Source organism: Medicago truncatula, chromosome 3 (genome assembly GCF_003473485.1).
Source record: "Medicago truncatula cultivar Jemalong A17 chromosome 3, MtrunA17r5.0-ANR, whole genome shotgun sequence".
Lineage (NCBI taxonomy): Eukaryota > Viridiplantae > Streptophyta > Magnoliopsida > Fabales > Fabaceae > Medicago > Medicago truncatula.
In genome coordinates, this window is record NC_053044.1 from 21,590,455 (window position 1) to 21,662,543 (window position 72,089).

General features: G+C 33.8%; 3 protein-coding genes and 2 pseudogenes across 5 annotated transcripts; 2 read left to right on the forward strand and 3 right to left on the reverse strand.

The window, feature by feature from the left end:
* Positions 1–5,076: 5,076 nt before the first annotated feature.
* On the reverse strand, positions 5,077–5,682 carry LOC112420137 (uncharacterized protein C683.02c-like). The gene has a single exon (XM_024778780.1). The coding sequence runs from the start codon at positions 5,680–5,682 to the stop codon at positions 5,077–5,079; it is 606 nt and encodes a 201-aa protein (XP_024634548.1).
* Positions 5,683–10,043: 4,361 nt separating this feature from the next.
* On the reverse strand, positions 10,044–19,336 carry LOC25490607 (uncharacterized). Of its 3 annotated transcripts, none has more exons than XM_039832466.1 (13): positions 18,990–19,336; positions 18,324–18,400; positions 15,085–18,171; positions 13,672–14,202; positions 12,447–13,167; positions 12,179–12,306; positions 12,003–12,101; positions 11,817–11,888; positions 11,582–11,686; positions 11,372–11,503; positions 11,021–11,123; positions 10,791–10,925; positions 10,044–10,713 (listed from the first exon to the last, which is right to left on the reverse strand). In XM_039832466.1, the coding sequence occupies exons 2-13, from the start codon at positions 18,354–18,356 to the stop codon at positions 10,187–10,189; spliced, it is 5,673 nt and encodes a 1,890-aa protein (XP_039688400.1). In that variant the 5' UTR covers positions 18,357–18,400; positions 18,990–19,336; the 3' UTR covers positions 10,044–10,186. The 3 variants fall into 3 exon arrangements, with proteins under 3 accessions (XP_039688400.1, XP_024634917.1, XP_024634918.1); XM_024779149.2 differs by having other exon boundaries at positions 11,817–11,891; positions 18,990–19,335; XM_024779150.2 differs by lacking the exon at positions 18,324–18,400 and having other exon boundaries at positions 11,817–11,891; positions 18,990–19,335.
* A 24,821-nt stretch (positions 19,337–44,157) lies between these two features.
* On the reverse strand, positions 44,158–48,120 carry LOC25490611 (subtilisin-like protease SBT4.13; annotated as a pseudogene).
* Positions 48,121–49,337: 1,217 nt separating this feature from the next.
* LOC120579553 (uncharacterized) lies at positions 49,338–51,625 on the forward strand. The gene is made up of 5 exons (XM_039831978.1): positions 49,338–50,021; positions 50,099–50,243; positions 50,440–50,670; positions 50,794–51,016; positions 51,256–51,625. The coding sequence occupies exons 1-5, from the start codon at positions 49,338–49,340 to the stop codon at positions 51,623–51,625; spliced, it is 1,653 nt and encodes a 550-aa protein (XP_039687912.1).
* A 4,773-nt stretch (positions 51,626–56,398) lies between these two features.
* Positions 56,399–66,534, forward strand: LOC25490656 (trifunctional UDP-glucose 4,6-dehydratase/UDP-4-keto-6-deoxy-D-glucose 3,5-epimerase/UDP-4-keto-L-rhamnose-reductase RHM1-like; annotated as a pseudogene).
* The last annotated feature ends 5,555 nt before the right edge of the window (positions 66,535–72,089 follow it).

The following is a 72,089-nucleotide window of genomic DNA, read 5'->3' on the forward strand; positions in this document are numbered from 1 at the left end:
GAGACATATTTTTGTCTCTCAATCTTCGTATTTTCGCACCGAATCAGCTCCAAGTCCCTTTCTTTTGCTCCAAGACTCAATCCATCCAATATTCTTTCCTGAAATAAAATAGAATGCAATTTGTAGTAAACTATCCTAAAAAGGAAACAATACTAATATAAAATAAAATAAAATCTAATTAAAACTAAACTAAATAACATATAAAAATGGGTAATAAATGACTCATCAGTAAACTGCATTGACTAAGATCAATCAAGGAATAAAGACATTTATTTGGTTAAAGTCAAAAAAAGGGCATCTTCAATGTTTATTCAAGATTATGAACATTTGAAGTACAAAACATTAGGAATATTCCATTAAGAATATGATCCTAGATGCTTTCCATGCTACACTTCATAAATGTTTCACTATTATGATTTGATTACATCAAATAAGAGTCTTACAAATTATCCTAAGTGAAACAAAAGGAACATTCTGAAGTCCCCTGAGTTCAGAAAGTTCAATCCTGCTCCATACTTTTTCTGACATGAACAGTAGAGTAGTTGGAAAGTAAAAAGCAAATTTGAAAGCAAGATCAAGTATGATTCTACAGGAATTCGACACATTAGGGAGTTGGTATTGTACAAAGAAAACCAAATCCCCTAAAGCATGGACTTAAAGTAACAGCTCCACTTTATGAGATCCTGCACATGTTCCAACACAGATTTCAAAGAAGATTTGACCCTGGAACATTCTGAAGTCGTACAAGGAAAATCCTCATAGTACAACCCAGAAATTCATGTGACATTCATCTGCAATAGCCCAAATGCATATCTGACCGTTCATCCACATGAACCCAGATGAAGATCATGATGAACACAACAACATTTTGAAGTATTCTCAAGAACACAACAACATTCAGAAGTATTTCATTTTGCCCATAATTTCAAGTGAAAGTTGGTGGGTCCCAGGACACGTGGCACAAGACCAGTGGTTACTCTCCAACGGCTACAAAGGCTCAAGAAACTATAAATAGAGATCAAGGCCTCACCATAACAGACACCTTTGCAAAGCATACAAGAAAAATAACATAAAAGTGTTTGAAGCTTTAGCAAAAAACTTTGATCTCACAAAGATTCCAAGAAGTCATAAACGTGTGCATCAATATTTCTCTTATCTTTTTAAAGATAAATCTCTTTCTCCATTCTTCTCTTGTCTGATCTAAATCATTCATACTCCATACAAACTGTAATCAAAAGTCTCATATAGCTTTAGGGGTACTAAAGTGTTAGTTTGAGCAGAAAGGTGTAAAGTCTAAGTGGGTAACTTAGCAAGAAATATGTAAGCCTGGTGAGGCTAAGAGAATACAGTTGTTGTAATTGTTCAGGCGAACAAGGTTGTAAGGTGTAGGATTTGAGAAGTTATCTCAAGCATCATAGTGGATGAACCACTATAAATTGTTGTGTGTTCTTTCAAACCCCCCTTCCTTGTGACTATTTTATCTACTTCACATAAGAGACTTAAACACCGCACTCTTACCCAAAACCTTAAGTCAATGAGTTTATGGGTTCCCTCTCTTATATATCTTTTGGTTCCTCCATTCCTAGTCATGTATAATTTGAATATTTCCCTATTATCTCCAAGTTAGATTGTGAAGAAGTCATCAATGAATACATTCTACTCAAGAAGACATAAGGAGTTTTCATCAATCCAGATCAAATTCCAGATGTTCTGCCTAATTTCTACAAAAAAAAAATCACAGAAGAAGCACTTCAACATAAGTAACCCAAGAGTTCATGATGTAGTATTTTTCTATCAATCAATAGTAAGTATTTGTAATCGTCTCCTCAGGGACTAGTGCAATACCATAACCCGTTCAACATCGATTATCATTTTAAGTTAAAGATTAATTGATTGCTTGTAGTAAAAACTACATGAACTAAAATACGAAAATAAAACGAAGAGTAATAAGGCGTAAAAACATTGGGATTAGAGTTATTCGTTGTTCAAACGTCGAATATAACCTAAAGATCACATATATGGATTCTAGCTTTTTGCCGATATTACCAAGTATCACCCGACAATACCATTTATGTCTAAATGATATTGTGCGATCAATCGTATCGTTTAATCGACGATTTCTCAATCTATTAAACGATCTGATAGCTTTAAGTACTGATACCTTGTGTGATTATCAAAACATCAACGCTATGTCTAGAATCATTGTTTTGATAGATGAATATTCTAAACCTAGATTCATAAGCATTTCTCAATTACATTTAAATCAAACATAAGAATGAAATGAAAGAATAAACTCAATATCACATAAATTGCTAGAATCATATATTTGAGATATCAAAAGATTACATCTAAGCTTGATCAAGTACCTCTAATCCCAACAAAGGAGATTTAGTTGATCATTGTCATGAGAACATTACAATCATGGAAGAAATAATGAAGATTCATGCTAAGATCTTGATTTCTCAAAGTTTCTTGATGAATCCACCTTCTAACATTCTTGCCCTATGAAGTACAATAAATTTCGCCATATTCTCTCTCTTAAAGTATGAAGATAATGTTTCTAAACTGAAAGAAATGGCTTTTATACTTCTGCATAATCTGATAAACTCGCCTCACGAGATATGCTCGCCATGGCGAGTTGACATTAATTCACCACTGGATTTCTGCCATGTTAGCATTGAGAAGTTTTGGTCGCCTTATCTCGCCAGGCGAGATATTGCTCGCCATGGCGAAATCTGCTTCCCCTGAACCTTGATTCTCTGTTCCTCCTCGCCATCTACTCGCCTTGGGCTCACCACTAGCTCGCCGCGGCAAGTTGACATATGCACAATTTCTTTGTTTTTCTTTCTTGCTTAGTGTCTTTGTAACACCCCATTTTCCCAACTTGAAAATTTCATAACAAATATCAGAGTATTCAACAAATAATGGAATGTTACACTTCTTAAAAATCATAAATGAGATAATTAACTAATTATCTTTCCAAAAATCATAAACATATTAATTCAAACTTAGCAGCGGATTTAATTCATTAACATAAGTAAGTCTTTGGCACGCAGGCCTTATTAAAACATAAGCAATACGTAAAGGAATAGAAAATAGCCACAAAAGATCTCATCCTGTTACGTATCAGAGCATCCTAAGACTCAGTGAGGAATAAGTCACTCACGACAGCAACACCAGCAACCTACTAACGATCACCTGCAAGTTATTTATACGAAGAGCAACATTTCCAAGCAGAAGGGGTGAGATTTCACAAAACAATAATATTAAGCATATAATTCAACAATTATATTTAATCAACATCAAATCATCTTAATATTCATTATAAATAGTAATATATCATTTAGCACTTCAATCATAGTTTGTATAAACAATTACAACTTCACAACTTATCAACATAAACATCCTTGACTCGACAATGCGACTCCAACTCGACCATGCAACTTAGACCTCTTATATGCATGTGGTACCAATACGGAGCATCAAGCCCCTATCGCTATTTAAGTATTATTATACTCCAGAGCATCAAGCCCCTATCGCTATTTAAGTATTAATATACTCCAGAGCATCAAGCCCCTATCGCTATTTAAGTATTATTATACTCCAGAGCATCAAGCCCCCAACAAAGAATGATAATGCATAGACTCGACTTCTTAAACATCTTAAATCGACAACTATTGTATGATCCAATAACTTGGAACTTCATCATCTTAATCAACTTAGACCGACTCATGCAGCTTAGTTAAATAACAACAGCAACACAGCAATATACTACAACAACAGCATGACATAATAATATCAAATACACATCGTTAAATACTTATCAATTTCACATCATCAAATAATTCACAAATTATACTTAATCAAATATTTCATCAATTACACTTCGTTAAATAGCACATCAATTACCTCATTAAATATTTAACCAATACACAAATATTTTAAGAAAAGTCACAGATTTCATAAAGGATATTAGGTAACTAGTAAATACATAAAAAGAACATCGCATGCCTTAGATCTCAAAATAAACATTAATCCCTATGAAACTATGTGAATCAACTTCAATTGGAAATTAGGATAGCATAACAATATTAGAAGGATGGTGTGTGAGTTCATCATGCATTGCAGCAACCACAAAATTATAAAGCCAAACCTATGTGTCAAAGTGAAATTGTCTATACACAATTACAGCAACCACTACTCGTTTCAAATAAACAAATAACCAAAAGAAATTGATTCATGCAACATATATATATCAATAGCGAAATAAATTGGTTGAAGAACAGATTAACTAATACTGTCGAAAGCAAATATGTGCTGGAAAAGAACAAATACGGCATAAAACAATTCATTCCCTTAATTTGGATTTAGATTTAACGAGAATAAAATAACAATAAAAATAAAAACACAAGGCACATCGGTTGCAAAAGTCAAGTATCCAAACATAATTTTCAGTTAGGATGGACATCGATAAATAAATACACAATTATTTGTAACTCTAAGGATCCATGAATAGAAAAGCATCAATCAATTAGAAAAACAAATATGCATCGATAAAACAAATAGTCACGGTCATAATTGCAGAAACGAAGGTCAACTATAATTCCTAAATTCTCTAAAACCAATCCTACACTTATTAAATTTAATCATCAGAATTACAGACTTAATAGAATTGAATGCTAGTCTCACCCTTACCTTAGAATAAGAAAATCGCAGCCTCTATGTGCTTCTCCCTTCTCTTGGCTTTTTCTCCCTTTTCTCCAAAATTGGTGGTACGTTCTGTTTTTCTAAACTAGGTCTTTCTTACTTATAACTCCACCATCTATCTTATCATATTTCTCTTTCTTCCCCCAAACTTTCTAAAATCTCATAACAACCCCTAAACTCAATATTATTTTATTTTTTAATCTTATTCTATTAAATAATATAATAAGCCACTTAATAAATCACATAATCATATAAATATATTCTAAACTCTTTTTAATAAATTCTAGACTCAATTAAATAATTAAATAAATCAAAACAAGCGTTACAACTCTCCACAACTTATAGAATTATCGTCCTCGAAAATTTACCTCAAATCAGACGATCCTCATTCGCTGTCTGAGTACCAGCTAAAGCAAATACCCTCCCACTAGTTTGAGTCTTCTTAGGTTTCTCGCATTGCGATCCAATATGACCCTCTTCATTGCAATTGAAACACACAACATCTTCATGCTTACACTCTGTAATCGTATGTCCTTTTCTGCCACAACGGGTACACCGCTTCACCTCAGTACAAGCATTACTCTTGTGACCCTTCTCTCCGCATCGGTAACAGACAATTTCAGTAGGAGCCTCTTTCCTCTTAGGTCTCTTCTCATCACTCACTTTTTGTTCATCCTTATCAGCGGAATCGTTGTAAGGCTTATGACGACTCTGTTGATTCTTACTCTTCTTTTCACTTACAGCTTTGTAATGTGCTTTGGTATCCTCCTCATAGATTCTGCAACTGCTCACTAGTTCAGTCAAGTTACGGATCTTCTGATATCCGATTGCCCGCTTGATCTCAGCACGCAAGCCACTTTCAAATTTGATGCACTTGGAAAACTCAGCGTTCTCAGCAGTGTAGTGCAGATAAAACTTAGCCAGCTCCATAAACTTTGCAGCATAGTCGGACACTGACATGTCACCCTGCTTCATCATAATATCACCTGACAGACTATCATCCAAAAGGGAACCGACTCTTGAAGAAGAAATGGATGAAATTGTAGACTCAGTTCCTATCAAATATCCTCTAGACAGCGCCAAAGAATTGTATAGTCAAAGGAAAAAATCTCAACAGCAGCAGAGGAAACTGATCTTTCAAGATGAAGGGACACTACTGCAGATCAAGAAAACGCAGTAGAACTTGAAGTAGTTAATGCAGTACTACTAAGAGAAGCGACTCTGTTGGTAATAGAAAGAAGAAGAAATGCAGAATCCTCCAATTTGGAGCAAGAAAAGGAGACAGAAGGGCAGATGAATAACCATGTGGATAAAGAATCCTTAGGTATCAAAAGAACAACAGCTGCTTACTCTCCAGATAAATATGAGACTTTTGTGGATAACAACGCTTCATCCCCATCCCCACCTAAACCAACTCACACAAAACCCACCGTAGATGAAATTCTCTCATCTTTATCCTCCATTTTATCTGATCTTGATGATGAACCCTCAGATGCTAACAGTTCATCTTCAGCAGAAAATGTAACTCACTTGTTCCATCAAAATGCTCCACCAACACCTATTCCTTCACCAAATACCACGTTTGATGTAAAGCTTCCAGTTGGCATTCAATTTTCATATAATCAAACTCTAGAACATAATAAAGCAGCTAATATTGTTGGTAAAAATATTAGAGGTTACAGAAAACTGCAGTTAGACAAAATTGAAGCTCTCAAGACAATCTTTCGAAGTGGTTTATCTAAAACCCCATCCAAGCCCATATCTAAAAGTAAACATGCATCTACACATAACTCCATCCCTCGTCTCACTCAAACAAATACCTTGGAAAATTTCGAATCTGCAAACACAAGTGCACTTGTTCTAGTTACAGAATTTGTACAAGAGCCTCCAACCAACAGTGACCTGAATCATGAACCCCATTCCTTTATAAAACCAACAAATGAAGTTACCCAATCAAGTGTTGCTGCTACTATACCTATATCTCATATTTTCACACCTTTCTGACTTCTCTTAGCAATAGACCTTCCAGACTAGATCCTGAACCTCAGTTGGCCAAACATTGAACCTACCCAAACTCAAACAACTCCATCCACCAAAAGCACTGTTAATTCTTATAAAGCTCAGGAATTATCCACCTCTGAGAACATTCTGAGGTGAGAAAAGAGATATGCAAACTTGATAACATAAATAAGAAGTCTTGCTCAAAGTATATCTATTCTCTAACGGAAAATGCTTGATATCGCGATAGCATGTATCCCGAATTTGGTAACTATCACTTGCACCGACCTGTATTATCATCTGGCTTAATAATTTAACTTCTCCCTTCAAAAAATGTGATTTTTGGAGCACGATTCTCATAAATTGTGGATGGATTTAACTGGTGAGGTATAGCTATGCACTGACATGCTATAAATTGGAGTGAGTTGTGACGGTGCCATCTTTACACAAAAGGTGGGGTTTTTTTTTTTTTTTTTTTATGTGTCCTTTTTCTCTTTTCATTTTAATAACAAATATACACACAATCCAATTAGTTTTTAACGTAGTTATTATGTATAAAAACAACATTTGTGAAAATTCGGGATCAATTGTGTCGCGATATATAGCATAGCCCTTCTCTAACAACTTATTTCTTTTATTTAATTTGGTCTCTTAACTTTCTCAAACATGTCCCTTAACTTATTTCTTTTATTAAATTTGATCCAATTTTGATAATTTTAATCCTTTAAAAATAGAGACCGTCGGATTACGGAGGTCTATCAGATTTTATAGTGTATCACCAACACCTAATTTATTTACTTTCTTCTTCTTCATCACTAAACCCAGCAAATTTCATCATCTTCATCATAAAAATCTAGAAAAAATTCATCAAAAATTAATTAAATTCTTCCTAATACAAATCCAAATAACTCACATCAGTAACACAAAAAGTACCAAAATCCAAAAAAACACAACACATAAAACACTTAATTTTTTCTTTTTCTCCTGGAATTCCTTTACTCTTCTTCTCCAGAATGCTCAATTCTCCAGAATTCTTTTTCTTCTGGAATTCATTCACCCTTCTTCTCTGAACGTTGGCTTCGATTCACCCTTCTTTGAAAATCGAAGGGAAGAAAAGGTACAAAGGATACTGGTGGTGGATGCAGCGGCGGCGATGGCGGCGGTAGAAGAATAAGATCTGGAAGAAAATTCTGGACAAGTATAACAACAATAGCATAATTCCTCATTTATTTGCAATAAGCTAAATGAGAAGTGAGGAATCTAATCTAATGTTTTCGAAAAGCTTCTCCCAGATACACAAATTCAAAAAATTTGTTCACACAACACATCAACAACAACAGCAATAACAATCATGAATTAAAAATAAAAATAAAAAAGGAAAGAGGAACAGATCGTGAGAGAGAGAGGGAGGGAGAATTCAGATTCAAAAGAATGAATTGCAAGAAGAAGGTTTGTATGTTGAGGAAGAACAACGGAGAGAAAGAGAGTGAACTAAGGGGCTATAATGGTTGTTGTTGAATTTCTCATCTGCGTTTTTGTTGTTCCCACCCTCTCTTTCTCTTTCTCTCTTATGTTGTGGTTTCTGCAAAAGGGGCTATAGTGGTTGTTGTTGAATTTCTGAATTTGTGGATTTGTTGTTGCAATAATCAGATCTGAATGTGACTCTCCCTCAAGAACATAAGAAATAAATTGCAACAATTAGATATGAATAAGAAATAAATTGCAGGTTTGGATTTGGGAGAAAATGTTTGATATGAATTTGTTTAGTTCTTTTTTTTTTTATTTGTATGGTTTAATTTGTGAGTTTTTTTTTTATTTTTTGAGAAAGAGTTTTTTTTTATTTGCGGTGTTTAATTTGAGTTTTTTAATTTTATTTTTCTAGGTTTTTATGAGAAATGTGAAAGATTTTTATGGGATGATGAAGGTTGAAAGAAGATGAAGATGGTGGAAGAGGATGAATAAAGTAAAATATTAGGTGTTGTTGATACACTGTATAAATCTGATAGACCTCCGTAATCCAACGGTCTCTTTTTTTAGGGGATTAAAATTATCAAAATTGGATCAAATTTAATAAAAGAAATAAGTTAAGGGACGTGTTTGAGAAAGTTAAGACTTATGAGACCAAATTGAATAAAAGAAATAAGTTAAGGGATCGGCAGATGTATTAAGCCTAAAATTTATCTCTACTTCTGTTTATTCTTCCTTATTTTTTGATGATATCAAAAGAGGGAGAAAATATAAGATAAAAGGGAGTAATAAATAGTGATAAAAAGAGGAAAACGACGTACATAGTAATTTTTTTTTTTCTTTTCTGTATTTAATATTTTAATAATAAAAAAATATTTTTTTCTTAACTTCCCTAAAGAGGTGTTAGTAGTGGGAAAAGAGGATATTACACCATTTTTCTACAATTTATATTGATTTAGGTCCGGTGTGAATTAGATCAGTGATATATGTAAAAATCAGGTGTTTAAGGTTAAAATTTACACTGGTTTTACTTGTGTGTTATATTACACTGAATTCCATAAATTCACACTGATTTTTCTATATGACAGGACTAATTGTATATTATATTGCACGGAATGTCCAGAAAATTACATTGATTTTTGTATAGAACATGTTTAGTTGTGTGTTATATATATTACGACGAATTTCCTAGCATTCACACCAGTTTTTCTATAATATTATATTATATATTTTGTGTACGTTTCTTTAAACATGCTATTAGAGATATATGTTAGATACTAGTTAGTTAGTTAGTTAGTGAAATAGTAGTATATATAGTTGTAACAATCTCATTAGTGGGATAACTTCCTCATTTGTAATATCACATTTTACTATCAATACAACAATTTCATAGCTATTCTCTCATTCCTTTCATGGATGCCATGTTTCCTAACACATGCCAAGTATTTTTAAAAACTAAAACATTATTCATTCTAGTTCTTATTATAAGAAACAATTCATTTATTAGGTTTATTGAATACTTGATGTCACCGATCTATATTATAAATCAAATACATCGGTTTATCAACAAATCTAAAATGTAAATTGTTTTTTGTAAGTCAAAAAAGCTAAAAGTCGAAAAAAAAAACATTTTTAAACACCAGCAGAAAATATTTTGTATGTTTTTTTGCTGCAATCATTAGGCATTTCCGAACAAACTTATAAAAATTAATTCTTATATATATACTGTATATATGAAATCCCAACTTTACTAAATATCTGAAATATGTGTTAAACACAACAATTTTTGTTCAACCTGTTTTCTACTTTGAAATACAGAATATATCAATACTCAATGACCAAAATGTATAATACAATGATACAGCAATCAATAAGAATTTTAAAAAATCAGGAATTCAGTAAGGCTGATTAATTCATTTGAGATGAGAAACTGAAAACCACCCAAGAAATACATAATATTCATGGACGAATTAAAGCAGAGAACAGCTTGAGCGAATGAAAGGAATAAAATAGTCTAATAGCCAATAGGATCACTTAAAGCAGCTCGAGTTTGTAAAATTTGTGCCTCCTGTTGAGTGATGTTCTGCAAAACAGCTTCAGAGGAATCCAATTGATGCTTAAGATCCATCACATGTTGTGTCAAAATATGTTTTGAGTCCAACAATTTTTGCAATGCATCTTGAGAGACTTGTAAACCAGGAAACAAAGCGCGCTTTTCAACACCATCCAACCATTTCTTATCAAAAGGAAATCTGCGCACATCTTGTAATAACTCGACAAATTCAGAGTTGCTTGAACCTAACACATCCAACACACTACGAGTTTGAAGGAATTTCAATAGCTCAGCTAGGCAATTGTAGGCATAACCCTTGTATCTGTTACTCAATGAAGTGTCCTTTAAAAGAATTGAAGGATGCTTAACAAAGAAATCAGTCAAAAAAGACAAGTTCTCATAATCGAAATGCTTCTTGGAGACTAGTTGATCAAGCTCCCTCTTGACAAACAAAGAAGAACTGAAATCTTCTTTTTGAGAAGGGTCCTCTGAAAGTATAGGAAAGAATAATTAAGCCTATTTGAGCACAAGAAAATTAATTAGATAAAATGAAGCAATAAAATACCTCCAGTAGGCTTTGAAGGATACTGGGATGCAATACAAGATGGTATTGATTTGGAAACTAATATTTCATCATTTTTAGGAAATTGATCCTCAATATTTGAGCTTACTTTCACAACATCATCATCATTTAGAGAAACTGGACAAAGGGTGAGAAAGAAGAGAGTTCAACTTCAAAATGAAAAGAGCGATGAGGTAACTTAAGAAAATAAAATCGATCCAAAGATTTTTTACCTTGGTCATCATTAGTCTTTCTAGTTTCCTGCCAGATTTCAACATCAACATCTTGAGTGGCTATTGGAGGAGAAGCTATGGCTATTTGGACATCACCGTCTTCCTAAAATTTAAAATAAACAAATGGCATCATCACGATTTCTTAAATTAGTTTGGAAGAGCCTTAATTCATTAAGGAAAAAAATAGAAAAATAGAAAACAAAAGAACCAAGCATTAGACTCCAATTTTGTTCCCTTTGTATCAAAATTAGTTTAAATCTCGACTCTTATAAATTCAATCCCAATGCAATCAAATAATAGAAAACATGACAAGAATACTTGTAAGCAGAAGACCTAATTACTTAAACTCACCTGTGAAGTCGTTTTATGCTTAGAAGTAGCTAATTGACTTAATGATGAATTGACTGATTTTGAATGAGCTGCTGAAGTTATTCTCTTGGCATTAGCTGATGTGGTTCCTTCTTCAACACTTATTTCGTTACCCTGCTTATAATTAAACAGATGTTTAAGATTGTAGTTTAATTCAATTCCTTTATTGACAAAGAGTGAAAAAGAATATACAAGCAAAATGAGATGTTTCTGAAGTGCCTTTCGTTTAAGAGCAACTAATTGTATAGGTAGCTCATTCGTTGTTTCTGAAGTGGCGGACAAAGTTGAACCCTCCACCTGATTTCACATAATCAAAATGAAAATTAGTTGCAACATACTTTTAAGCAGTACGTAAATGAAGTAAAATTCATTTCTTTCAATGTTTCATTTTTAGTCTTATATAAACAATGAGGTGGTACTATATTACATTATTTTCCTGAGAAGGTTTGACGGTAGCATCAGTTTCTCCAAGTTCATGTTGTTGCACCAGTTTCGCCAACTGCTATAATAAGAGCATATGAATTAGTGATCTTGCATTATCAATAATGTCCATTAATAGCTAAGGCTCAGACTATTGAATATGTATATATTTGGAGAGGAATATGCAAATTACATCAGAAATTTTTTGTATTACTGCTACTGATGGCATTTCTCGTCGAGGAACATTTTCAACAAATTCATGCTCTGTCTCTATTGTTTGTTCCATTTCTTTCTGCACAAAAAAATAAAATGTTTGATTCAAATACATTGCATTGGAGTGGAACATTGAATAAATAGAGTAGTACTGACCTGTGAAGAAGTCAACTTGTGTCTTGATGCTGTTTGAACGAAAGTGATTTCTGAACTCTTATCGTGGCCTTCAGGCTCATCATGTAATTGGTCGAATAGCTTCGTCAAATCATTGTGCAATTCAAAACCTATAGCAAAATATAATAGTCTTATGTATAATTAAAGCTTGTATTAAATAGGTCATTCCACGAGCTCTTACATTTTAAAAGAAACCCTTATTTAGAGCCAACATGAAATAGTTTTTAAAAATATTGGATAAAATGTTTACCGTGGAAAGATAATAAACCACGAATATCATTTTTGAGGTCTGCTGTTGTTGCTGAAGCCAGAGAGAGTTTTTGACAATTCCGTATGAAACGATGTTTTACAGCTTGAAATTGAATTCCTTGAGCTTGACAAAGGCTTGGTAGGTTGACAAATGCCACAACTTTCAGTTTCGGAATATTGACTTTCTCATCACCTTCACTTCCAAATATTTCCTCTAGCTCATATGCTTCTCTTATCATTAGACCCTCTAGCTCAGGAAGCTCTTTACATATGGAGATTGGAAAGACATATAACAACTTGTTGCACTTTTGCACAGCAAGTGTTCTTAGCTTTGGGAAGCATGTCTTTGTTGTAGACATAAAATTTGAGGATTTTTTATTCTCCAAATCATCTTCAAAAATATGTGTCAACTCTTTGCATTCTTCAATTCTCATATGACGCAATTGTGGTAGACACCTTATTATAGAATTAGAGAAAACAATTATCAATTTTTCACATCGCTTGACTGTTAAATCAGTAAGGTTTTGGAGGGAAAACGAATTTTTGGGACCCACAAAAAGGTATGTCATCATAGGCAGAACACCCAAAATAATTTCTTCCAAAGCTAAGTTCATTTGCTGTTCATTTCTTTCATTGAGACAAAATATACTTTCTACTTTAGAGTTTTTGTTTACATTGAGTGTTTCCAAAGCACGAAAATGTTCCACATCCCCACTCAATTCCTGCAATAAATGAATGAGAAATAAACACACATATAAAATAAGAATAACAAAGTCTGTAAGTACAATAGAGATATATAAAAGGTTGTGAAGATATTTGATATACGAGAGTGTTGATTCAAACTCACAGTTTCTCTCTACTTAGACACACCAATGTCCAAATTTTTAATGGAGACTAATTGATATGCTCAACCGATGTCAAGAGAAACATAATTGTAATGAAGTTTAAGAATTAGTAAAAAAAAGGTCATGTTAATTTATACCCTTAACATTGAGAAAATAATCTTTTAAACTTTTTAGATACTAAATGCACAATTTTCAAAATTATTTAGTTTTCTTAACATGTGCCCTTAGCTTTTCCAAAAAATAAATCATCTATTCTTAACTTGTATTCAATCGCGAGATATTTATTAACTGCAATCCAATAGTATTCTTCTTGTAATATCATCAAAATTATCAAGTTTAGAAACACAAACAACAAAGATATATAGAAATAAGGATGGATACCTTGATGATTGTATTGTTCAGAGATCTTGTTAATGAATGATGAGTTATGCAATCACCAATAGATTTTATATTAAACTGCGTGCATTTATGGAGTTGAAACCCTTTCAAAGTTGGAGCTGTTGTGTAATATTGTTTAGGACACATGCCAACTAAACTTGGCAGATTCCAAAGAGAAAGCCATTCCAATTCTGGAAGTTGAAAATGAAGATGATCATCATGTACAATTATGTATTCCAATTGCTCACAATCTTCAACTTCAACATGTGTTAATTTTGGGAAGACAGTGCCCCAGTTGTTGCCACTAGTGCTTTCATGATGATCTCTAGTGTCTATTATTATAATGTACCTCAATTCATCACAGTTCAGAACTTTCAAAGTTTTCAACAACATTCTTGATTTTGTAGATAGGATAAATACCGATTTCATCTTTGAAACATTCTTCAATGTAATCTCTTCAACATTGCACAAGAGTGCTGGTCTTGAAAGACATTGAGCACGTTCCCATATGTTAAGGGGATATGAATTTGATTCCTGCAATTATATAATCTTAGTGTTTGAATATAAAATTCAAGAAAATAAAAACAAATTTGTTTCAATTTTTTTCATATATTGTAATTTTTTTCTCTCCTACAATACAATTCCGACAGACCGGTTTACATTTATCTATAATTACATCACGCACCCGTGCTTTGCACAAGCAAGTTATATGCAAAATGTAATATTTACGAGGGATTTGGGGAGAGCGAGCACAAAAGGGGAGGGTGACGAGGATCCAAAAGAAATAGAGAGGGTTGTGATTTATGAGAGAAGAAGAGATATGCCCTTTTTAGGAGAAAAAAATGAGACGAAAGAGAGTGGCAGGTTTTGGCGAGTTCATGAGAAAGAGAGAGGTTTGGGATTCATGTGGGAAGAAGAAAGAGATATGTTTTAAAAATCATGAGATGATCTTGAGTGTCGCAGACAGAATCATGAAGTAGTCTAAAAAAGTCTACAAACGGTTTTCTTCTAGGCATTGAGCAGCACATAAGTCAATAATTGGTTAATTATCAAAGCATACATAAGATTTGGGTGATGATGTCTATCAAAGCTAGGTGATGCATCAAAGCACAAGATTTGGATGATGATGCCTATCAAAGTTAGTGCATGCCTACATGGTGATGAAGGTGCCTATCAAAGCCGGTGCATGTCATTATTTGAAATCGTGTTATTGAGTGGCTCAGTCTTGGCGGCATAGTTTTGATAATCTAGGGATAAATGTGTCATTTTGGGTGCTAGGGTTGCCATTAGGTAATCAAACAAATTTAAAAATATTATTTTTTTAAATAATAAAAATGTATCAATAGTTTCTTGTTAAAAAAGTGTAAAAAATAACATTGAAGAAGATGAAGATAGAAGAGAAGGTGAGAGGGTTACCATTAAGTTGTCCGGAACTTGAAATTGATTACTTGTGGTACTCCTCAATTTGTGCCCATTTTTTTTACCCCAACAATATACATTAGTCCATGAAAAGATATTGCATTTGATAGGGTCTGATTTTTCTTGTGGCTGGGAAGCATATCCAGATATGGAAGATGCTTCCTTAATGGCGAAAGACATGGTACGATTACATTCAGGGAAAATGTCGATCAAATTCGGTATGCCATGAAGCTTGAATTGTTTGAGGGAACCAAGTTTGAGATCTTGGTCAAATATGTATTTCACCTTATCACAATGTTCTATTGTGATGGATTCTAATGCTGGTAGATCATGAGCAGAGTGAAATGCAAGTATTAATTCAATCCTTGGACAATTCTTAATATTAAGAACTTTCAGATTCTGAAGCATTGCGCCATGACTTGTGTTGTCATTATCATCAACTATTTCACCTCTTGATTCCTCCCCTTTTCTTTCATCTATTATGTATTCAAGACATCCACAGTCCTCTATTTCCAATCTCTCCAACAACACTAGGCTAACAGCAGTTGACAGATGAAATAAGGACATCAACATCGGGCATTTTTCCAGCGACACACTCTTTAGATTGAATAGGTTTAGGTTGCACTTAAATAAGCTTTGCAAATGTTTGCAATCCTTGATGGACAACTTCTCTAAACTGTTTAGAGAGTCAAAAGAAAGAGGGCCATTGAACAATTCTTTCAAATTTTCTAGCCTCCAAAGATCTAGTACAACCAACATGGAGAAGACATTTGGTACTTGAGAAGCAATATGCTTAGTGTCAATGAGGCACCGCAGTTGTGAAATAAATTGTAATTGAAGCTCAACTAAATCATTCATACCTTGATTCAACGGAACAATATCAGGTATGATATTTCTCCATCCCCCCTCGATTCTTCTTAGTTTAAGCACCTCTGCTTCTTGCATACAGTACTTGAGTGTTGTTTCAGATAGGAAAATGTCAATTCTAACTTTAAGAAACACACACTTTGATGATAATTCATCCACTGAACTGCAAAATTGATCATCTATATAGAACCTTTGCAATTTAGGGAAAGTTATTTCTCTGCAAAAACCATTAAAACTACCTCTGAAATACAAGTCTTCAAGTGATGAGCATCCTTCAATCACTTCAAAAGGATTATTCCTTGAAATTCTACAATTTGTCAAGTTCAATAATTTCAGTTTATCTAGTTTTGTGATTCCATGAGGTAATTCATCAATATCACAATCATCCAGATCAAGAGTCTCAAGGCTTTGCAGGTTTCCCAAAATAGAGATGTCACCCAAAAAGACATGCGTAAAAAGAAGAGACCGAATATTCTTCAATGACTGAATTGATAGAGGTAATGATAGATATAGTTTAGAAAAACGAGGAGAGATTAAATGAAAAATTCGAAGGCCCGCACTATTCTCAAAAAATGAATTCGGGACTTCGATTTTCACATTGTGACAGTCCTTATCTTTATGCACATTGACAATTAGAATCTCAACCTTGGAACCATCAAGCTTAAAGGAAAACAAATCCTTAAGCTTGCCTTCACATAACAAATATCTAATATTCATCTCCCTTTCAACCATTGCCTTTTGATTTTTATCATACAACTTCACTGTTTGAATCTCTTTCTTCGCTATCCATTGGGCTGCATCACGAACCAAGTCATGCATTTTCACACTGTTTTGATTGGCCTCCAACAATAAACAAGAATCTAGGAGTTTATTTTTGGATATAACAACTTGACTTCGAGCATTTTCGTAGCTGCCATAAACTTCCCCCAAAAGGCCTACTCCGATGCCAAATCTGATCAACCTTTCAATAGGAATTGCTTCATCTTCTCGAAAAACAGAACACAAGAGGAATAGTCTCTTAGCTTTCTCATCCTTCATATTATGATAGCTAAACTGCAAGCATTCATAAATTTTAACCATATGATCATCATCATCATGAACATCGTGCATTGGCATATGTTTCTGCACGGAATTTAAGGCCCATTCCCACTCTTCCGGACGTTGTATCCCCTTCAAACTGCTGGCGATGACAGCAATTGCAATAGGTAACCTTTTGCATTCATTTGCAATTTTACGGCCCTTGTCGAGAAAAATTTTAGTTGAATTTTTGCTTAGACCAGCATGCCTTTTGAACATGGTCCACGCATCTTCTTCAGATAAGAGCTCTAGTTGGACTGTTTTACTGCATTCTAATTTGTTACACACCAACATACTGCGTGTGGTTATAAGAATTCTACAGCCATTGTGATCGCCACTTTGTGGAATCCCTATTTCAACAAAATTGATATCTCCCCACACATCATCCAGTATTAGAAGAATCTTCTCACCATTGGTTAATCTACTCCATAGTTTCTTCGGTCGGTCTGATTCACTACAGTCATTAAATTTCAATCCCAAGGGTCCAGCAATATCATCTTGAATCTTACTGATATTAAAAGATAATGACATTGTCGTATCAATGACGTAAGTAAATTTTTTGGATTGCTTAAGTTCCTTACCAACTTCTTTTGCCAATGTAGTTTTTCCTGTGCCCCCCATCCCTTTCAACCCGATTACATAATTGTTGTCATCTTTCAATGAATCCAAAAGCTCTTTGTATCTTGATTCTCTGCTTTTAAAGGGAATATAGTGTTGGGATGAATAACGTTCTACATCTGGAAGACGAGCAGGGAGTCCAATTGAAAGTTCCTTTCCAGTTTCAATCAATCTTCTGATTTGCTCGTTCTTATTTGTCAGTTCCTTTCCCCTTCTATATTGCCATATGATACGGGGACAAAATCCAAAAAGACATCTTTGATTTGTTTTGGTGTCTTCTTGAATGAGCTTATCAGCTTCTTTTTCCCAAAAAAGAGCATTACCTTGAACATCCTCTCCTCTTCTGGTTGCCACATCAACACGTTGCATAACAGTTGTCTTTTCTATTTCCAATCTAGCTCTTTCTTCTTCAAAATCCTTAGCAATGCACGTGAAGCAACATATATAACTTGACTCTGTGATCGCCCCATTTATCAATTTGTCCACACAAGGCTTCGCCAAATCGGTCAGAAAACTCGCCATCTAAATAAATTTCAATAGATCTAAGTTAGGTATATATATGTTTGTGTGTGTGTGTCATATTGTGTATTGAAAAGTAAAATGGTTGACAAATGATACTTGATGACACACTTTTCATCGTAGAATTGTCGGAGTTTGGCATAATATAGTCTTACCATATTGTGTGCGCAGTTAAAAGATAGGATCATGTAACTAATAACGTAGAGGATCTTGCAGAAACGGCAAGGCTCTCCTGTCAATGATTCATAGTGGATATCAAACTCATTTATTTAATTAATCTAATAGCTTTCTAAAATATTGAAGGTTTAAGCTTTAGTTTGATTTTATCCTTATCTCCATTTGGATTGAACTTATTTTGAGCTTATGAAAAATAGCTTATGTAAATAAATAAACTTTTATGTTAATTTATAAGTTCTTACTAACGAAAATTGTATCTTCATAAACTGATCTTTCATAAACCACTTTTGTTTTGCATAAGCTTTAAAATAAGTCAATCCAAACTTCGAGTTGGTTTAAGCTTCAAGGTTCAACAGGAAATAATTATTCTATATTTGAAGTTACTACTTCAAACATTAAAGATATAAACAAATAAAAATAAAGCTACACGGTGTACTACATGAGATCATAAAATAAGTCAAGTAGACTATGTTTGATTCTATCCTTATCAACTCGAATTTGTTTCCTCTGAAAAATAATACAGAAGCATAAAACTCAAGTTGATTTATAAACCCTTGTAATACTCTAAAGAAACCTAAAACTTGTCCCTGTAAACAGTAAATTAAAATATCCAATGAAAGTGTTAAAGTATGATTGTTTGTTACCTTATTTCCAGCACTTTCAGCAAATGTTCAAGATCATTCTCCAATATGCAGTAGCTGGAATCATTAAGATCATAATAAGGTAGTGTTGACGGTAACAACTCTGCTGTAGAAATATAATTTTGGTTCAACAACTAGACAGTCTTCCCAACAATTTTAGAAAGGAAAATGTTAACCGTTTCCCCGGGGCACTGGTTAAGGATACTAAAATGGTAAATCATATAGTATTTATTGCGTTGAAAATTGTGTAATTAATTTATAAAATGTCATAATAGTTTTCTTTTACAATAATAATTCCCTTTTTTGGTATGCTTAATCAGTTCCGGAGACACTGGTTAGCATGACCTTTTAGAAAACATACTGAGATTTTTATTTAAATATTACTTTTCATAAATGCAAATATGCAATAATAAAGTGGTAGTTATTATGCTTGCATGTAAGAAGGAGAAGATAAAAACTCCATAATAAATGGTTCTCAACAACTAGACAGTCTTTCCAACAACTATACTGTATATGAATGAATGAATGATCAAGCAAAATAAGATTTTTGTTTTCCAATTCAAGTTCTGCAGCAGACACTATAACAGCTGTTTCTGCAATCTGCATTAAGTGAATAAGGATGTCGTCCTTGCAGTTCAAGTTCTGCAGACAAAATAAATGTATAAAGTAAAACATGCATTTAAATCTTCACTTAAGTTGTTGATTTGAGGTTAACGAGTGTCTCTGAAACACTTCTTAATATCTTTAAATAATACTATCTCCGTCCCTAATTATAGGGTCCTTTTGAAAAAATAACGGGAATTAAGATAGTAGATATTTGTATTAAATATGTTTGTAATTACTATTGTTTTTACAATTTTATCCTTTAAGAGAAATGGTTGGTTTATATTTTCAACATGTTATTTATTGTTGATTGAAGAAAAAGATGTATAATAAATAGGGGCATGTATGTAAAGAAATAATTAATGTAATTGGAAATAACAAAAGGGTCTTATAAAAAGGGACAAAAAAAATTCTCAGAAAGGTTTTATAATTAGGGACGGAGGTAGTAGTTTTTTTATGAATATAAGAATAATTAATGTATTGGAAATTGAAATATTTGATGTTTTTTATAAAATAATTTTATTTTTTTAAAATCTTTAAAGAATCCTCGAGACACTCGTTAACAAGACAATTAATAAAATAATAACTAAACCAACCATGCTTTGTAGAACCTTGTAACGAAATTGTGGTGGGGCAAGAAACTACTTGGTTGGTGCCTTGGTGGCTTTATACAATTAACAAATTACAAAAGAGTAAATAGTCAATTTTCACCTAGATTTCGTCAATTACTTCCTTGAAATTAACAAAACTTCAATTACCCTCCTGAAATTGCATAACCTTAATCAATTTACCCCCTCCGTCAAATTTTTCTGTTAACTATTTACGGTTATGATCGAATACCCCCTGAAATTTTGCATTTATGTGCAAAATGCCCCCTAAATTTGAAAATTTATATATTTTTTTATCCTTGAGTCAAAACATATTAAAGGCAAACAATTAACAAGTATTGATCATATAAATCTTTATGGAATGTATGTTTATGCAGCTATTGGTCATATAAATCTTTATGGAAGATATGTTACTCTCATGTGTTTTAAATATATACATATATAGAAGACTTTTTTTTTACACAAGTTGGTAATTATGTTAGAATATGTAGTCATAAAGTACACAATTCTTTGATAATTGTGTGTCCATAAAGAAAATTCATAGGTTAATATCTGCAGAAGGAAGAAGAAACAAGGCTTAGGTTTGTGAATTTGCAACTTAATTAATGATATAATTTTTATAATGCAGGAAATGTCATATCTATTAGTTGCAGCATGTCAAATCGACTATGTCATAAACCTTCTGCATGAAGCCGGTAGATCACATTGTACTACAAAGTGATGTGATAGATATCAATTTTCTACTTCTATCGCATTCTTGTCTTGGTTTATTTCAACAACTTGATATCTTTTTAATGTTTGGTTTTTAATTTTACCTTCTTTGTAAAAAAAATCTCTTACTCCTTGTTGATAAATATGAAATATGAATGAAAAGGCTGTACATGACAAAACCATGATTTCTTTGGCAAATATTCATTCATTTACTTGTGAATAGAATTTTTATGAAAATAGGTACAATATACTACTTGAAGAACTAAATGTATGATTTTTTGTAAGAAAAAAAAAATCTAAATTTTTAAATTTAGGGGGCATTTTGCACATAAGTGAAAAAATTCGGGGGTTATTTGATCATAACCGTAAACAGTTAACAGAAAAATTTGACGGAGGGGTAAATTGATTAACGTTATGCAATTTCAGGGGGGTAATTGAATTTTTGTTAATTTCAGGGGGATAATTGACGAAACTTACAATTTCATGGGGAAAATTGACTATTTACTCAATTACAAAATGATGCAATAACTAAAGAATGAAATATTGAGATTTTATTTAAGCAATGAAATATTGAGCCTATTTTCCAGTTGAATTTTAGAGGTTTTTAAAGGGAAGTTTCATACTCTCCAATACTCCGTCGTTTTTAGTTAATTTCTAGGTACTGAGAAATTGTTCTACCGAGCTTAGCTCAGTTGATAGGAACAATACATAATATATGTAAGGTTCGGGGTTCAAATTCCGACCACCACCAAGTACATACTGGGAAATTGAATAATTTTTTTTTATTTTTTATGAATTTATTTGTGTTTTTTCTATAATATCTTTAATCATTTATTATTTCTCTTTTAATAATAAATATGTAAAGGTATTATTGAGAAACTAATAATTTTTGTTTTTTTGAAAGAGAGAAAATAATAATTATTATTGCATTGAAACTTTGAAATAACAAGTAAAATAAAATAAAATTATTCTCCAAAAGCGACATGAAACGGAAAGAGTATGGTATAATTGTTAATATTTAACGATAGTCATACGTTTTCCGTCAAAAAACAAAGGGATAGTGATACGTTTTGATTTTATGTTTTACTACGTTTTGATTTTATGTTTTACTGTTGATAATATTTCTCCTCAAAAAAAACTATTGATAATATTTCATTTCTTTTTCAGGAATTTGTCACCGTACCTTCAACAAAATCCTTCTAATATTTTTTTTCAAAAATATTAAAAAATTTGTTGAAAACACAGTGATAAATGTGCAGTATATCCGTTTTTATTTCTTATACTACTAATCTTTATTTATTAATTTTATTAGGTCCGCAGCAATTTAACCTAATAATTTCCCTCTAAAATGTTGCATTAGATTAGCAGCAATTTAACCTAACAAATTCCATCTAAAATACCAATTTAACCTAACAAATTTCCTCTAAAATGCAGCAATCCCTAATATTTCTCCTCACTGATGATCTTTTCATTCCTATCCTGTTGTATCATCGTTTGTATATATCTATTGCTTCTGTACACTTTTTTTTTTGACAAGTTGTTGTACACTTATTTAATACGTTTACAATTAGACTACCCTAATTTCCATGCAAACTCGGCTACCCTAATTTCCATGCAAACTCAGCTATATATAGCAAACCCTAAACCGCGTTTCTCTAAAAAAAAAAACCTAAATTGTGGTAAATTACACAGACAGCAGAATAATCATATATTTTGATATTTTAATTTTTGCAAATGGAAGGACGTGGCCTTACAACCTTCCTCTCATACCATTACTTAACTGGTATTCTAATTTAACATGCATTTTATCGATATGCACATATTTTTGAGAATTGGAATATCCTTTTTGCATTTTTTGTTTTTTGTTTGAGAAGTTTACACCAATTTTGTCAGTCTTCCTATTTAGTTTTGTCGTAATTTCTTGGTCTATTATCTAAGGATTCAGACTGTGTCGTGTAATGACATGTTTTTCGAACTTAATCTAAATTTTGTTTCGTTCAAAACTTTATTCTGTTGTTAGCCTTTATTTCCTATGCATACTTTTATTATTTCTTTCTTTGCAAGAAAAGTTGTGCACCTGTGAATGAATTTTGAGGTGAGAATGACCTTTCCTTGGATCGGATTGCATATAGAGGAAGGGGAAAGTGATTATGCAACAGTACTTGGTGGTTTTTTGTTTTGTTAAATAAGTAGTCATTTATTTTACTAGTGGTCATTGTTTTTAACTAATAATATCATCATCAATTTAATCGTATTAATAATTATGGAACAACTGCTCAAAAAGAATTAATTATGGAACAGAATGTGTACGCAGGTGTTGTTTTATTAGATAGACACCTAAAAAAGCATGTTTTTCGAAGCATATAACTTATGTAATGGTTTTTGGATTGTTATTAGTAGTGTTTTTTGAAGCATATAACAAACTGAAGCATATATCAGTAGTGTTTTTGAATTGTACAATTTAAATCCCACTGTATTTTGCTAATTATCCTTTGGCGCCACTCTTTCGATTTGCAACTTATGAACACCCTATTGCTCAAGTGCTTACATAACATGTTGTCACCCTACAACTTTTTTGTCATACTTTTTGTAACATATTGTTTTCCATTGATTTGGTAGGTCCTTTGATGACTCATCCTGTTACTAAGATGGACAAGACTGTCACAAAGCTTCAATTGAAGTACAGAACATACATAGTTGAGTACGACACGGAAGATGTAATTTGTTGTTTTCCTTCCTGACTTCTTGCTCTTTTTTTATTTTTCAGGAAAACTCTCATTTTAAGGTGATGTCGTAACATGTCATTTTAGAGTGCTGTCTTCCTAACTTCTTCCTAACATGTTATTTTTTAGGACACAAAACATGTTAAGTTGTCGTTTTTCTTCCTAAGTTGTCGTTTCTGTTTTATTTTAGGGTGTTGTCAAGTTACCAAATATGTTTGCAGCTGATTTCGGAGAAAAAATTAATCGTTTAGTCAACCTGGTCGACCAAAAAAAATCAGTTTGAAGTTTTGGTTGACAGGATTGCTGGTTTTTTTTTTCTCACCAAAGGATGGAAGGCAATCAGTGATTTTTATGGGCTAGGATTAGGTGCATGGGTGACTTTGGTGTTTGTTGCTTCAGGTCGGTTTGAAATGATTGTAAAGGACCGGTTTGGGAAGGCTATTAGGTTTCCCTATTTTGATCCTCCCATGCGTTTTGTGATTGATATTTTTGATGTCAGTCCAGTCGCTTAAACATGTTGGTGTATATCTACCAACACCTGTATTTTCTCACGGACAGTTGTATGTTGTTGTTTCAAGAGTTACATCTAGAGAAGGACTGAAGATGTTGATCACTGATGAAGATGGTGAAGATACCAATGTGACGTCTAACATCGTATACGAGGAAGTATTTCGCAATGTGTGATGAAACTACATGCCAATGTACTAAAATTTTCATATTTCTTTTACCAAATTATTGATAGGATTACCGAATTTTCTTTTATAATATTTTCAGATTTTATACATTTTATGAAGTGTTTTATTTTGTCTACTATGGATTATCACCTGTTCTTTTTTTTTCACCGTTACCAATTATATATTACATTTTATTATTCGTATGTCAATCTGTAATAGCCCGATTTTTGCTAGAATTATTTTTAATTGTTTTAATATGTGTTTATATGTGCTTGTGTGTGATTATTTATCATTGGGTGCATTTTTATGGGTGTTCGTGTTGGAAGGGTAATTTAGTAAATTCATGGTGAAGATTAGTTTTTAGTGTGTCAAGTGAGAACCATTAGTGATTGAGTGAGTAGAAACATTTTAGAATTAGTGATTGAGTGAGTTAAGCCCACTAAGGCATTAGGGTTAAGCCCATTTGAGAAGAGCCTATATAAACTCTTGTCTTAGAGAAAATAGGTTTTCATTTTCATTTCATAAGAATTTTGAGAGAGGTAGAGAGAGAAAGTTCAAGAGAAGAGGAAAAGGGTTAGAAGGGAGAAAGCTTGAAGACCCAAGAGGTGATAGAGATTCTAGGAGCCAAATTGAAGCTTTTGCTAGGATTATTGCTAATTGAGGTAAGGGGGTTAGATTTCAATCATAATATCTTAGTTGTAGCTTCTACCCTAATTCTATGCATAAGTGCTTAATTGAAATAAGTGATTATTTTGAAGTTAATTGATGAAATTCGTGCTTGTGCTTTGATGTGATGTTTGGGTATATGAATTTGTTGATAATCAAGTTGTTGATGATGAAATTACATGCTCAATATATGTTTATATGTATACTTTGTTGATTTTGCTCAATATATGTTTTGGAAAATGATTCTTGAGATGGTTGAAACTTGAAATTTCTGTAGATTATGATAGAGCTAAGTGTTAGGAGTGTGTAGGCGAAAACAGCATCAAAATCCGATTAATGGTTTCAATTTTATGCGTGAAATGATGAAATCGGAAAAACGAAGAAAAAGCTGTGCTGTCAGACGAGCACGGCCGTGCGTGTGCATGGCACGGGCCGTGTGCACACTCTGCCTTTTTTTGGCACAGCCGTGCGTGCTGTCAGGACTTCGGTTCTCTGCGTTTTTGTGCTTTTTCACTCATTTCCGTTTTGAATTGGTCTTTGGTGTAAACATGAAAGTTTTAGATAATTTTGTTAGCTTTTCAATGGATTTGGTTTGACTTAAAAATTGTTTGTGGATTTTGAGTTATGATAAAAACACTCCAAGAGTCCTATTAGGATGTTAAAGATTAATTAACCTATGTCTTTTTGAATCAAACTTAGTTTTCTTTGATAGTGATTTGGGTTTGCAAAAGGATACGAACTTGTCGTAACTTTGTGATTTTAAAGTTTTTGTCGTAGTCGGCCGGTGAAACGCACATGTATATTCAACTACACTCATATGTGATCTAAGTGTATACATAGTCGAGGGCTAGAGTTTATTTTCTTGGTTTTGGTTCAATTGTCTCAATTATTTTAAAGTTGTATTATGAGAGACGAACTTTGTCGAAAATAATCTTTAAGACCAAATACTTGGAAAATCTTTTGTGCATAGTTTGTTATGATTATATGGAGATATCTGAATGCTCTCTAAGTGTTGAATACAATTTTTTATCATGGTGTGTTGTATTTTCTCTTTTAATTGGATTGTGAGAAAGTATATGGAGTTGTTAAATTATATGATATAGTTGATGCATGTTGAATATTGCATATATGTTAATTGATGAGGATCTTGTTGGTGAATACATATATGTTGATTGGTTGTGATATTGTTGGTGAATACATATATGTTCATTGATTGTGATATTGTCGGAGAATGCATATATTAAAGTGATGGTGTGGTGATGACTCTTAATTGAATTTTGACTTGATTGATTGTGTGACGTAAATACTTGATAATGCAATTGTTGTTGAAGTTGATCAATGTAAATGGAGGTGTACTTTTACATTGTTGTTGGTGAATGTATGATTTTGCATTATTGAGTCTTTGCTTGTATGTCCATGCATCATAGTCATATTGAGTCATATGAGAAATGTAAAAGGAGATGTACTTTTACATAGTTGAATTGTAAAAGGAGGTGTACTCTTACATATGATGTGCAGTTGGCATCATGGGGTGACGGCCTAGACGTTGTTGGTGACGGTACCGCATGCATCAAGAAGAGTCTAGAACATTGCATGCATTTGAGTAATTGATGAGTCGTATCATAATTGAATATGTGACTTGATAAATTCGTGCATTGGTGGAATTCGGAGAATGTTGTGATTATGTGGATTGGTGTATATGTACATTAGTGGATTTTTTTACGGTTGTGAATAATTGAATTATGCTCTAATTGCATGTCTTACTTGTTTGTGCTTATACACTTGGTGAAACAATTTGATGACAATTATTTGGATAAGTAGTAATGAGGTGAGAATTGTATATGTATATGTATATATATGATGTGGTGATTCCTTTGATTATGACGATTGTTTGCTTATAAATTTGAAATGAAGAATAAGGTGGGTAACCCTTCTTTTATTGTTGTTGATGAATGATGAGCTTATGTCGATGACTTGATCAGTGATTGAATATGTTGCTATGCTATGTTAGTAATTTGATAGCTTGAAATGTATGTGATGGGGGATAATAATCATGTGATGCTAGTATTCTAGGAGGGATGGTTATGTATATGTGATATGCATGAATCCTTGAATGCCTATGTTTGTTCATGTTGATTATGATTGATGTGAAGCTTACCCCTAGTGGATCTGTGATGGACCGGTTACCTATTTGTATGAATGGGTAGACGGCGTGCAGGATTAGTTTGTTTTTGGTGAGTTGCTTGCATAGCGGGAGCTATCTTCGTTATCGCTTCCTTAGAGTCTTAGGCTAGGCTCTGATCTAGGATGTCTGTCTTTATGATTATTCTAGATTGTTTATTATGGATTTATTTATGTTGTTGAGATTTGCCAATTTGTCGAGATTTGGAGAATTTATATGATGATGTATTTTGATCTTATGACATGTATACTTTGGATATGATCTATATCCGCTGCGAATGTTGAGAATTTTTATATATGCATGTTAATTTTGTTTTCGTTGAAGACGTAGCGTCCATTTCTTGAATATTTCGATTATTCGCGTGTTTTATCGATTTAATAGGGATAGGGCGTTACACAATCCTTTAACATTAAATATGTGCGACGCACGGGTCAACAATCTAGTTAGAATTAAATGCATAGTGAGCGTGAGCATGAGAGAGGCTTGAAAACCAACGAGCGGTTGAGAGAATGAGAGGTAGATAGCGTGAGAGAGGTGGTGGACGACGGTTTACTCCCGTTTACCATGCCGGTTATTTTCGGCGGCAGAGATATACAGACGGGGGAAGGGATTCAAACAGGGTGCCAGAAATTGGGGGGAGGGGAATGGCGGAGATTGGCTTGACGTGAGACCACAACGTGGGAAAGCGTTGTAACAGGTTGATCAAGGTCGGGACAGATAGCGGGGGAACTTCAGGCATGGAGAAACTGACGACCAAGGGATTTGGCAGTCAAGGTTTGGTTTACGGCAGGAGAGGCTTCACATGAACTCTTCGTCAGTGGCTCTGCACTCATGGGGATGCCATCAGTAGTGGTTTAGGGCGTCGTGATCACACAGAAGGGTTGAGGAAGCTCGCGTGATTGCTCATGTATAACCACCACAACCATCGTATGTGGTTTAAAAGGCCTGACAGGAAGCTTCGAAAGACTTGGCTATTACACGGTTCGTTAGTTTCTTTTTTCACAAACTTTCTGGCCCAATTATCAACTTTTTATCTGAGGAAAGGATTCGAAGTTTGTGGAATACTCGAGGATGTGGTAGTACCAGGTAAGAGAAATATTTTGTTGCAACAGAATGTGTTTAACATTGTCACCTTAAGTTTTGATAATAACAAGGTATTAAAAGTTCAATTGGATATGATAATATTTGTTCAAGTGTGTATGACCATAGACTAAAATTTATAAGTCTTACAACAAGATATTGGTTCTGAAAGAACAATTGAGAGAAAAAGAATTTTCAAGGAAAGCTTAGTTGTAAGTCTGAGTCTGAAGAATTAAGAGTCTGAAGACCATCAGAAGCTGAAAGTCAGAGTCTGAAGTTACCTAGAGTTTGAAGTTCATCAGAGTCTGAAGTGAAGAACCTGAAGTCAGTTAAATTGGTTATTTGAAGACACAAGTTTGTATAAGGAATAGAAGCTTGGAGCAACGATTATTTTGGAGGAATTAGAAGGCATTTGATGTTTATCCAGTGAAGAAGGTCAGAGAAAGGACAATAGTAAAATTGTACAACCACTACTCCACTATTGTTTGCGCATAGTACTGCTGCAGTTGTGTCTCTACTGGTTAATTCTCTATACAAGGAATGAATTTCAAATTATTCCTTCCTAGGATATTAACGAAATCAAGCAACAGATCATTGGTGATTGATCAAGCTTTAGTAACGACTCTTTGATGTGATGCCACCTCTACAACGTCTCTTTCATACCTCTATATGAAGGAATGAAGACTTGAAGATTAGTAGATACTCTACAACATTTTACCTGTTTCAAAACTCTGCTGAAATTGGTGTGCATCAAACACTTAGAATTTCTTAATAAATTTCATCTCTTAGGAATTCTAGAGTCTTAAGAGTCTGTATTTGATTTTTATTGTGAGACGTGTTGGTAATAATCACTACTAAAAAAACAAAAATTAGTGAGGGATATTTAGTGAGGGAAAACATGAAATCGCTCTCTAATTCCGTCACTAAATTTTGTGACCAAGGAATTTGTGAGGAATTTCATTTTTTCCGTCACTAATTTCCCTCGCTAATTTTGTTCTTTCTAGTAGTGGGTGTGGATACTTTCTTCAAGACGGATCCGTGGTTGGGAGATTCTCCCTTATGTGTGCGGTACAATCGCCTTTTCAACTTAGTTGTGAATATGTCAATTTCGATGGCGACACTATGTGATTTAGGTTGGGAGGAAGATGGGGCAGCTTGGTAGTGGCTCCATCGGTTATGGGTAAGGGAGGAGGATTTGTTAATGGAGTGTAGAATTTTACTTCACGATATTTCTTTGCGATATAATTCTACAGATAAGTGGTAGTGACGGCTTGATCATAATAACGGTTACTCGGTCAAGGATGTGTACAAGATAATCACTATCCAGGAGACCCCAAGCTCTGATGTTATTACATATTTTATTTGGCATAAACAGGTTCCCTTGATGGTTACTATTTTGGTTTGTAGATTCCTTTGAAACAGGTTACCGACGAAGGATAATCTGATGGCACGCAACATTATTTCTCACGATAAGCAGTTATGTGTGACTGGGTGTGGAGGGTTAGATACTGCTCAACATATGTTTGTGTCTTATCTTTGCTTCTCTTATTGCGGCCTTGTTATGTCTTATCTTTAGGAGCATGCTATTCAGTTTACTTATTCTTCAGGTGGTTTGAGAGTCCGTTGCTCCTTTTTGTAGCTTGTTTGGCTTTGTTGCATTTGGGTTTTGTGGAATGAAAGGAATAATCGAATATTTAAGAACATCGCAAGTCTTATCCATCAGTTGCTAGATAAAGTGAAGCTACATTCCTTTTGGTGGATGAAGACTCTTAATATTAATATTCGTCTAAATTTTCATATGTGGTGGTCGAGCCCGTTTGTTTGTCTGAGCATCGGATAATTTGTTGAATTTTCGTTTTCTTTGTGACTTGACCACTTGTATACCCTTGAGGTCTTTATTGGCACATCTTTTACTATTAAGAATGCTCAATTTATTTTTTTTGGTGCAATACTCAGTTGTTTGTAATATATCTCATTTTGGCTTGTTAAAAAAAAATAAAATTAAATGTATGTGTTTACATGATTTGCAAGACAGAATATTACCAATCAAAATGTTCAACTACTAGTATGGACACCCGTGCCAAGCACGGGCTAGAATTTCGTCATATTTGAGGCAAAGAATGTTGTGACGTATCAAGTGTCAGTTAACAAAAAATTTATACGTAAGCCTTTTGGATGAAGATGTGATGGTATTATTTTCACTTTCGTGGTTGATCTTTCTCTCCAAATTGTCGATCTACAGAAGTGTAGGCTGCTCCAAAAATTCCATCGATGGTATCACATCCCGGTTTAATATTGTGGAGGAACGGGAGTGGTTCTTGGTAGGGGATCACGAACACGGAGTTCCTGAAACTTAATGGAGAGATGTTAATGTGACAAGTGTGAGTTAAAATTCCACATTGTAAGCCAGAGTATATGTGAGCAACATATAAGTGAGATTACTCATATACATAATGCTTTAAGACTTTGAAAGAAGATGTGACGTGAATCTCACTTTTGTGATTTCTCTTAGTCTAATGTAATAATACATACCGATGTAGGCTCCCACAGAAGTTTGAACATCATGATGATTTGTTTTGTTAGTTTTTGGGTTTATTTGTTTGAATCTCACTTTTGTTAGTTTTTGGCTCCCACAGAAGTTTGAACATCATGATGTAGGCTCTCACTTGTGTGAAACTCACTCCCCTCCCTTGAGAGAAGCTTCAATTACATTCCTCTCCCCTCTGAAGTTAAAATCTACGTTTTAGTCCCTCAATAATTTTTTTTGTTCTAATAATCTAGCACACTTTAAAGAAAAATAGCATTGCAAAATCATTTTAATATAATCAAATTTTGATTACATATCTTTCTCTATTTTTTATTCACAATTTCATTAACATATAGTTTTAAACCCTATTATAAAATATGAAACAACCCAAAATAAAATTAAAATATGTGAAAAATTACTAAAGTCGATTAAGTATGGTTATTTAAAAGCGATATTAATTACAAAATATTTAAATTTAATTGTCATTGACATTTAGATTATAAAGAAACAAATTTATATTTTTTAAATGGTGATTCAAAATTAATATATATTAAAAAATATTTATTTATGTTAAAATAGATTAAAGTGTTGTTCATATTTAAGGGAGGGGGTTGTAATTCAAGCATCTTATAGGGGAGGGGGAGTATAAATCTTACTTTTCAAGGGAGGGGAGTGTATATTTTAACATAAGAGGGGAGGGGAGTTTAATTTACTCATTAAATTACAATTGTTATAAATTAAGTTCAATTTCAACATTAGTTTAAACCTAGAATTTTGATTTTAACATGTAAAATACTGGTGCTTTTGCACGGGTCACGTAACATTGCGTTAATTATATAAAATGAAAATTTTGAGATATTGGCTGGGGCCTGGGAGTGTGCTCCTCCTCAAGATCTCAGGTTCGATTCACCCAATTGCCAATTTGGATCGACTAATTTAGATTCTTTAAAAAACTAAAAAATTAAATGAAAATTACGAGGATTAATGTTATGTTTCTATTAAATATTTTTCTCTTATATATTCAATAATTTGTTAAATAGTTGAGTGACACCAATTATTGATTTTATTTTCTTATTATGTAATTTTGTTGGACTTCGATTTTTATATATTGTTATGTTATATTAGTAGTTTATGCCATAATACATTGCTTTTTTCCTATATTGAAAGGAATTGGATAATAAGGAGAAGAAAGAGTAAACGAATTGATTTTTATATTTTTCAAAACTATCATTAAGCACATAAAATTAAGGTGATCATGAGTTTAAGAAATAAAAATTAATCTACGTGAGCTTAGCCCGGTTGGTAGGGATATTGTATATTATATGCAGCGGTTGAAGTTCGAACCCCGAAAACCCCACTTCTCCATATTTTAAATATGTGAGCTCTAGCCAAAAGGTTACTTGACCCAAAAAGAAAAAATCAATTATGAGATTTTTTTTTTGTTTTTAGGAAAAAGGAAAATTAAATTAAAATAAAAAAGAAAGATACAAAGAATATGAGGGCATGAGACTTGACCCTGGTACAATCCATATGGAAATACATCCTGATAAACCATACTAACTGGACCAGTCCTAATCTATTCTAACAAAAATTCACTAGTCACGCACGCAACCCAGCAAACCCACGTACGGGCACGAAACCATGCTACAAAAAAATAAGAAGAGTGAACTTCTACAAAAACATTTAGGAATTAAGAATGGCGAATGGATCTACCGCCAGCTAGTATCAAAATCCAAGTGCCAACAGCTCCCAGAATAAGCAGCAAGCATAAAAGCTCTTTCGAGCTGCTTACACGGATTTTTGGTAATACAAACAATATTATCCAAAACAGTTTAAGGACTGAATTAAAGTCCTTTTTGGGGTTATTTGGATTTAGCGATTTATGGTCTCTTTCCATATGTGTTTGTTGAGAGCAAATCAAATTGTTCTTATTAGTGTTCAAATTGATTCCAACAACTTTAATAAAACAAATTATCAAATGACAACTAATGAGTCAATAATTATCCATTTTAGTATAATATTTAGTTTCGTTTTAATTAGATTTAAGTTTATTTTATTTTAATATTATTTTCTTTTTGAGCTATTTTACTTCAATTGCATATTATTATATTTCAGGAACGAATATTTGATGGATTGAGTCTTGGAGCAAAAGAAAGGGGTTTTGGAGCTGATTTGGTGCAAAAATACGAAGATTCAGAGACAAAAATACATCTCCCTCAAGTCAGAATCCATGAGTGAGTAAATGACATAATCCTAATCAAACCAACCTTTAAACCTTAATCTTATGTAACGCTAATCTCTAATCTAAATTCATCACTTTAATATGGATTAACCATTATCAAACTGTGGAAACGAAAGTGGAGGGTTTGATAATTGTTAATCCATCATCTCAAATATCAATTCATAAAACGAAAGTGGAGCTTTGATATTCGAACAAGTGAATTTACACAAAGATTGTAAAGACAGCGAAATAGTCTTTACAATCTTTGAGACATATAGCTTCGAACTTCAAGGATTCTAATTGTGATCAAGTCAGCGAAATAGGCTTGGTTGCAACCTAGAACCAAAATCTAATAGTAATCAAGTCAGCGAAATAGGCTTGGTTGCTAGAGGAACAAAAGAGAAACTGTCTTTAAAAGATTAGGTCTAACATAAGGTTTTAAGTTTAATAGTTTGGTTTGTGAAGGATTTGTCGTTTAGATAAACCAATAATCCCAAGGCTCTTTTTATTATTATCTTCCAACCATTTGAAACCCCAACTTTGCAACTCGATTCTCTTCTAATCATCAATTAAAGTTAATTGAATTAACTAACTCCCTGTCGGAACGACACTCTTATTTTACTACTTCGATGGAACCGTACACTTACGGTTTTATCCCATCAACAACTTAAAAGAAATAACACTCAAATGAGCATTCAATAAAAAAAAGAAAGAAAATGAAAGGAAAAGGGAAAATAAAGCAGTAATAAAGCAATTAAATTGTAGGGAATAAAATGGTGGCTGAAATCTGTCAATTTGTCTACTTCTGAAGCCGTTTGCTCCCATGGCGTGGGTGTTATAAATTTTTTCAGAAATCAAGAAACCAACCCTTTATTCTTATTACAAACTGATATATATATATATATATATATATATATATATATATATATATATATATATATATATATATATATATATAAACCTTGCAAGAAAGACTACAAATAACTTCCTATACTTAGAGCCCTACATTTGGCATAATTATAAGACATTAGAAAATAACTTTCATGCACCTCAGCATTGTTTGCTCCCATGTGCTCCAATTGCCACTTCAAATTATTTCTCCTTATCTTTGGTCAAAAACCATATGCATGCATGCAACACATTAAGTCACTTGGTCAAAATTGCGGTATGTCAAAGTTTGTATGTTCTTAGTCGAAATCCCTTTGCACTTTGCAACATGTCGAAATAATCCATCTGACTTGTTGAAGTCTTGCTTTCTTAATTTAAATGTCCATTAAGCAATTGAAATCAATAACCAAAACGCTAGTAGTCCCTTCGCCTAGAAGAATATTGCATCTTTGAAGAAAGTAATCCTTCGACCATACCATAAAAACATTGCCACGACTTATTCCAATAAGAGCAAGATTATAGCAACATGACCAAAGTATGTTTATTTTTTGGTATTAACACGAGCATGTACGTACCACAAAATAGGAAGTCATGACTCCTTGAAACCTGCTGAACACAACAGTTCTGAAAACATCAGAAAATCGAAGGACATATCACCAAACACAACGATTTCCAAAAGACGCATAAGAACTCAGATCGAGGGATTAGTTCAATAGGTATAGTAACCAGACCCTTTTGGGTTAATTGAACCAACAACCCGTACGGGTATACGAAACCAACCACAACATACCCTTTCGGGTTTACAAAACCAACCACAAGTCGAGAACCAAAACCACCCCATTCTTTGAAAAACAATCGAACCAAAAAACACAATCGACGGAGATGAAGGTACAAACAAACACAGCCGCGATTGTAAACAAAAACACAATCCCTTCTAAAACGGTGAAGGCAATCTGCGAGCACAACCCACCAACACAAATCTCGAGCCGAAACATACAAAAAAAAAACCCAAACAGAAAGCTAGCCACGAAAATGAACCAACAACCCACTACACCACCAGCGACCCACCAAGATGAAACAAAAATGCAAAACCCACCAGAGCCACGACGGCGAGCAGCGAAGTGAACCCACAGCTAACCGAACAGAACCCAAACCCAATAACCAGCTTGGATTTGCATCGCATCTAGCAGCAAGATAAACTAATTGTTAGGTTTTTAGCCACAAATATGACAGAGATGTCTCTAAAAAAGTTTAGAATTGAGAATTCATAAAACACCAAAATGAATGATGATAGAAACATGACCATGCAATTGAACAAAATGAGTTTAAACAAAGCCTCTTAAGTTTTGATGATAACAAGATATTAAAAGTTCAATTGGATATGCTAATATTTGTTCGAGTGTGCTAGCTGGACCATATAGACTAAAATTTATATGTTTTAAAACAAAGTATTGGTTTTGGAAGAACAAATAAGAGCAAAAGAATTTTCAACAGAATCTTACTGTCAGAGTCTATCCATAAGCTGACTGTCAGAGTCTAAATTTCACCCAGAGTCTGAAGATTCATCAGAAGCTGAAGTGAAGAACCCGAAGGTGGTTATTTGAAAAGACAAATATGCAGAAGGAATAGAAGACTGGAGCAACGAATATTCAAAATAATTAGAAGGTATCATATGCTTATCAAAAGAGAAAGGACAATAGTATAATTGTACAACCACTACCTCCACTATTCCAACATTTCCAGTACATAGTACAAGCTACAGTTATGTCCGCACCGGATTGGAACAGTTGATTCCCTATCGAGGAATGGTTTAGAAATTATTCACTCCTATGACATTAACCATATCAAGCAACAAATCAATGTTGATTGATCAAGCTTCTAAAATGACTCTTTGATGTGTTGGCACCTCTACAACGTCTTTTTCATACCTCTATAAAAATTAATGAAGACTTGTAGATTAGTAGAGAGACTCTGCAATATTTTACTTGTGCCAAAACTCTGTCAAAATCATTGTGCACCAAACACTTAGAATTTCTTATAAACTTTCATATCTTAGAAATGCTTAACTCTTAGAGTCTGAACTGTTTTGTATTATGAACACCACTAATTGTATATCAAGTGTTCAACCAAACTTATTCTTTGTAATTTGTTTGTCTAGGACGTCTCTTGCTTTTGTGCTTGAGCATAGGAAATCTCTTGCTTGTGTGCTCGAGTATTTGAAGTCTCATGCTTGTGTGCTTGAGCAATTGTAATCTTGTGTGATTATAGTGAAAAATCTCCTTGGAAGTGCAAATGGGAACTGGACTATTTCCGGATTGTGGAAGGAACTAGGATAATTGTTTGTGTCTCTTTCTTCTCTATCTCTATCTCTTTTATATCCGCTACAATTGACTGTGAACATTGTTCTAGAATCTGAACTCTATCAGATTCTGAACTTTAAACTTAGTTAAAAAGAAAAGAAAATGCTAACATAATTCAAACACATGCTTAGCTATTCTGTTCAAACATCACGAAAAAAAAATAAAGGTAATAATCATCTTTAACGTCACAAAAGAAGTTTATTTATTCTTTATATACTGATTCTAATCTAATATTAATAAAATCGGTAATAAAATATAAAAAAATATGTACGAAATGACATCAGGCCCTTTTTTTAGGAAATATATCATCAATCTCTTAAATAAGTAGATCTAAATTTTCTTAAAAATAATCTCAATTAGCTCCACAAATTAATCTCCCCAATCATATAGAGATATAAAGTTTCCTTAAAAAAAAGCTAATTAATTGCAAAACTTTGGCTGCAAGGAAGTTTTATACAATATAAATATAGAGATCTGAACTCTAAAATTGTACATAGTCTCAACCTGCTCTACTATGGGGAATTTTTTCACAAAACTATGCCAGAGCTTATGTATGCAAGAAATTATCGAATATACCGAAACTATCCAATATATAAGAAGCAGCTGCCCAGTATGTGAGGAGAAAATTCAGAGAGAAACTGCAATCAAAGAGGTTAACAATTTTTTTTTCTTTTTAAAATAAGCAAACTTTTGTTTCTCTCTTTGGTTTTTATGTAAGCAGTTGTTTTATTCTTTTGTTGTTGATAATTTTGTTTTTGTTTTGAAAGTTCTTATGTTTTAGTCTTATGTTTTATTGTTCTAGCATTGGTCGTCTCCTAACATGATAGTAATATTGAATCTTACTAGCTAAAGTTAGCGCCGCAAGATGAGAGTTCCGAAACATATATATTTTGTACCATTTTATGAAACTTTACCGATTTTGAATCATACTTTGTTAATTCAAATAGGTCTGATCATCGGATAATATTTGGTTGGACTTTATTACTTCGCAACTTAACTCTAGTCTCTAGGTTAGGATAAGAAATTAGAAGGTTAAGAGAAAATTAAAATTTCCGAACACCAATTCAGTCTGAAACTCCAAGACAGCCGCTTAACCACTCTGTCCGACAAAAACACGCAGGTTGTTTGAAAAGAAATCGGAAATAAAACTCGTGTTTTCTTTGGTCATTCTATTTGTGCTTCCATGGAAGAACTCTTTGACTTTGAGATGCAAGCCAGAATAATAGTATGATGTGCAATGACCGGTACTACTGGCAAAATTTACATTAGGGTTTTGGGGAATATTGGGCTTAAAATAGTATACGCTCATTATCTATTTTGTTTTTCCATGTCTGATTCGTTGTTGAATAACCTAGTATTTTTGTCCACTTTATTTTGATCATTTAATAAATTGTTTTTCTATAAACCTAGTACAGAAATTAGAGGGCGACGAAACACAGATGAAGACTTTGGTAGAGCGGGTTTTGATGAAGTTGAAGGATGAAGAGGAGTTCAAGCTGCTTCTTGGTGATGCTCCGTCCATTGACTCGGCTAATAAGAATTTACACGATGAATAAGAATACACTTTTATTGTTTTTGTAATTGATCAACTCTAGACTGACGATAGTGTTTTTTTTTTTTTTTTTTCTTTCTAAAGTTTAAGTTTATGTTTATGATTAACTTCAAAACCTGTTCTATTTTCCTTTTTTCTGAAAAACTGAGCCTTTACTGTGATAGAAATCCTCCTTTTGAATTGCTAAATCATACCTATTCACAAATTTAACTTGATTATTGTTAAGTTTGGTAATTTTCTAGGGTCAAACATTTCTTTTTCATAATTCTAACATCGGCCGCCTCCAGCTCCAGTGCCAAATCCATCTGCCACTGACACGCTCTCTAATTTCAAGCACAGAGTAGAGTCCAGGAAACCTGTCCTGCAAAATAGAATATCCGGCCCATCTATGGGACCAAAACAGTGTCGTCTCTCATTACCAATCCTATGAACCACAAAATTGGAGAACCATTTAGTACAAGCCGGGTGCGCAAAATCAGTCAACTTCAGATCACAGCACCAAATTGAATCCCTGCTCCCACTCCATGAGGGCGTATCCAAACCTAAGCTCCTGATGTAATCCCCGTATGTATATATTAAAAGAGGCTACCACAACGCTTCAGTGTTCGATAAAGATTGCCATCTCCATTTTCCAAGCTAAGACATTAAATAACTTCATACTTTTTACTCCAAGTCCCTCTTCATCCGCAGCTCCCTAAAGGAATTCCCTTTGGACTTGAACTATCTCCTGAATAAACTTATTTGGAGCTTTGTAAAACGGAAAAAAGTACAGAGGCAGGCTTGCCAAAACTGAGTTTATTAACACCACTCTCCCTGCAATAGATAAATACTTTCTCTTCCACCGTACAAGCCATTTCTCAGATCAATCCAAGACCGATTGCCACATTTTACTCTGCCTCAGATTTGAGCCTACCGGTATTCCGAGGAACTTGAAATGAAATTCCTGGACTCTGCAGGACAAGAACAAGAAGCTGAATCTAAAATATGAGTATTCAAATTCAGACAATAAATGTTGATATTTTTAAAATTTATTTTCAGGCAGGAAACCAGCTCCAAGCTTCCAAGAATATACCTAATTGTCCAAACAATATTCCAACCGCTTTCACAAAGCAATATTGTGTCGTCAAACCTTCGAAGGCTATAAGAAAAAGGATTTTATTTGACAAAATTGACCATCTGTGTTTTTTTATAAAAGAAAGTTTACTAATCACGAGCAATCTAGCACAAGATGTGCAAAGCCGCTCGAAAACAGTTTACAATTACACATATGCAGAAAATCTTTCATACCACCATAGATAAAAAAAAAAAGAAAAAAAAAGAAACAAACCAAGCATCACTATGCCTATCCAAACATCATTCACATTCTTTCCTACGAAAAAGTCCAACATGTTGCAAGCGAAATTAAACACTATTGTCATATTTACCTCGAAGTGATTAGTACTACAGATGATAGTGCTGCAAAAGGCTAAGGTTGTTTGGTGTCAACGTGGAGTGTGGTTCTTCAACAAGTGAAGAACTGAGTGTTTGTAATGTGCTAATTAATTCAATTACGTCTTCTTCATTAGTAACGCCTCTTCAAAATTTGAAAGTACCTTATGATCGACAAATTTTCAACATCAACATTTTGATAAGAGAGTCGTGACTTTTCATCCTCTACAATCTACAATCATTCGGTGTTGACATCGGCACGCCTTGCCAAGTTAGAAGAACATCAGCTAGGCATCCCCGTTTCTTTCGACAACCAACAAAATATTTTTCTTCATCAGCAGTTAAACTATAAATGACCTTCGGTTTTAGTATTTTCCCAGTTGGAAGAGTTTGCATCTCCATGTTTGGTCTTTTAAATAAAGGCTTAATAGCAGTTTTCGCCCCCTAACTTTCACTAAGTTGCGATTTTGGCACCCTAAGGAAAAAAACTACAAAACCGCCCCTAAGTTTTGCAACTGTGGCAGTTTTGGCCCCCCAAGGGTAGTTAAGAATCGTTAGATATTTTTGATTTAAAAAGTGATTGGACCACTCTAAAAAGTGTTCAAAAAAATTTAATTGTCGCTGAAAAGTTGAACAACAGTTAACTTCCACCTGAGTATTTCGAGGAGAAATCTTAAAAGTGAGAAAAGTAATTTCCAATTATTCAGATAAGTTGGGTAGCTCAATTGGTTTGTTGAGCTAGGGGTTAAGGAGTTAAGGTAGCTTTTGAACTAAGGGTTAACATACTAATACTTCTCATTAGAAAAGAAGGTTAAATTTTTCAAAACACTTCAATTTCCCGAAAATGAACAAAAAAAAAAAATTAAAAAAAATAAAAAATTCTCTATTATTCTTTCAAATTGTATTGAGTGGTTTAGTGAAAAAGCAATTGCAAAACTTTTTTTTGACCAAACCTAATTCAAAACTTACTCCCCAAGCAGCTATTACTATGATATAAAGTCTGACTTGTACCAAAAAATAAAAAATAAGTCTATTCCTGCGCCAGTTGCTATGGAGAGTTTTTTCCAAAATTTAACAACCAAAGTAAAGGAAACCATATCGCCACCAGGACGAGGAGTTTCGGAGGTGAAGGGGAGCAGTGACATGCAAAGAAGAGAGATAACAGAGAGGAAGAAATTGGAAATGCAAATGGAAGATTATTTCGCTTCGGCTGATAGAATACGCAAGATGGAATGTGGAGGAATAACTGAGATAAATGGAAGCCAGAACTGCCCTACCATTGATGGTTTGGCTCGTTTTGCTGTTGATCAGAATAACAAAAAGGTTCTTTTTATACTGTCTCTTTTCTTTGTATGTTTATTTGTTGTTGTTCTTTCTAGGTACGAAGTTTCCACGGCTATTTAACACGACACGAGTAATCTTTGAAAAATTAGTGGTCACACACAAGTCAAGATCGAACCCCTTATTTAAAGGGTCGACATCCCTTAACACTTGAATCAATCAATCATTTGTCGATTAGTTTTTATTTAATTTTATTCACATTTTGATCTTTTTAACAAAAAAAATCTTTGTAAAAACTAATGCAGAATGCAATTCTAGGGTTTCTGTAGGTTGTTCCTAAAAAGGAGTTTGTGAAGGTGGTAAGTGCCAAACAGAAACTGGTTGCTGGAATGTTGTATTACATCACATTGGAGGCCAAGGTTGGAGAGAAAGTGAATGTCTATGAAGCACAGATTTGGGATCGGCCTTGGTTGGACTTGAAGGAGTTAACGGAGTTTAAGCGTGTTGATGATGATCCATCTACTGATTCATTCGACAGAAGCTACCAGATTGGTGACCAATTTTTCTAAAATAATTAATAATTCAATTGCTATTATTTAGTATATGAATGCAAATGCAATCATATACTATCTTATGTTTATTTTTGTTTTGCTTGCAATAAAACCGCATGAGATTGATTCATATAAATAATGTAACAAAATCATAAAGCTATAGTAATAAGGAAAAACAAGGATCAAAGTGGTAGCGGCGGCAGTAGCATAGGGTTTTTGGGTATGGGCTTCTTCTTCCTTGCGGCAATAATAATCCATATGTAATAAAAGTTTTCTTTAATAAAAGTTCAACCTTTATTTTATGTTCTTCCTCTTCTTCTCTTCTATGTCTATAATGAATATGATTGGGTAGACTCTTCTTGTCTTGGGATCGTTGGATGAATCTAATGACCTAATCCCCATCAAAGCAAGCCTCGAACCCTAATTTTATGTAAATTTATTTTCTAATCAGTTTCACTGTTTTTATAATGAATTAACAAGTATCAAATCAATAAAACGAAAGTCGAGGGTTAATTCATAATCACAAATATCAAGGGAAGTATCGAAAGATGAAGTTTTGATATTTGAACAAGTGAAATTAAACAAGAATTGCGAAACATGAGAATTGTCTAGCAAACCTTGAGACAATAAAGTTTTATGCTTCAAGGATTTCAATAGCAATCAACCATGAGAATAGGCGTGGTTGCTAAAGAAACACACTCACTGAAACCGAAAGGAGATGAGATAGGCCAAAGAGAAACTTGTTTTGAGAAAATAGGTCCAACATAAAGTTCTAGGTTTAAGGTTGGGTTTGTGAAAGATTTGTCACCATGACGAACCAATAATCTCAAGGCGCTTTTTATTGTTATTTTCAAACCGTTAAAAATCCCAAGTTTTCAAGTGAAACTCTCTTCTAATCATTCATAGAAGTTGATTAAATTTATAACTCCGTGTCGGAACGATACTATTTATTATTACTTCGGTAAACCGTGCACTTGCGGATTTACCTCATCACCCACAACAATCCTCGTAGGATCGATACTCTACTTACTTTTTATTACTTGTTGCGACAATGTATACTTGCACTTTGTATGCTTTGGAGAATAGGTAACTACTTTTCGAGCATCAGTGTACTTTTGGCCCCTAAATTTCAAAATGTTGCGATTTTGTCTCCCTATTAAAAAAAATGAAAAAGTTAGCCCTCTAAGAATTAGACCCTTTGCAATAATCATCCTTTTTGCCAATTTTGATTTATTCAACACATATATGGTAGGTCACATGTGTATTTAATGAATTAAAAAAAAAATTAAAAAGCCGTAATCATTTTTAACTTAAATAAATTATATTAAAAAAATCAGAAAAAATAAAAAAGGAAAGAGACACGTTGTATAATCTCCCTTCTCTCTCTCTCTCTCTCTACCAACCCCAGACACCAACACTGCCTTCTGATGGCTTCTTCTTCTTCCTCGGATTTCAACCCTAAAATCCATTCATTTCAGATCTATTCTTTTCACATTTTCTTCCTCCGGTAACTTCAACAACCCATTAACTCCATTCCAGATTCACCAACTCAAAAACCCTAATTTCATTTTCATTCTCAAATCTCCTTTTCACCATGAAAATTTTTTAAACTACAACAAGCCATCAACGTTAACTTCAACAAAATGCAAAACCCACTTTGAAAGTTCCAAACTTTTCACAATTTTGTTCAAAAATGCAAGACCACACTTTCTCCGCCGCAATTTACACCACATATCACCACCACCCATAATAACCACCACCGTCGTTGAAACAGAACAAACAAGAACGACACGTTTTAAAACTTTTAACGGGTAAGATCGTGTTTCGTTTGGTGTGTCATTCATCAACAGTTGGTGGGTTGAAGAGTCGATCGTTTCGTAGCTCCAACGAGAAACCGGATGCAAAATCCACTGTGAGGATGCCGTGGAAAATTATTGTTTCTAATGTTACGAATAATAGTGGTTCTATCATTAGGGTTTGAGTTGTTAATTTTTTGAATTTTGAATTGAATGAGTTGTTAATTTTGTTTTGGTTTGAGTTGGATTGGAAGTGATGAAGATAGACATGAACATGAACAATGATGAATATGTATTGTTTTGGGTTTTAGTTTTTATTTTTCTGATTTTTTAATTTTTTAAATTTTTTATTTCATTTATTTAATTTATAAAATGAATATATGGCTTTTCAATTTTTTTAATTTAACAATTACACTCGTGGTCTGCCACATAGGCGTTGAATAAGTCAAAATTGACCAAAATATTGCAAAGGGGCTAATTCATAGAGGCTAAATTTTTTATTTTTTTAATAGGGGGTCAAAATGGTAACATTTTACTTCCTCCGTCCCAGATTAACTGAGTCATTTGCTCATTTCACACGTATTAAAAAAAATGTATAAATGAATGAGAGAGAAAAATGGTTTTAGGTGCTTTTTTTAAGTATTTGTGCATTCTCCACTACCATAAATGCAAAGTGGAATATATTGAATCGAGAGTGATGAAAATAATATTAATTAGAGTTATATTTGAAAAAAATTAATTAATGTTATATTGAAAGGTGAAATGGATCAATTTTTTTTTGCAAATTACTCAATTATTATGGGATGGAGGGAGTAAAATTTAGGGGGCTAAAAGTACATTTAAGACTAAAATAAAAATAAAATCATAAAATGTATGAAAAATGTGATATATTGATGATGTGATAAAAATAGAGAAATAAGGAGGATATAAGAGTTGAATAAGGTACAAAATTTAGAGACTATGAAAACCACAAATGAAAAATTCATACATGTTTAGTTTTGGCCATTGGTAAAGATTCATGTGACCTTCATATTCTTTTCTTGTTTCCCATTTTTGTTTGGTGTCCATTTGTTTGCTGAAAACTAGTATTAAGTTTATTTAAGAAAAAAATTGTACTTGATTTCTTATATCACCACCTTCTTAAACGTTCTTTTATGTTTTTGTTTTATGTAAATTGAATTTAGAATTATTATGAAATAACCTAGAAAACTATGTAGATTATTTTTAGGCAAAACAACCACAGAGATGAAGTGCATCATAATAATTAATTGAATACTCAATAATCATATATTTGATTTGCTGTAACAATAACATAGTCGACTATCTAGATAGTCTTTGGACAATGATGGGACTCTTGACATTGTAGGTGCCATCTGACCAAATAAGTGATGAGGAAAACACTGTATGATTTGATTTTGCTTCCCCAATAACAGTGACAACAAATGATTTTTTTTCATGTAATGACTTGAATGATAGAAGTTTTGGTTCCACACTAATCTTGATTTTTGAATTGTGGTGGATAAGAGTAGTCTTGTAGGTTGAGTTGAGAAAACCAACATTTGTAACTGTTCTATGAATCTTGACGTTGAAATGTTTATGTACCGGAATCACCATTGCTGGATAGTTTATATCTTTCACCAAAGATCATTTTGAAGCTTGATGGCAACTCGAATTATCTCCACTAATTTGTTTTATTTTTTTGGCATCATAACCATAATCACAAAGCATTTGCACATAATCTTGCTTAGTAATATCATAAACAAGTCCAGGGTGAATGGCTTGTTGTGGATTGATATTCCCAGATCCATAAGCAAACTCACCAGCCAAATCATCATAATGACCTTTCACTGGCTTAGTTGTTGTCATGATGGCAGATTTAATAGCTGCAGGTGACCAATCGGGATGAAATGATTTCACATACGCAACAACTCCAGCAACATGGGGACAAGACGTAGAAGTTCCAGAATTAATGGTGTACTTAACCTGTCTTTTGTCAATTATATCATATGAGGGTGACGCTAGAGGTGAATATGCGGCTAAGATTTCCACTCCTGGGACACTTATATCTGGTTTCATAATTTATGGGACCAAAGGATTTGGGCCACGAGAAGAGAAAATCTGCTACAGGGTATTTACTGGAATTTGTGTAAGATTGAATATGAACAAAGTCATTTGTTTTCAAGTTAAGTGAAGGTCTTGGAGTTACAAAAGATGCACCAAGCTGAGACTTTGTAACATTATGGATTGAACCAATTGCACCATTTGCATAAGCCAAGTCCTTACCGTTTCGTGATCCACACAAAACAAGTTTACCCTTCACCATATTTTCGTCTATACAATCACACATTTCAGGGGATGCATTTCCTCCAGCTAGACAAGCTTGAGCATTACGCACAGCAATTGGAATTTTTTTTCCATTCGAAGGAGTGATATTAATTGACTTACCAACAAAAGTCTTTCCATTTCCAAGAATGACCTTATCAATGAATTGACGATCTATGCTAGTTGCAGCAACACTAACTAACCAAGGTGCTCCACTACAAACACTACTTGGGATAGGGCCAAAGTTTCCGGCAGCCTGTGTTGTGAGTATTCCTTTCTCCATGGCATGAAAAGAACCAATGGCAATAGGATCATTCAGAAAATCGGAGGCATGTTCGGGACCAAGAGAGACTGTGATGACGTCAACTCCATCAGAAATTGCATCATCAAATGCCGCTAAAATAGCATCACCACTGCATCTACCGTTATCTATATCGCCGCATATTTTGTATGCAGCAATCCTTGAAGATGGAACTCCACCTCTTGCAGTGCCTTTTGCAAAACCATAAAAGCTCACATCCTCCACCTCTCTTCCACCTGCCGTTGATGCTGTGTGGGTTCTATGACCAAAACTATATCTTGCACTCACATCTCCATCACCATAAAATCGTGCTCCAATGATCTTGTTGTTGCAACTAAAATTACCACCCCCTGCACAAACTCCCCTCCACTTCTTTGGAATAGGACCAAGACCTAATCGATAAAAAAAATAATCAAATTAACAAACTAATCATATATAACTAATTACTACAATCTTCTATTCATAATGCATTTTCTTCTTAAAACATAAGCAAGACTACTTCAAAATGTTTCATAAAAAAAAAACTATTTCGTAATGTCCTAAGAAACTAATGACCAACACCATTTATAAATAAATATACATAAAAATTAAATAAATTCAATATAATAATCACCTTACAAAAATTAATATAATAATAAAAAATTAATCAACTTGATTAGTGTATCATTTTAAGTCGGGTGAATATTTTGTATATACAACAATTATGAAGAAAAAAATAGTTACATATGATAATTAAAATAGATAAATTATTTTGATTGCCACAATGAACTTACATACACACAAACGTGTTTACCTTTATCATTGAAACTTTCAGATTCTGGCCAAATTCTGATATCTATGACTCCAATCACCAAATCAGTCTCAATAATTTGATCTCTTTTGATTGATTGACGAAGTCCAAGGAAGTCCCAAGATCTTGTGGTTTGAATGTGAAACTCTTCACTTGGAAAAACAGATATCACGCCTTTCATGCTGGCAAGCTTTTTCCTTTGTTGATCATTGAGTATGGCAGCAAAGCCATTGATGAAGGGATTTTAAGAGGGGTTTTCAAAATTTTAATCCTCTTTGCGGAAGAAATCCCATGAAACGGATCTTGATTAAATCATTAATCACAAATCAAACAGAAACTTAAACACTTAAAGATTCATGTGTTTACCTCTTGAAGAGCAGAACCTTTGTAGAAGAAATATTTCTGATCACGAGCAAACCAAAGCAGCGATGCCTCTACTCAGTCCACACGAACAGAGAGAACAAAGTTTAGAGAGCGGCGGCTAGGGTTTCACAACTTTTGTGAATTAGGTTAAGCACTCACAAAAAGTTAGTAATGCTTCAACACAAGGGTTCTATTTATAGAATCACTTGTGTGGTCAACAAGACAACACTTAAATACACCGTACCTTACGGTGGACCGCGTTTCTCTATTTTTCGTAAATTAAATAATAAAATCATATTTAATTATTTAATTAATAATAAGTCTCACTTATTATTTTATAAATAAGTCTTACTTATTTATTTCTCTCATCTATCTGTCCTTTGTGTGTGACCCTATAGGTTCCCGTAACGTTGGAAATAATATTAAATCACATATTTAATATTATAAACAGTGAGCGGTATCTAGCAACACATCACTGCTACCCAAGTGATGAGAATGTCATGTGATCTGACGAAACCTTTATGTGATAATGATCATATGTATAATTACCCTTTTGCCCTCATGTCTATATTGAACACAAGGCATAGACTGTGTCATCCTTGTCTAGTTCAATATTGGGCCCGTAGACATTTCTCCTGTTATGTAGGAGAGGCAAATTCCATCTAGGTCACTCATGTCCCTCAGCATGATTCATGGAGTACCCATCAACCAACTTTATAGTCATCCTATTACGGACAACGTTTGAATGGTGACAAAGCACTCGACTCCAACATCTAGGGTACATAGTGGTTTCAGGTCGAAGGGTGGAATACACCACTATCACTATGAGAATATCTTATGACACTTTTCATAATTTTTACTATGTAGTATTCTCATGGCGGATCAATCCAATATAAATATTACTCCTAATATTTATATCTATGTGAAGACTTGATAACTCTTTATCTATGATTTGTGAGATGTGATCATCAGTCTACCTACATAATAGTCTCTATGCTTTAATGATATCCCACTTCTCAATAAAGCTTGACTACGGATACTTTGAGAATAGTTTCCTTATGTTTAATGGGGTCTCACAATTAAGTTATACTTAATGTTCCATTAAACGGACTAACTATTCTAGGGACTTTATTATTTTGAAACAAAACAAAATCAATAAAGAAATGTCTTATTATATATTCAAAATATATATTTATATCAATATCATGATATAAAACCAAACTCAATCAATATAGATTGGCTATTAGGGCTTACTCCAACAATTGAAACTCCTCTTGTAACTACGAACCAAGCGATTTTCTATGTCGCTACCAGCAAGGACTTGTTGTAACAAGTTGCGATGAACAGAGGTTGGGAAATATGGTACTCCCTTAGAAAGTGAGCCCATGTATACAATGTAAAGTTTATCATTTTTATTTCCTATTTCAGTGGCAACACACACGAAGGAAATTATTAATGCTAAAACTAAAGACATAATGAACAATAAAACAACATTATATGTAGCCATTGTTTGTATTTGTAAAATGGTGAATGCATAACTCAAACCCAAACATTTGTATTTATAGATGCAATAAAATTAATATAAATGAAAATTGTTACAATATATTAATAAAATAGTTTAATAATTATTATTACGTGGTCAAAATAACATTGATGCTATTATGACATGGTCAAAATTCTTTACAATTAAAATTCTTTACATATATGTTATAAAAAAACCTTATTATTATTATTACTATTATTATTACCTCATAGATGGAAGTTAAAAATAAAAAAAAAGAATTAATAAATTTTGTTTTGGACCGGTTAAAGACCTAAGGCCCAATTACTTAGGCCTCACAATACACCCCTTCCCAACAAGGGGGGAGCATGGAGCAACTAAGACCAGTTCAAACGAATTGTAACGTCTCTTTCCCACGTCCCGCGAATCTCTCCCTAGCTGTTACACTTGTCATGATTTCGTAACCACCGGACACACGTGTGCCATACAATGGCTCTGCAAACATTCCACCTATATATAAAGGGGACTCCTCGTCGCGACTACATGCTTATTCAACTACTAAATAACAGAACTAAACCGAGGGCATCCCCTCATCTCCACCTTCTAAAACGTCCCATAGCTACTCCTTGTCAACCTGAGTATCTGTACTCAAGGTACATCCATCATACATAAAACAACACAACAAAATAAGGGGTGAGAACTCCTGCCATAACTTAATAATAGGGAAAAACACATAAAAAAAAAAAAATTTGTTTAATAACATAAAATTTTGTCGGGATGAAAGTCTAAAGCTGCCGCCGTGCTTCCACCGTATCCCTTGTTCTGTTCGGCGATTTGGACTCCAAGATCATATGTTAATATGGGTTAGATCTCTCCATCGATTGTTTTCCCCTTCACATATAGTATTCTTTGTGCATCTTCTCCATCTTGCCACAGTAATTCCAATTGAATTAGGAATTTAGTACTTTTATATCAAAAAGTAGGATACATCCTTTGATTTCAATAATTTGATCTTTTTGGTAGAACGTGTATTTTTATGATTGCCTTCTCTCCTAGGGTTAGTAGCGTCGCCGCTGTTCATCCCTCGTGAGTGTGTTGTTGTTGTTCGGTAGGTCATGCCTTACCTGAACATTTGCTCTGCTTTATGCCATTCCTGTGATAATGTTCCTTATATGAGTCCTTCATCATCAATTTGTTTTCTTCTATAAGGCCTGCCAAAGAATATGAGTCTAGTGGCGTGGAATTGTCGGGGTGTAGGTAGCCCGAGTGCAATTCCCGACCTTAAGTATCTAGTTCGGCATTTCAATCTGGACCTTTTATTTTTAAGTGAGACTCTAGCTCACCGAAATAAAATTGAAGAACTTCGTTTTCTGCTTGGTTACGATTGTTGTTTTCTTGTAGACCGCACCGGTAGAGGCAGAGGTCTTGCATTATTTTGGCGTAATTCTTTACATTGTCAACTTGTTGATTTTTCGAGTAATCATATTACTGTTGAGATAAATGATATTGTTCTTGGTACTTGGAGACTTACTGGCTATTATGGCTATCCTAATGGAGGTCGTAGAACTGCCGCTTGGAATTTTCTTCGACAACTTTCTCATCAATTTACAGGTCCTTGGTGTATCTTTGGCGATTTTAATGATATCCTTGATGCAAGTGAGAAAAGGGGGCGCATCACTAGACCTCCGTGGCTTATAAACGGGTTTCGTCAAGCTGTTATTGATTCAGGTTTGTCTGATGTTCCAATTGAAGGTTATCCATTTACTTGGTTCAAAAGTCTAGGCACTCCGTGTGCCGTGGAAGAAAGATTAGATCGTGCACTTGCTAACAATTTGTGGTTTAATATCTTTCTGAATGCTACTGTTGAAACTTTGGTAGCACCTGTTTCTGATCATTATCCCATATATGTAAACGCCATTTTCGTTACGAAAATGCATGGCATCTTAAACCGGGTTTTAAGGATCATGTTACTAACTCTTGGCAGGAATATTCTACCCATACTATTATTCCGAAGCTTTCCTCTTGCGCGGAAGACATGTCTGTTTGGAAAAAATCACATTGTCATAAATTAAAAACTGATATTGAAGATTGTCGCAAACAATTGCAGGAAACTCGGTTAGGATCTGCTGGTGAGAACCAAGTTCGCATGTTCGAGCTAAGGAAAAGAATGCAACGGCTGCTGTCCCAAGATGATGCTTATTAATTGGCGTCAACACGCAAAAACCCATTGGTATAAGGATGGCGACCGTAATACCTAGTTTTTTCATGCTTCGGCAACGGCTCGAAAGAAGGTAAATCGTATAACCTCTCTTGATGATGATGCAGGTAATAAAATTACTAATGAGCAGGATATGCAAGACGTGGCAAGGAAATATTTTGTAAATATTTTTCAACAACAGAATAGTGATTCTTCTTCCGTTATTGATGTTATTAATCCGTCTGTTTCTGATAATGACAATGAAATGCTCACGGCCCCGTTCTCTAAGGCAGAGTTCAAGGATGCTATTTTCTCTATGCATCCAGATAAGTGTTCAGGCCCAGATGGCTTCAATCCGGGTTTTTATCAGCACTTTTGGAGTTTATGTAGTGATGATATTTTTAAAGACTGATGTGGTTGGTTAGATACGGGACAATTTCCCCCTGATTTGAATATTACTAACATTGCCCTTATTTCAAAAGGTTCTACGCAGGTTAGCATGAAGGACTGGCGCCCTATAGCACTTTGTAATGTGTTATACAAAATCATTTCGAAAGTGTTAGCAAACCGGTTGAAGAAAGTGCTGCCTAAATGCATTTCCGGCAATCAATCCGCCTTCGTCCCAGAACGCTCAATTTTAGATAATGCTATGGTAGCAATTGAGGTTTTACATTTTATGAAAGCCAAGACGCTAGGGGAAGACAGGTATGTTTCTCTAAAACTTGATATTATCAAAGCCTATGATCGTATGGACTAGAATTATTTGAGGGCTGTTTTGAATAAGATGGGTTTTCATAACCGTTGGATTCATTGGATGTGTATGTGCGTCGAATCATTGGATTATTCTGTGCTTGTAAATGGTACACAGGTCGGTCCTATTATTCCAGGGCGGGGTCTCCGTCAAGGGGATCCTCTCTCTTCGTACTTGTTTATTATTTGTGTAGAAGGTTTATCTTCGCTTATCAGAGATGCCGAGACAAGAGGTGTCCTCTCACCGGTACAAAGGTTTGTCGTCAAGCACCGTCAGTTTCTCATCTTTTATTCGCTGATGATTGTTTTCTCTTTTTCAAAGCTAACGAGGGTCAAGCACATGTTATGAAGCATATTCTATCCACTTATGAATTAGCTTCTGGTCAAGTGATCGGTTTACCAAAGTCTGAAATATATTGCAGTCGTAATGTTCCTGATGACCTCAAAGCTAACATTACAGATATTTCAGGCGTCCAACTTGTGTTGGGCACAGGTAAATATTTTGGCTTACCTTCTATGATAGGTCGAGATCGAAATGCTACGTTTGCTTATGTTATACCCTGATTTTGGACCTAAAAATACTCATTCAAATTTATTTTCTACCACCAATATTTGTAATTTTACTGTTGTTTTACTCTGAATCTTTACTTTGTTTCATCTGCATATTTTACTGTCTCCGTCTCGGACTATTTTCAATCATGATTTTGTCTTTGATTTTCTTGCACATAAAACCATCCAAAGTGTGTTTCTTGCATTTTATTTCAAAGCATTTGCAAAAAATCATACAAAAGGGTATTTTGGTCATTTCCTACAGTGGAATCCATTTTAGTCCCTGTAACTGTCTCTGAGTCTTTTTAACTTGTCTGTACAAATCACTGTTGAATCTCTGTTTAAAATCACTACAAAATTGCATCTGAGTCAGGTTGAGTCATTTTAGTCCCTAGGGGCATTTTGGTCTTTTCCTGTCAAAATTTCGATAGAGAGGTATTTTAAAATACGTCATTTTTGTATTTGGTTCATTTTAGTCCTTTTGTTGATTTTATTCTAGGTTTCTCTTTACGTTTTTTTCCAAATTACCAATTTTAGTCCAATTTTATTTTTAATTGCATTTTAGTCCCTGAACAGTTTCTAAAATTGCATTTTAGTCCCTGAACAGTTTCTAAAATTGCATTTTAGTCCAATACTTTTTTAAATTGCATTTTTAGGTCCTTTTTTGTAAATTACAGTCCAGTCCTTCAATTTTTCTTTTTTGCAGAGAAGTCCAATTTCAGTCCAAGTACAGGTGTCACCATTTCAGTGGTCCAAGAACACACTTGGCAGCTTATAAATAGTACACAGTGCCATAGATCCACAAAATTCATGCCACATCATAAACAGAATTCCATTTTTCTCTCTCCATTCAGTTAGATCAAAATTCAAAAAATCATCAAGAACAAGCAAGAACCCTAACTTTTCCAGAACCAGATTCATCAACCAATTCATCAATTCTCAGAGATTCCTTGATGAATCTTCATCATTGAATTGATTCCTCTGCAATTCAAGGTACGAATTCCTCACCGGAGGCGAGGAACTCCAGCACCGATCACAAAGAAGAGGAAAGAGAAGAAGAAGGAAAGAAATGGAGAAACCGAACCGGTAAAGAAGCAGAAATCAAACCAGCAAAAGTATCACCGATTTATTTTCGGTTCCAAGCATCAAATCATCAAACAGAACGAGAATCAAGTGTTTCCAAAGAATCTTGCTCGAAATCTCCGATTAAAGCCAGGGGTAACGATTTCGTGACTCTTTCTACGTTTCTCGCATTTACCAGTTGCATGTGATGATTTGATATGATTTTCGAAAATGTTTGAAAAAGTTTGAATCCGAATCTCAATGTGTAGATCTAGGAGGTTTCACTTTGATTTTGGAAAAAATAAGTTCAGATTCGTATTTAAAACAAAAAAGGATATCTAAATATGTAAAAAAAAATTGAAAACAGAGAGGTTTCGCATCTCCGGTGCGGCGCCGCCGCCCTGTTGGGCCGGCAAACCACCACGCCAGAGCGGCGAAGCTCGCCGGAGAAGATGAAGATCATCTTCTGTATTCCAGAACTTTGAAGTGAGAAGTGAGAGCTTCTCTCACTAGGTTTAGGTTAGAGAGAGAGAGGAGAAAGAAGAATGAATTGAACCGGTCCCTAAGCCTTTTATAAACAACTGAACCGGACCGGTCCAATTCTGGTTCGTTTCCCCTTAATCTAGACCGTTAGATTTAGGTTTCCATCTCCTGGATCAATCCAACGATCCCTGAGCTTTCCTGTGTGATCCGGATCTGTTTGTTTTGGGCTTGGGCTTCCAGTTTGTTTGTTTCTGCGTTTTTTCTTATTTCCTTGCTAGGTGCACCACTGTTCTTGCTATGTGAGCCTCCTGCTTGTCCAAATTTTCTTGTAAAAAATTCCTAAAAATTTCCATGTGCTTCTTGATGCATTTTTAATATTTTTTGTGATATTTTTACATGTTAAAAAAATGATAAAAAAATATATGTTGTTTTCTTGTTGATTTGTTCTTTTTTTGTCTAAACTTGTGAATTTCTTGCTATGTTTTCTTTATAAAATTTTGACATATGATATGAATGATTGATATGCAATTTCATGATGAATATATCTCTGATCATATGTGTGTTTTACTGTTTGTGGATGTGAATTTTCATTTTTTTTGTTTTGCAAGTAATGTGTGTTTTTGTCAAGAAATAAAGTGCAAAATATCTCTACAAATATGTCATAATTCTTGGCTTGAATGTGTCCTTGTTATTCTTACATTATGGTTTAAAATAAAACCCTTTAAAATTGCTATGATGAGGGAATTATAGGTCATGTACATGTTTAGGTATTATGACAAGTTTTGGGCATATTTTACCACTTTATTACTCTCTTTTTTGCCATTCCATTCAATATTTCCTTACTTGTTTCCTATCATTTTATGCCTTATTCTACTAAACGTTCTATTTCATGTTCCATTCACCTCATAAGCATTCTATCATTTCATCTCCATTTCTTATAGTTTAGGTCTCTTACTATTCATTTCTATGTTAAAGATGGCATGTAAAGTTTAGGTAGCTTTTATTTCTCTTTTAATTTCTTGCAAGACCATAGAATGTAAACCAGGGCCAATGTAACGGACAATGGACTCTAATGATGTACACCGACACAAGCACCGAAACGCACACACGTTGTATGATGATTTACTGCTTTAGATGTATGCTTAGGGAACGCGATACTTAGGAAAATATTCTTTTAATAAGCAAATTCCATCACTTGAAAATCTTTTCCTAATAAACCTTGGAGTCAAAACTCCATTGTATTTTCCTTTATTTTCTTAATCAAAACTTCAATGAATCTTAATTCCAACTTAGACTCTTTTCTTTAATAATTGAACCAACCACTCACCATTTTTTCTCATGCCTTTACGGCTTCATTCCTTTCTTCAAAAACCCATTTCCAAAAAACTTAAAATCAATCGATACACACAAAAACATTTTTTTGAAAGAGAACTACATGGAATTTTGATCCCTTAAAAGGGTATGTAGGCAAGAGGTCAAAACCTCTCCAAGTCCAATAAAATAAAATCTCAAACATTTCCTCCCTCCATTCTTAAACTAAATAAACTTTCTTTTCAATAAATAAGCATAAAAATAAAGCGTAGACATAAAGCTAGGAAAGCGGTTCCTATAGAATACTATAGTCGTTACGGGTGCCTAACACCTTCCCGTAACGAAAACCACCCCCGAACTTAGAATTTCTAAGGGTTTTTTTTCTCAATTTTACCCTTCCCAAGAAAAAATAGAGATATTAAAGATTGAAAGGTTCAAGCCTAATTAATGACTTGATACCCCAAAATCGTGATAACAGCTTACATCAAGGATCGTGTTTGGCAGAAAATCAATTCCTGGAGTGGTAAGTGTCTCTCTAAAGCAGGTCGAGAGGTCATGATAAAATCTGCTTTGCAGGCTATTCCTTCTTATGTGATGAGTATCTTTCAGCTTCCCACTACCTTACTAGACTCCATTGAAAAGATGATGAATTCCTTCTGATGGGGCAACGGTAAAACAACACAAAGAGGAATTCATTGGATGAATTGGGAGAAGCTTTCAGCACCAAAGATTCACGGAGGTATGGGTTTCAAGGACCTATCTGCTTTTAATTTGGCTATGTTAGGTAAACAGGGATGGAAATTTATTACAGAACCAGATTCTCTGGTGTCTCGAATTTTTAAAGCTCGTTACTTCCCCTCTGGCTCCTATCTCACGGCCACTGTTGGGCACAACCCCAGCTATGTTTGGCGCAGCATCATGCGTGCTAGATTTATTATGTGTGGGGGCGCTAGATGGAGTGTAGGCTCAGGCGCGACTATTCCTATTCTTAATGAACCATGGCTGCCAAATGGGGAGTTTATTAGTACTGATATTCCAGGTGCTCACTTTGTTCATAATTTTACTGTTAACAGCTTGATGAATTTATATGATAAAACCTGGAATGAACAGGTGGTTAGACAAGTTTTTAGTGATGATATAGCAAATAAAATACTACATACGCCACTGATTTCTCAGGTTGACGAGGATAGAATTATATGGAAAGTGGAAAGGCACGGACGCTACTCTGTTCGTAGTGCTTACAGGTTATGTGTATCAGAAATGATTTATTCATCTTATAACTGGCGACCGGGGTATTGGTTTGGTATTTGGAATCTAAAAGTCCCACCGAAAGTCAAGAATTTAATTTGGCGCATGTGTCGGGGTTGTTTACCGACTCGTGTCTGTTTGTTGGATAAAGGTGTTACTTGCCCAACTAATTGCGCTAGCTGCGCCTCCAATCATGAAGATCTTATGCATGTTTTCTTTGCTTGTCATTTTGCTATACAGGTTTGGAATAGAACAGGTCTTTGAGGTTCGGTGTAACACGCCCTTTCTACCACTGCCTCAGCTTCGGAAGCTATATTTTATCTGTTAGAGACTTTGTCGGTTGAATTAACACAACGTATGTCATCTGTATTATGGAGTATATGGAAGCACCGCAATCTCAGAGTGTGGGATGATGTAACAGAAACAAGTGCCGCGGTTGTCGAGCGTGCTAGAAACATGCTTGCATACTGGCAACTAGCTAATGCTCCGGATGTTCTTGTATCTAGATCGAATCATCAACCAACAACGGCCTCCACCTCTCAACAACACCGAATTACGTGGTAGCCTCCCTTGGCCGGAAGATACAAATGTAACATCGATGCGGCCTTCTCTTCCCACGTCAACCGTACAGGTATTGTTATTTGTGTTCGCGATGTAGAAGGTACGTTTGTTCTGGCTAAGACTATGACATATCCTTGTACTGTTCCGGTGGAAGTGGGTGAAGCTTTAGGGCTGCAGTCTGCTTTGCAATGGTTGAGTGATATGCAGTTTGACAATGTGGATTTCGAAACAGACTCTAAGTTGACAGCTGAAGCCTTCCTTTCTACTAGAAACGACTTATCTGAATTTGGATGCATTATTTCCTCCTGTCGTTCTTTGTTCAGTACTTTCTTTTCTAACTCTAGGGTGGAGTTTGTTAGGCGACAAGCCAACGTGGTTGCTCACGCTCTTGCAAGGGAGGCCACGTCTTTAGCTAGTCTAGCCGTTTATTTTAATATACCCAATTGTATTGAAACTCTTATTATAAATGAAATGCTATAAGCATGTTTTTCCTTCAAAAAAAGGGAAAAACACACATTAAATAAATATCAAAATAATATAATCTCCACCATATCTTCACTCTCAACAGTTATTATGCATAATCTCTTCTTTTTACAAATCACTACAGCACATTATTTTCACACTTACAACCACCAAGCACAAAACATCATCATATATATGTATATGGACTCTCCTATCGACTTATATGAATGCGGTACCACACCTACTCGTCATTTTTCCAAAGTTATGTTACTGGACTTTCACTGTATATTTTGGCAGAGGTATATTACTGGACTTTCACTACATAATTTGCGACAGGTATGTTACCGGACTTTCACTACACAACAATGCAAGACATCATGCTCTAGACTCTACATGGACGCATAGAATTAACCTCAACAAGTATTACAAGTACACACTCATCACATAATCCAGATACTAATGCAAGTACACAAAACATGATCACCACTCTCATCATCATCATCGATAAATATCATCACTCTCATCATCTTTATAAATTAACCATCGACTCTCTCATCATCACAACAACATATACATCGTCATTCTTATCATCATTCTAATATAACCTCATCATTTTCTATCGTAGTAATATATATATATATATATATATATATATATATATATATATATAATATTAATCATCATCACTCTCTGTCAAAGTTATAGGACTCCTCATCATTACTCTCTTTCATCCGCTTATACCATCACCTTATCTCTTCATTAATCCACACTTTACTCGTGGCTCATTCTACGCTGACATCCCTTTACTTTATCGTATTATTCACCTCACAAGCATACTCTATTCTCTCATCTATTCGAGGCCCTCTATATAATTTACCTCTGTTATCATATCCAATTCCTCATTCCTAGTGTCAAGATGTTTTCTTCTTCATTATCATTACATAATCCCCCCCCACATAACTAGGTTCTTCCTCACCATTGTCATTAACTCTTTCATACTTATCCTCCTCAATAAAACTGTCTTATATCTTATTTCTTTGTTCTCATGTTCGTAGTCATTTATGCATCGTCCATTTCCCTAATCTTAACTTTGTTCTAATTTAAAGTTGTTATCTCACCTTATCATTAGTTTCGACTTCAGCAACTTTCCTAGCTAAGACTATATTACAATTCAAGGGTTCATTCCTTCGATACTAGTCGTTATTATTATCGTCAATCGTTATAACTATTATCTCTCATCCTCTCTCCTATTCATCTTGCTCTCTTCTAATCGATCCCCATTTTATTCATTGTTATCATCACTCCTATTATCTTTCATTACTTAATATACAACTCCTTATCTTCCCTTACATTTCGTATTAAAGACCCTCTCATCGTTTAAAATCATCTAAATTAGACCTTTATATTCTCTATTCAATTTTACACCTTATACATTACTATCTAACATTCATCTTAAGTTCTTTAACTACCTTCGCTCTTTTACTATTTCACTTAGCACTCATTATTGTTTTAAGGAGATTATGTATGATCTCATCAGTTACTCGGAAAAGCACCTACGTGATATCCCTTTTTACTCAATCATGTGTTTTTAGACTCACCACATACCCACACTATTTTCTCTATTGGAGTCTCATTTTATAAACCTTAGTCAACTGGATATCTTTTCTCGCAGTTATTTGCATCGCCGACCTTACCCAATGTTTTAACTCCTACTTGCAACATAACCCACTTCATAATTTACTCGTCACCCTAAACAAGATTTGTCATCGGTATTACTCGTCATTCACAAACAACATTTATTACATCATTCATCGTCACCATTCAACAGTTATCATCTCAACATATATCTTCATCATGCGACAGTAACCCCTCATCATTAAACAATATCTTACACGAGCATGTGCACACATCACATCCCTTTGTTATTCATTATTACATTTTGGAATCTACTTTCGTCATTCGTTCTCTCCGTTAGTACCTCTTTCATTCTAATAGTATACCCTATTCTCCATTATGATTTAAGTGTTTACCTCTCTACTAATATTCCTCGTAGGGTCATCCATACTATCTTTCACTTCCTATTTCCAAGTCATCTTGACATTCATAATTTCTCATAGGCTATTATCTTTGGTTCATATTTAAGTTTGTTATTATCTTGAGGTAATAACTTCTACTTATACTCAAACACACTCCCTCATCTATAAATGTAATTTAGGGGTCGTTACATTTAATTTACACACCAATGGATTTCTTAAAATCACTTCTACTTTTATAGATGTTGAAGAGTACACTTAAAGGATTGTACTGAAATTTCATTAACAACGCATCATGACCCACGTGCGGTGTTTAAATCATAAATCATAACTCAGGTTCTAGAGAGACTAATGGATTCCATCTAATGGCAGATGAAATCTAAAACCTTTATCTACATCTTTCATGAATAGACCTAAATCCAATTCGGTACAGAGAAAGGTGGAAAGATTGGTTTCCATGAACCTAGGAAGATTGCATGACCGAGCTGACACCTGTGTAGTATTTTGATTATAACTAACGTTGTATATGTATTATGGAAGTGATACCAAAGCCATTGGAAAACTAACATCCATACCTAAAACTTTCATGAAGACACCTAAGCTCAATTCGGGATAGAAAAGGGTCAAAAAGGCACAAGAAGGCAACACTCGCAGTTTTGACAGCACGGAAAAAAAAGACACAACAAAGCAGTCCCACATGCGGGGCTGCCTTGCTGCGCTCAGGCGGTGGCAAGCTTTGCCCAGGCATGGGCAGGCAGTAGCCAGTGACCTGTGTTGCAGCTCTGTGCAGACCCGATTTTTCCGTTTCGTCCGAAAAACTCAAATGTTAACCCGATTCCAATTTCATTTTTGACCCTAAATTCTCCAAACTTGGCCCTTAACTTCATCCTATGATTACCCTAACATTAAAAATTAATCCTTCCTCGACCCACCAGATTATCCACTCTTTTTATGATTAGGAAAATTCAATTCGAAGACCTAAGATTGTGTCCCCTCAATTCTCATCTTCCAGCTTCATCTTCTAATTCATTCATTAGCAATCTCTAATCGCAAATTCGTATCATATCAATAAACTTCTACCCTAACCTCTTCACAGCCCCACAATAAAAACATAAACCCTAGAGATGAATAGATTCTCCCCCTTACCTCGAATCTGTAGAAACCTTCGGTTTGGCTCGATGTTGCTGCACTACGGTTCCGCTTCTCTTCCTCTGCTATTCTTCTCCCTTTTCTCTATCAGCAAAACTTATATGTAACCCCTAATATTCCTATTTATATTTGCGCTCACTATTCACTATAATTGTCTTCTTTTCCTATGCACTACTCTTTTACTTATCCCCTTCCCCACTTATTGTAATCTTACTTTCTACACCCAGAACTCTTTATTTATTTTGTTAGGATCACACTCCTCCTCGTTCCTTTTAATTTTCCCAAACCACCTCCCACTCCATGTCATTATTTCTATTTTCTCAACAATAACATAATACTCAAGCACAATCGACATCAACAATAATATTAATCAAAACTCCACCTATTAGACATCATTGATTTAACTAAAAATAGAAAATTAGGGTGTCACAAATTACTTTAGTAAGATTAAAATCGACCCCAAAAAATTACCCTGTGCTTGATACGGATCACTATACATGTATAAATAAAAAAGAACCATTATTGAAGAAAAATAAAGGCATAAATTAACTATTTAAATAATAAATTTTGTTTACAAAAAATTGAATAATTTTTTTTATAAACGAAGAGATTGGTTAGACATCAACAATACAATAAGTAGAAATATCCCAACTAGATTGCCACCTAACTTAAACTCTCGTCCTCTACCATCTAGGCCAATAATCCTCTAAAAGCACTAGAAATAGCGAAAAAAAATGACAATCTAAGGAAAACAATAAATTGGCAAACCATCTGTCTTATCGCGATAGAAATACTATTAACAAAAATTGCGGCAAAGTGCTGAACCATGAAAATTTCCTCTGCGGTAAATTTAGACTGGTTGCAAATTGGGGTTGGTTAGCACTTTACTACCATCCATTTGGAAAAAAAAATGTATAATGTGTTTTTTATGTAATTATTTACATGGTTGAATTTATCTATGTAAAATTATATTTTATTTTATTTAAATTTTAATTACATTAGTAAAAATAATATCGACCCCAACAAGTTTTTTTTTACTAGCCAAAATAGAATATAATAATAACCACCAGAGTGATTCATTTCGCACAAGGTGTGCAAAAGAGAATCACTCTCAAAATATTTCAAGTTAGTTTGTGCTTGGAAGAGGTCACTATACAAATATAAATAAAAAAGAATCATTATTGAAGAAAAATAATGGCCTAAATTAACTATTTAAATAAAATAAATATGTTTATAAAAAAATTTAAGAATTATTTTCAATAATCGAAGAGATATGTTAGACATCAAGAAATATAAGAATCATCCCAACTAAGGTGACACCTAACTGAAACACTCATCCTTTACCGTCTACTCAATATATAGTAAAAAAATAAAAGGAAAATATGTATACAAGAGAGGGGATTAGGACAAAACCCTCTAAAAGCAAAAGAAACAATGAAAAAAGAATGATAAACTAAGGAACACGGTAGATAGGAAACCATTCGTCCTATCCCAATATAAATCATGTAAAAAAAATTGCTGCAAAGTGTTGAACCAATAAACTATAGGGATTCTACGATCATTGGTGGTTAATTTATCCGCACAACAATTTCCTTCGCTGTAAATTTAGATTGGTTACAAAGAATTCAATCACCACAAGTATTACATAAATCATTGAGGGAAACTCGAGAGTCCGAATTACCTATACCCATGATATTCTAGAAAATAATCTTCATTAGGGAAAGGAGGGAAGAACACCCTTAGAGTGGGTTTGATAAGCTGATGTAAACCTGGAGATAGATGGGGTTGAAACAAGGGTTTAGAAATCAAACTAGAGTCTGTATAGAGTTTGCTTTTGGCAACAAACACTAGGGTTGGGTTGATTCACTTTGGGAAAAACTATTAGGATTGAGTCTCTTGGTCACGGAAAGAGATTGAGGCTTTGGGTAGAATTAGGCGGAAGACTTATTCTTGTAACCCATTGATATCTCTTTTGTAAAGTTACTCATCATTATAATGAAACGGAAGGCTGCTCTCTCCCCTAGACTAGGTCAATTTGAACCGAATTAGGTAAACAAATTCTCTTGTGTTCTCTCTTTCTTTTCTCTCGTTGTTTTCTACTTTTGTTTGTGATTATAACTTCCATACATTTTATTTTGGTTGCTTGACTATCAGTTGCTCCACACATCAAATTTATTATTGGTGTGATTTTTCATCGAATTCACAACAGCATGCATAATCAATTTTTATGGAATTAACCGTTAAGTCAACTTCTATTATAATATAAATTCAAATGTACTTCAAAGTTTCATTCATGAATGTCTTTTGTTAATTTAATAAGAAATTATAGATTCAATTTTTAAACAAGCACCAGATCACTAAGTTAGAAGGATAAGGTAAACAAGGATCAAAGTGTTAGTGGCAGGAGAAACATTGGGTACGGGCTTTCGACCCCTCAAATTTATCAATTGCGTGATTTTGGTCTCTATTACTATCATAAACCTCAAATAAATCTAACCACATATGAGAGGATTTTAAATTAGAAAGTGGTAAACTTAGGGGATCATAATACCTCCAAAGAAACTAAAGGGTCCAAAATTGCACAATAATAAATTTGAGGGGTTAAAATTGCAATTAAACCTAAAAAGATAATACACTTCAATGCACTCTAGAACAATAAAAATAAAAGTTAACAAATTAGATGTATAGAATAGAAGAATAGTTTAACAATTACATTCATCATACAACATAATAAAATTAAATGAAACACGTTGTTTCATAACTCTCCAAGTTTGTTCCACCAACGCCATATAAAATACTTCCTATCATTATTGTCAAAATTCCAACTTAAATCATAAAATCTAGGATTTTGTGACTTTATTCACCTTCAACAACTAAAATTCATAGCAGAATCCTAAAATAGACAAATTCTTATCATTGTTGTCAAAATTCCGACTTAAATCATAAAATCTAGGATTTTACGACTTTATTCATCTTCAACAACTCAAATTCATAGCAGAATCCTAAAATAGACAAATTCCTATCATTGTTGTCAAAATTTCGAATTAAATCATAAAATCTAGGATTTTTCGACTTTATTCACCTTCAACAACTTAAATTCATAGCAGAATCCTAAAATAGACAAATTCCCGGTAAAATCGTATCAAAATCGTGAAATCCATACAAAATTGCAGGATTTTAAAGGGTTTTTAATGATTTTGTCTATTTTTTTTAGTCATTTATTTATAAGTGTTTTGTGAACTTTAAACCAAGTCATTTATTAATATATACAATTTATAACAGTTATTTTGCACTATTTTTATTTTGGACATCCATCAATTTTGATTTCGATTTTACGATTTCTTATCGATTCTACAAAAGTAGTTGAGTAAAATGCTTCGATTTTAATTGCAATTTTACGATTTTTTATTTTTCTTTTCCCTTTCGACCTGAATCAAAATCTCAATTTTGATAACCTATTCCTTATAATAATTACTAAATCATTTCCCCCTCACTCCCCTTATGTCACATGTTCATACTCCAAATATAAAGATTTGTTGAATAAGGAGCATGAACCTATCAGCATCTTCAGTAAGCTGGTAATCCAAATTTTTATTCAACATATGCAGGAAATAATCGACATAGATCAGCACATGCAAGATTAATTGAACAGATTGACTTAAGGAATGCCAAGTACTGTAAAAGACAAGTTCCTACCTCAAAAACAAGAGTTAGAGGAACACCGGTATCAAGATAAGTAGAGAGAGCCTTATGCCCTTGTCGATATCCTAGTTGCATTTTCGGCCGACGCATCTTATCAATTTCCTAGTTGTACAATAGCAAACCTATAACTCATAAGTTGCAATGAGAGAGTGGCTTCATAGCATGTAGCAAATCTGTGACACGCTCGCGCCACTATCGCTTTATGATATTGAACCTTCACTTCTAGCCAAGCCAACCAGATAAATTTTGCTATATAAGTTCTCATCAATGATCGAATTGTTATAAAATGTGTATTGTGACAATCCTGATAAAGAAAAACACAAAATCAGGTCTTTAGATTACTTAAATTGATGTTGCAACTATGTTAGTTCTTGCATAGAGGAGCTTGTGTGGGTATCTCTTCATAGGAACCTTGATCTATTGTAGTGTCATATAGCCTCGGCGTCATAGCTTGTGTGGGATCAGAAAAGCCGTTCCAGGACACGCCAATGATTTATGATATTTTGATGTATAATTTGATCAATTACATATATCAAAAGAAATAATACCTTCACAACACCGAAAGCTTCATTGTAATAAACACACTCATCCCTCATAGCACCAAAAGCTCCAAAAGTACAAACACACAATTAATACCTAGACTCGTGGAATCGTACGACTCAATTGAATAAACTGAATTTCATTTCCGAGTATGTAAAAATTTGAGTTTACATTTGAGTAAACTTGATATTAATACCTCGACTAGTGGAAACGTAAGACTATGCGTTGATTCACGATTTTAACGACCTTGTTTTAGGAGCTCTTATGTGACATAATTAGATAATTTTGTACAAAACTTGTGATATTTACATCTGATCTGACTATATAATGAAGGTTTTTTTTTAGTGGCAAATGTTGATACAATAATGCATTTTGCAGCTCAAACTCATGTTGACAACTCTTACGAAAATAGTTTTGAGTTCACGCAAACATCATTTATGGAACTCATGTCCTTTAGAAGCCTGCAAGTCTCAAAAAATCAAGTCAAGGGGTTTATTCATGTTAGCACCGACAAATTTTATGGCGAAACCGATGAAAATGCAGTTGTTGGAAACCATGAAGCCTCTCAGCTTTTAGAAACAAACCCTTATTCTGCAATGAAAATCGGTGCCGAAATGCTTGTTATGTCTTATGGTAGATCATATGGCTTACCAGTTATAACGACTAGAGGGGACAGAGTTTATCCTTTTAGCCATGAAAGGAAAGAATCTATCGATTCATGGCGATGGTTCTAATCATGTTAGAAGCTATCTCTATTGTGAAGATGTTGTTGAAGCTTTCGAGATTATTCTTCATAAAGGTGAGGTAGGACATGTTTACAACATTGGTACAAAGAAAGAGAGAAAGGTGATTGATGTTGCAAAGGATATATGTAAGCTTTTATCATTGGATTCTGATAATCATGTTAAGTTTTGTTGATAACAGGCCTTTTAATGATCAGAGATACTTTTTAGATGATGAAAAATTGAAGAAATCGGGTTGGTTTGAGAAGACTAGTTAGGAAGAGGATTTAAGAAAAACAATGGATTGGTATGTTAAGAATTCTAATTGGTGGGGTGATGTTTCTGGAGCTTAACTTCCGCATCCAAGAATGCTTGCAGTGCAAGGAATTGAAAAATATAACGATGCCTCAGATTCAACAATGCTAATGATAACTGAGTTGTTACTTCGGTTACGAGGAACAACTATCTATCACCGCAGAAGGCTTTGTTCAAGTTCTTGATCTATGGTGGTACATGGTGGATTGGAGGGTTTTTAGGAAATGTTTGGGAGAAGCAAGGCATAGAACTTGAGTATGGTATAGGATATTTCGAGGATAGATCAGAACTTTTGGTTGATATCAGGACTATTAAATCAACTCATGTTTTCAATGCTTCTGGTGTTATTGGTGAATTGAATGTGAAATGGTTTGAAGATCATAAGTCGGAAACTATTCGCCCCATTGTTGTAGGTGTTTTAACATTGGCAGATGTATGCAGAGAGCGTGTCTCCTTTCGATCAATTATGCCTTTGGTGGTGGTAATTTTGAAGACAGGCCAATTTCCGCCGATTATTTTATTTAGAACATATGCGAAGGTACGTTCCAAAAACCGAGGTTTTAAAAAATGCTTTTAATTTCTCGGCAGCCACACTGAACTTGTAGCGGAGCCGTATTTGACTTTAATATTCTACAATACCAAGAAATGCATCGCGACCACAATGTGACCGTGACCACCATTTAAAAGCTTCTTAAAATTTTGCATTTTACTATTTTATGTAGCATGATTTTCATATGAATTTTTTTTACCACCACATTGCAACTACAATTGTCGCTGCATCATTTGCACTTGACTTCAATATTCTGCAATACAGAGGGCTGCGACACAACCATTGTGACTGCAACCACAATTGAAAATTTTCATTTTGCATTTTTATGTTGCATTGTACAATTTTTATGTGTCAGGTGGAAGAGTTTCTGAAGGAATATGAAAATGTGTACAGCTTCAGAATTTAAATTGAGATGTATAAGAGAAATGCAAAGGGTGGAACTTAACAAATCCTGGTATTATGACATGCAATGAAATTCTTGAGATGTAAGAAATATATTTACCCTAGTTGTAAATGGGTTAATTCTAAATCCTGGCTCAATTCTTTTCTCCAAGTATTAATCATATGGATGCATCAAAATTGAAAAAGGAATTTCCTGAACTTTTAAATATTAAGGAATCATTAATTAAATGTTTTTGAACAAAAAATCAGAAGCTTTGGTATTGATAGTAGCAAAATTAACTATTATTGTGTAAATGTATACATAATGGTCTATGTTTTCATTTTTCCTTTTATTGGTATTGTAGGACTCAAGGAAAGGCTATAGTTTCTAGAAAGGCTGCATAGACTCAATCAAATGAAAACAAATGATATTATTTGATCCAATTGTTTGCAATTACAAGATTTCTGGTTTGAGGGAAGCTACTAGGTCAAACATAGTTGGATTTACTAGTATAGCTAACCGGGCCAAGCCATGAGAAGCCCAATTAGACTCACTACTAGTAAAAACAATACCATGACTAAAAAAACTATGGAAATTACTCTTCTTAGCTAAGTGTTGTTACTTTTAAAATTGATTAAACCGATTTAAAAAATGATTGAATCATTGTAACAAGTGTTCAACAACACTTAACTGCCGTTGAAAATCCGAACGACGGATAACTTCCGCTGAAGTATGTTTGGGACCTATTTCAAAAGTTAGAAGAGTAATTTTTAAAAATACTAGCACATGTTGAATCTGTCTCGAAGACAACTTACTCAGATTCAAGGTTGTGAGCTAAAATCGATGATCCAAGTCAACTAGTATTTACTATTAGGGATTAATCACTTCTATCTGTTATAATTCCTCTAATTACCGTTGGCGGTGGTAGAACCCCTCATGATCAAATAAGGCTTTGATCAAATATTGTTGTAATTTTTAAACATGATTAATCGACTTGAAACGAAAAAATGTCTAAAATTAAGATAGAAAGGTGTTGTTTTTTTGTGTGACTTGGGTATTTTCTACGTGCAACTACAGTGACTAATCCTTTAAGAGATATTACATTGCTGTAATCTCAAAGTTGTATTCAAACTCAGGACCTCTGGTTAAACTGAAAACCAGTTCTTACCATTTCATTCAAGTGTTATTGGTATATGAAGGCGTTGTTCGAATATAATACTTCTAAAAGAAAAAAGGTAAAAATCAAATGTGAAATACATTAGTAGAAAATTTGAGGAGGGGGTATTTTTGAACTTTTTATTCATAAATGCTTCTTGAAATAAAAAAAATTACGCGCTATTGGCAAAAAAAAAGTACAATATCACTTACCAAAGTGGTAGAGAATAAAAATATTCTAATACACAGATTAGAAATCACTAGTCTAGTTCCAATTTTCCACTACTCTCCAAAAATGTCCAATCAGAAAAAGTATAATTGCACAATAGTTTTTGCATGTCGACTGCTATTACAATGAAACTCTTTTGCCTAGATTGTACATCTAAATGAGAACATGGTTTTTTATAGTACCTCTATGTCCAGCAAGCATCATTGAATAAAGCTAAACCATATCATAGTTTCAAACAAGAAAATGAAGCATGTTTGAGCCACTAAATTAGTCATCAGGATGTAATGTAATCAATTATATCAAATAGAGAAGTCACTGCTATTTGTTGTTGAATTGAAAATGCAACAAGATTCCAATTTAAATTTATTGAGTAGAAGACAAATTACAACTATGAAAGCGAAAATAGAGAATGAAATAGTGAAGGATATAGAAAAGGAATAGACGAAGAAGAAAGAAAATTCAGATGTAGGAGTTAGGATCAGCTCACATATATATTGGATGAATGTTACCATCCTACTCTAATATATATTTTCTAATTATTTTTATTGGTTAAAATGCACATGTGTCTTATCAAACTATGTAGGTATCATATAAATTTGATTGGTTCGATTTTGAAATTAAATTTGAACTTCGATTGGATCTTTTCACATCGAAGATCCAAAAACATCCGATTATTTTCAATTTTTTAAAATTTTCAATATTTTTATATCGATTTGAATATAAACACTCATTCCAATTATTCTCCCCCTCTCTTATAAGTGAAATTTTTTATATTAATCGACCAGCATAAACCATTTCAATTAACAAAATAATAATTTATGGTGAGAGATTTTGTCATTTTAGTTTTTTTTTAAACTTATTATTGTATTCGTTACTTTTTTTTTACTTATAACATGTTTTTTTTTTTTTTAAGAAACAAAAATGGATTATATTAACAACGGCGGTGTTTCCCCTTAAGCACAAGGTGTATTCAAAGGGACGCCCCAAACAAATAAACTGTCAATTGTTGCAAAAACAGAAACACATGTCAGCCGATATCCAAACAAAGTAACAGATCCGACCACCATCTTTGAGAGCCTAAAACAAAATTAATGTTATTAGCTTTAAGCCACCACAGAGAATGAAATTTGACCTTTTCCAACAAGCCTAAAGTGGAATTTTGAGTGTTATTAAATAGCTTGTTCAGTTGTTTACTTATAACATGTTGATTTTCTATGGACGGTGGAACTTTTTTATTTTTTTTTGTAGTTGAACAAGATTTCAAATAACCATTGAAACTGGACTGAGTTTAAATTTGAATCATAACATCAGACTTAATAATTTTGATGTTTTTGTCGGTTGAGTTACAACTTATATACTTGATGGTGGAATTTTTTTATAGAGGAGTTGTGTGTGTTTTTCTTCAGGAGTTTGTGCATGGTTGTGTAATTGTCTTTTACAAAATAGGGTTAATAGTGTTTTACCCTCCTGTAATATAAGTCATTTCCGGTTTTCCCCCTGTAAAATATGTTTTTTGAATTTCATCCTTGTAATTTGAAGATTTTTTTATTTTGGACCTTCAAGAAAAATTTCACCCCCTGTAATTTGAGCAAATTTAGGTTTACCCCCCTTGTAATTTGAGAAAATTTCAGTTTACCCCCTGTTAATTTGAGCAAATTTCGGTTTATCCCTGTCATATCTTCGATTTTATACAGTCAAAATTCATGAAGGTCCAAAACCAAAAATCTTCAAATTACAAGGACAAAATCCAAAAAAAATATTTTACAGGGGTAAAACCAAAAGTGACCTATATTACAGGGGGGTAAAACACTATTAACCCTACAAAATAGTTTTGGGATAGCCATAGCTGCCTCCTAGCTACGCATGGCAATGGGGCGTGGAGGGGACGGGTTTTACATTCCTCGTCCCCATACCCGGTTCTCATATACTTACATGTTACCTTATCCATATTTAACAGGGACAAGAAATTGAACCCCATCCTCGTCCCCAACGGGTTTGGGTTTCCCCGCTCCATCCCCGTCCCCGCATTGAATATTTTTTTTAATAAAAAATAGAAGTTTTTTTGCAACCCCTGGAGAAATGTTGTAATGCATTATCCAACAATATGATCACTTTAACATTTGTTATACCAATTGATTTAGTTACTCCTTTAAATATCAATGGTAGTTTTTATAACACGAAAATTATCAAACAAAATAACATGACATATAACATAAAGTAATTTTCTACATTTTGTACGGGTTTGGGCATGGGTTTAGGGTGGGTACTTATATACCCGTTATCCATCCCGTACCCGTGTTTTGAAATCGGGAAAAACTCAAACTCATACCCAAACCCAATCAAAAAGGGAAAAATCCGTCAAATTGGATTTGGTTTAGGTGAGTAACCACGGATATGAGTTTTGTTGTCATGCCTACTCCTAACTACTGTCGTAGTTAATTCAATAATTTATTTTGGATTCACCAAGCTCACTCTTCTCCTTTTTGTCAATTCTATCTTTTTTTAAATAAATTAAAAGAACAAAATCAAAATACACTATAAGAAAAGGTTGATTTAGCTTCTATTATTTAGCGTCGGCTACAGTTTGTCGCAATAGTGTTGGATTAGTGGTGACCACACTTTTGATTAACAAATTTTTTTCATCAGAAAGAAAGAAAACTACAAACCAAAGTTGGAGAGAAGAAGACATGACACCCTTCTTAACAAGTCAATTAACATTTATATTTCATTCCGTAAGCTATGTCGGAGAGAAATGGTCCTTGCGTAGAATAGATAGAGCAATGCATGTAATAACTATCAATCAGAATCACCTGAGGATGAAAGCACGAAGTAGAAGAAACAAAATCCAAATTAAAGTCCTTAAGAAAAACAAGCAAGAAGATCAAGAGAATATATATGGTATCAGTCTCAATATATAACTACTTATTATATTTATGAAGTTTATGAATTAAATTGAAACGAGGGGACTAAATTGATGGTTTATTCAATGTTATTTTCTCTTCAATTGTATTGACTTATTGTTTAACGGTGTTTATAAGTAAACAAACGCTAGTTTTAAATTTATTATTTGCGGGATCAAACTAAAAATCCTATGATATATTGTGCCAATGTATTCGATAAAATGTTTGAATGTTCATGGTGTTCATGAACTTGCAAGTGAAAACGATGCAAATAATTGTCTTGTTCGACATAATCAACAAAGGTTTTCAGAAATTTAACAGGAAATAACACTTTAAAGATGAAAGAAAAACAATTTAAATGAAAATAGGGTAAATACCTCTTTTCGTCCATGTAATATTAGCGAATTCCGGTTTTAGTCCCTGTAAAAAAAAAAGATTTAGATTTTGTCCCTGGAATTTCATATTCTTCCACTTTTGGTCCCTTATTCCACCACGTAAGCAGAATCTGCATACATGGTACGTAAAATGAGGGACCAAAAGTGGAGAAATCTGAAATTACAGGGACCAAAAGTGGGAGGAATCTGAAATTACAAGGACGTAATTTATGCAGATTCTGTTGACTTGATGAAAGGAGGGACCAAAAGTAGAAGAATCTGAAATTACAGGGATAAAATCTAAATCTTTTTTTTTACAGGGACTAAAACCGGAATTCGTTAATATTATAGGGACGAAAAGAGGTATTTACCCGTAAAAATATTCTAATACACAGATTAGAAATCAATCTAGCGCCAATTTTCCACTACTCTCCAAAAATAACCAATCAGGAAAAGTATAGTATTTTCATGTCGGCCTGCTATTTCAGTGAAACTCTTTTGCCTAGATTGTACCTCTAAATGGGAACATGGTTTATAGTATTTCTATGTCCAAATTCCATATAGCAAAGCCAGCAAGCATCATGGAATAAAGCTGAAACATATCATAGTAATCAAACATAGAAATTGAAATTGAAATTGCAACAAGTTTCCAATTTAAATTTATTGAGTAGAAGACAAATTATAACTATGAAAGCGAAAATAGAGACTGAAATAGTGAAGGATGAAGAAAAGGAATAGACGAAGAAGAAAGAAAATTCAGATGTAGGAGTTAGTACCAAGCTCACATATATATTGGATGAATGTTACCATCATACTCTAATATGTATTTTCTAATTATTTTTAGGGTTAAATATGTTTTTACTCCCTATAAATATGTCAACTTTTCGTTTTAGTCCTTTTAAAATTTTCCTTCAACTTTTAGTCTCTATAAAATTTTCAATCACTACTTTTGATCCCTATTTTTAATTTAATTTTTGTATTTTTTAATAAAATTGTGCAGAAATGTGTCAAATATTCTAAAAACAATTCCTAAAAAAATTTAGATTTTTTTAACAAAACACAAATTAAATATGAATTTTTAACCATAAGCAATATAAAAATTCATATTAAATTCATGTTTTGTTAAAAAATTCTTAATTTTTTTTGGAGTCATTCTTATAATATTTTGAATTTTTCTGGAAAATTTTATTAAATAATATGAATTCTATATATGAGTTTACTTTAAAAGAGGGACCAAAAGTGAAGATTGAAAACTTTATAGGGACTAAAAGTTGAAGGAAAAATTTAGAGGGACTAAAACG

Excerpts from the sequence above, each read along its gene's own strand:
- LOC112420137 (XM_024778780.1), bottom strand. The coding sequence starts at position 5,682 with ATGAAGCAGGGTGACATGTCAGTGTCCGACTATGCTGCAAAGTTTATG.
- LOC25490607 (XM_024779149.2), bottom strand. The coding sequence starts at position 18,356 with ATGATCCTATCTTTTAACTGCGCACACAATATG. Across the intron at positions 12,307-12,446 it reads TGGTTTATTATCTTTCCACG|GTTTTGAATTGCACAATGAT; the intron begins GTAAACATTTTA and ends ATTTTGCTATAG. Across the intron at positions 11,504-11,581 it reads AGAAACATCTCATTTTGCTT|GGTAACGAAATAAGTGTTGA; the intron begins GTATATTCTTTT and ends AATTATAAGCAG.
- LOC120579553 (XM_039831978.1), top strand. The coding sequence starts at position 49,338 with ATGAGTCTAGTGGCGTGGAATTGTCGGGGTGTAGGTAGCCCGAGTGCA. Across the intron at positions 50,671-50,793 it reads CCCAGATGGCTTCAATCCGG|GTTCTACGCAGGTTAGCATG; the intron begins GTTTTTATCAGC and ends TTATTTCAAAAG. Across the intron at positions 51,017-51,255 it reads AAGACGCTAGGGGAAGACAG|AAGGTTTATCTTCGCTTATC; the intron begins GTATGTTTCTCT and ends TTATTTGTGTAG.